General features: G+C 36.8%; 4 protein-coding genes across 6 annotated transcripts; 2 read left to right on the plus strand and 2 right to left on the minus strand.

The window, feature by feature from the left end:
- The first annotated feature begins 6,584 nt into the window (after positions 1-6,584).
- Positions 6,585-21,092, plus strand: LOC143304672 (omega-amidase NIT2-A-like). 2 transcript variants are annotated; one of them, XR_013061325.1, is made up of 5 exons: positions 6,585-6,690; positions 11,346-11,530; positions 11,923-12,091; positions 12,366-12,599; positions 14,404-21,092. XR_013061325.1 is itself a non-coding variant. In XM_076627181.1 (4 exons), exons 2-4 carry the CDS (start codon positions 11,447-11,449, stop codon positions 12,497-12,499), a joined length of 387 nt encoding a protein of 128 aa, XP_076483296.1. In that variant the 5' UTR covers positions 6,585-6,690; positions 11,346-11,446; the 3' UTR covers positions 12,500-14,215. The 2 variants fall into 2 exon arrangements, 1 of the variants encoding a protein (XP_076483296.1); XM_076627181.1 differs by lacking the exon at positions 14,404-21,092 and having other exon boundaries at positions 12,366-14,215.
- Positions 21,093-32,654: 11,562 nt separating this feature from the next.
- LOC117164011 (omega-amidase NIT2-A-like) lies at positions 32,655-45,166 on the plus strand. The gene is made up of 4 exons (XM_076627178.1): positions 32,655-32,807; positions 37,456-37,640; positions 38,033-38,201; positions 38,476-45,166. Exons 2-4 carry the CDS (start codon positions 37,557-37,559, stop codon positions 38,607-38,609), a joined length of 387 nt encoding a protein of 128 aa, XP_076483293.1. The 5' UTR covers positions 32,655-32,807; positions 37,456-37,556; the 3' UTR covers positions 38,610-45,166.
- Positions 45,167-45,784: 618 nt separating this feature from the next.
- LOC143304670 (uncharacterized) lies at positions 45,785-47,287 on the minus strand. The gene is made up of 4 exons (XM_076627177.1): positions 46,811-47,287; positions 46,126-46,423; positions 45,927-46,006; positions 45,785-45,858 (listed from the first exon to the last, which is right to left on the minus strand). Exons 1-4 carry the CDS (start codon positions 46,914-46,916, stop codon positions 45,800-45,802), a joined length of 543 nt encoding a protein of 180 aa, XP_076483292.1. The 5' UTR covers positions 46,917-47,287; the 3' UTR covers positions 45,785-45,799.
- A 4,382-nt stretch (positions 47,288-51,669) lies between these two features.
- On the minus strand, positions 51,670-52,629 carry LOC143304671 (survival motor neuron protein 1-like). 2 transcript variants are annotated; one of them, XM_076627179.1, is made up of 3 exons: positions 52,310-52,629; positions 51,947-52,129; positions 51,670-51,821 (listed from the first exon to the last, which is right to left on the minus strand). In XM_076627179.1, the coding sequence occupies exons 1-3, from the start codon at positions 52,361-52,363 to the stop codon at positions 51,720-51,722; spliced, it is 339 nt and encodes a 112-aa protein (XP_076483294.1). In that variant the 5' UTR covers positions 52,364-52,629; the 3' UTR covers positions 51,670-51,719. The 2 variants fall into 2 exon arrangements, with proteins under 2 accessions (XP_076483294.1, XP_076483295.1); XM_076627180.1 differs by having other exon boundaries at positions 51,672-51,821; positions 52,319-52,629.
- Positions 52,630-72,089: the final 19,460 nt, after the last annotated feature.

Here is a 72,089-nt window from a genome sequence, read left to right on the forward strand (position 1 = left end):
GTACATTTTATAAGAACTCCAACAAATCTGCGTGTGCACCTAAAATACAAACTGATAGTGATTGTTCATAAGTTTATATACATTATCTAATGTCAATCGAAGGTATCAATTCTTTTTCTCCATAAGAGTACTTTTTCATTTATATGTGTTCAAAAATACACGTGTTCAACCGTGAAGCATATGTCACCTACAACGAAAAAGAGTTTTCCTATACTTAATGTAGTATCGTGGACGAAAGGCCTGGGAAATATCGGACGAACTATGAACAGTGTCGCGAGAGCCGAGGCGCCGTCGGGCCCATCAATGTGTCATCGGTCTTTTCAAGTGCATAGTTTCGTGGAAAAGACCTACGTGACCCTGGCCACGAGCGTCTGCAGAACACGTGTGCGGTGGGCCTAGGAAAAGGGCAATGGAATGCGACAACAGTTAGTCGAAAAGCAGAGTGCGAGTCGAGAAACAGAGTGCGAGTTGAGCGGAGACGGAGGTTGCGAGTGGCGTTGCCGAGAGAGTGTGGATTGCGCTGTGTTCTGTACGTTTGGTATGAATAGTTCAAGTTAAGCCACAATCGTCTTATCTGTCTGATTAACAACTCTATTGTCCACGTTTTGTAAACATATTACATCACGATATTACATATTTTTGGGGGCCCCTCCGGGATTGGACAAGACAGAAAACGAAACGGTTTAACAGAGCTATTCGAGCTAGTTGTGAATTTACCGGTACGCGGTGCGGTAAAAGACGATATCGTTGACTGTTTAAGTTTGTGTTGTGTGAAAAATGGCCAACGTCGGGGACGAACGATTGTCGGGTGAAGAGGGTTCGACGCTGGAGGAGCTGAGGAATAAGCTCGCGCGAATGAACCTCCCTATATCGGGTGCGAGGTCAGTGCTGATTGCAAGGCTGAATCGGGCGTGTAGGGCTGGACAATCGTATCGTAAGGGATCGACGGGCGGTGAAGAGCTAACCGGTCAACGAGATTTAGAAAATGTACAGAGAGCTGAGCGTGATTGCAACGAAGATGAGGATGTTGAGAAAATGAATACGAAGGAGTTGAAGGAGCGCCTCGCTAGTTTGGGTTTAAAAACGACGGGAAGAAAAGTAGAGTTACGCGCACGGCTACGAGCGGCCATGGATGGTAATGACATATCGTCGGAAGAAGAAAGCGACGACGAAAGTGAGGATGAAGATGGCAAGAAAAACGCAAGAGAATACAAGAGAGATACGCGAAGGGTGTATCAGGACCGTGACGAATGTTGTCGAAGGGCATGTGTTGGTTCGACACTGAGTTTTAGAGACGTCGAAGATGCATTAGAGTCGTTTAGTGGCGACAAAGGTGAAAATGTCGAACGATGGTTCGAGTCGTTCGAGGAAGTCGCTGATACGTGCATGTGGTCGGATGGGCAGAAGGCAGTCTACGCAAGGAAGCTGCTGAAGGGATCAGCGAAAATATTTGCGAGCTTCGAGTGTCATGCCAGGACTTGGCATGAGTTGAAGAGGGGGCTAGTGAAAGAATTTTCGAGGAAAGTCAGCAGTAGGCAAGTTCATCAGAAACTTGAAGAAACAAAAAAGGAGAGCGATGAAGCATGTTTGGCTTACATGTACCGCATGCTCGAAATAGCCAGCCATGTGGACATGGAGGAGGAAGCAAAGGTGGAATACATAGTGGATGGAATAATAGACGACGAGAACAATAAGGCTGTATTGTACGGCGCTACGTCAATCAAAGAGTTGAGGAAGAGGTTAGTAATGTACGAAGAGCAGAAGAGTCGCAGAGCAAAGTCGATTGTGAAGTCGGCTAAAACCCAGAAGAACGGGAAGCCCAGTCAATCTGTGGATGCAATGAAGAAAAGAAGATGCTTCATTTGCGGTAGTGAGGATCATCTAAGTGTTAAGTGTCCGGAGAGGGGAGAAGGTGTTAGGTGTTTCAAGTGCAGCGGATTTGGACATATTGCAGCGAGGTGTACGGCACAACCGAAAGAGACTTGCGTAGTGTCAAGATCCGAAAAGGGGAAGTATGTGAAGGAAGTGGCGATAGATGATTGTAGGTTTGTGGCATTAGTGGATACAGGTAGTAACCTTACGTTCATACGAGCGGATGAGTATGTGAGGTTAGGATCGCCACCTCTGGGAAACTGCAAACTTAGGTTCGATGGTTTTGGTTCTGTCGGCAATAGTACCTGGGGCGAGTTTACAAGGGTAATGACGGTCGACGGGTACGACTTTACTGTCACCCTGCATGTTGTCTCGAATAAGGTAATGACAAGACACAGTCTACTCTTAGGTACCGATTTTTTAGACCAGGTAGAGTTGCGAGTCAAACGGGGCGAGGTGACATTTTTACGACTCGACGATCAGACCGACGGTCACGAGGACGCGCCGGATGTACTGAGGGTAAACGCGATAGAACAATCCGACGAGATCGATTTGTCACATGTACGAGAATCTCATTACCGTGAAGCGATTCGAGATATCGTTAGGGGGTATAGGCCGGAGAAGAAGCGAGACGTCGGAATAACCGAAAAAGTAGTTTTGGAAAGCGACAAGCCGGTAGCGCGAAGACCGCGAAGACTGGCGCCGTCGGAAAGAAAGGAAGAAGATGATTTGATGGAAGCGTGGACAAACGAGGGTGTCATCAAATCGTCAGACTTGGAGTATGCGAGTCCGATAGGTGTAGTTAGAAAGAAAGATTTGTGTGTGCGTGTGGCTAGATGGGCCTTGTTACTAGGCGAGATTAAGTATCAGGTGTGTCATCGGCCGGGGAAAAGTATGCAGCATGTAGATGCTCCGAGTAGGAACCCCCTGCCGAGCACTATGTATGTAACGGAGAGTGAAGACGGGCTGATTGCACGGTTGAGAAGGGCACAGAACAAGGACACTGAAGTCCGTAGGATTTTGGACGCCGCAACGTGCAGTCAGGCCGATGGGCAGGTAGTAAGAAACAATATTTTGTATAAGGAGTGTGAGGACGATGTGCTAATAGTAGTATCGAAGGCGATGCGGGCCCAGGTAGTCAGGCAAGCGCACGAGCGTGGGCATTTCGAGGTTACCAAAACAGAAGCTATGGTCAAGAAGGACTTCTGGTTCAAGGGGTTACGCGAAAAGGTCGAACACGTGGTATCCAACTGCCTTGGCTGTAGCCTAACCCAACGAAACATAGGTAAGCTAGAAGGGAGCCTGCGAAACTACAAGAAAAGAAGAAAGCATGCGAAGCAGTACCGAAGGAAGGACCCGCACACACTTCGATTTTATGAAACCTTGGGTCCTAAATGCCGAAAGTGACGCATCTGATGACAGCGAGATAGAAGGCAACATCTGAGGGCAGATGTTATTGCAGGATGGCCGAATGTAGTATCGTGGACGAAAGGCCTGGGAAATATCGGACGAACTATGAACAGTGTCGCGAGAGCCGAGGCGCCGTCGGGCCCATCAATGTGTCATCGGTCTTTTCAAGTGCATAGTTTCGTGGAAAAGACCTACGTGACCCTGGCCACGAGCGTCTGCAGAACACGTGTGCGGTGGGCCTAGGAAAAGGGCAATGGAATGCGACAACAGTTAGTCGAAAAGCAGAGTGCGAGTCGAGAAACAGAGTGCGAGTTGAGCGGAGACGGAGGTTGCGAGTGGCGTTGCCGAGAGAGTGTGGATTGCGCTGTGTTCTGTACGTTTGGTATGAATAGTTCAAGTTAAGCCACAATCGTCTTATCTGTCTGATTAACAACTCTATTGTCCACGTTTTGTAAACATATTACATCACGATATTACATTAATATTTCCTTTATATACCTATGAAAGTCTATTCTTCGCGTAGTATGAAATTATGAATAAATCTGGAATATTGTTCAATCTGAAAAGAAAAATAACTTATTGACATCATTCATTGATACGAGATTCAGAATGTTTGTTTTGTCTTGCAGAGAAAGAAGGCAGCCCTTTCTTTTAATGTGAAATAGAAAGCGAAAATTTGAAAACAGATGTTTTGGAAATTTACTTGCAAATATCGTTTTCAATATCGTGATTTTCTTCCCAATGGTACTGTACTTTCAAATTTTCCAGTATCCCTCTAAAAACAAAAAGTCGAACCTCGTTATCATTAACATAGGCATTACAAGGAAGAGAAGTATTAGAAAGCAGCTCCTTTTTATTATGGATTTCTTTATAATCGTGTAAATAAGAAATTCCGGAAATTTTTTCCTCAAGAATTTAATTCTTGTGTTTTGATTGATAATTATTACGCTGCATACTAACTTTTCGCATACTGTTCGCGTCTAACAATTTCCTAATAATAACTACTTCAAAATTACATATGTTCTTGCACGAATTCAAAAGTACGTATGATACAATTACAATTGATTCTAAAATAATAATTATTTAAAGATATTAAGATACTAATTAAACGTTTCACTATATTTCAAAATCTGGAACAACAAATTTTTATTTATAAAAAATGAAACTGTGGTTATATATTCTTTGTCATGATGCTATTTCTTATTACCATGTCGACATTTTTTAAAATTCATTTTGTTATCTCTACGCAATATGAAAATTCATATACTGCTTAATATTTTTTACATATTATCCATCCACCGCATGATATCTCCTGAAAAATCAAAATATTAATGTTATATTATTACAATGCTTCTTAAATTTCAATTTTTGACAAATTTGAAATCCAATATATTTTGCACAATTATTATTTATCAAAAAATTCTAAGTTAGTAACTTTCTTTTCAAATGGCAAATAACATATACTTTGACTTACCTGTAAGTTTTTGTTCCTAATCATCATTTCCTCTTATAGAACATCATTATTGTTCTTATAATTACTACCGGTGTCATAGATATTGTAGTGGCTACAACTGAATTAATAGAAAATGATAAATAACTGTGTATAACACTAACACATAACTGTGTATAACAATGACACATAACTTTTACTTACATATCAGTCGATAAGGGATTACTGTGATATCCTGTTGATGTTTCTTAAGGCACTTGATTAGGTGTGATACGGTATCATTCCTTATGGTATACTGTAGATAAGTATTTTAGAAAATGACAAGAATAAATCTAAATTATTCAGAGGTTCCAGTTTCGGCTTAGACATAAATACAGGACCATTTGCAAAGAAGAAAGGGTGCGTTTCTACAGCCTCGTTATAGTAACCATGAATACCAATCTCTGAATTACTGGTTACTAAACATAAATATCCTATAAAATTTAATATATTTCTTTAATTTTTAATACATACATGAGTTAGTAGTTCTAAATTATGAATCATCCTACCTGTGATATTACACTTTTCCTTATAATATCATCACTCAAGTGAACAACATTAAGATCATGTAAACCATGTCATCCTATCTTACTGTGAAGATACTTAGTTATGTTATCTGACATTATAAAAATATCATCAAATTCAAGTCCTTTTATTCACATCACATGGCCACGACGATCTGGTTCTTCGTTATATAATGTTCTAAAATTTGTCGTACATATAGGATGTACAAACCGTGATATCAAGGTATCAGTTCTTCCTTCCCAAGGGACAGTTTCATTAAAATTCTGATAGAATTAAAAATTAATTATTAATATTCTAACAATCATATATGTTAAATACATTATAGTCAACGATATATACCTGAGCGAATGTAGGGGTGATTCCTTGATAATTATAAATGTCATCAGCCCACATCATTGTGCCACTTCTTTGTACTCCAGCCTCTAGATTAACAGCCTAAACAAACATACAAAATTTTATAGAAGCTGTACAAAATATAGTATATACGCGCAATATTGAAGCGTTCAAGGGGATATAAAGGTAATGTACATCACATACACGTGTACTCTCATGCAACAAAATACAATTAGATTTAATAGTATAAGCTCTTTTATTCATCATAATAGATTGGAAATTTAAGTGTCTTACGAGGGTGAGTAAAAAGTTACCCGCTCTGTCGGTGTAGAATTTATTTTAAGCAATTGTCAAAAAAGACATACATCATTTTTTGACATAATCACTCAATTTCTGTATACACTTTGTCCATTTGCTGAACGACCTTCGTATTTTCTCATTAAAAAATGTTTTGGGCTGAGCTGCGAACCACGAATGCATCGTCGTCTTCACCTTTTCATCAGCTTTTTCGGCATCCATCTCGCACAAACTTTTTAACACCCAAATCTGTCGTGCACTATTGCATAAGCAGAGCCGTGGCTGATTTGCAAATGATTTGCCACATTATCCAGCGTCACTCGTCTATTCCATAGAGCATAAGTTCATGAGCACGTTCAATGTTGTCATCGTGGATGTGGACGGGCGTCCAGCTGTTTTTTCATAACACTTGTGCGATCTTCTTTGAACTTTTGTGCCCATTCAAACACACTTCGTGACAAAACACTTTCTCCATAATGTGCATTAAATCTTTGATAAATATAGGCATCAAACATAACCTCCGACCACAAGAAACGAATCACAGCATCCTGCACTGTTTTCCTGCAAATCACCATTGCAAAGCGCCATTACTCGCGCAACGGTCACAAACGAATTGACGTAACACAATGAAACCTACGCAGCAGCACTGAACAGATATTGACGTCATACGAAGAGTGCAGATGGATCAATACGGTCGACAGAAGTTTTAACTATCTGGAGTGCGGATAAATTTTTACCGAGAGTCGTATAGGAATCTATAATCTGTAAGTACACCTTTGGCTGAATGGAAATTTCTCTTACATATAGTCAAAAATGCAGAAACAGTGTATTGAATTGGAAAGTGATAAAAAATAAGTGAAGTTTCGAGGTTGCATGTGATTGCATGAGTACACAGGACGTTTTTAGCGAATAAAAAATAATTTTGAAAGACACGAGACTTATCTTGTATTTTATGTACTCTCTGTGTCCGAATTTCCAGAAGCTCTCTATCTTATGAAGTGTTTTAGATTAGCCGGAAAATTTTGTATGTACATACAAGAAGTATACGATCTAAGTGGAATATTCCATTATTCTCTTGATACAACAGAAACGAAATTTACAGAACTTCTCAGAAAGTTGGTTTATTATTACCAAATTAATAGAATTAATATACGTTTATCATCTTTACATACCTAAGTCGTGGAGGTTTATCGTGCGTAAAAAATTAGTGTCGTTTCAAAGTTACATTTCGTACATTTTAAGCCTATAATTTGCAACGTACAAAACAATGTAAATTTGAGCTGTTTCTTATCTCCACAATAAGAAAATCCAACTTTACGTTTTTTACACAATGATATTTATGGAACAGTAATATCATATTATTGCATCGCTTGGAGAATGAAGTCAAGGTACGATGTGACCCTAGTGTAAACGCTGGGATACCCAGCTGTGCCGCACTTATAAGCATAAGACACAATACCTATTAAATACGAGGTTCATTCATGTTGTATCAGCAGTGGTCCGCCGCGGTCAGCCTGAAAGGATCGTTAAATTTTTAATCAAAGATACTGAAATATATCGATCGAATTGTATTGAAATTATACTTATATACAGTAATAATCTTCTATTGATTTGTGTATTGAAATACTCCAATTTATAATGTACATGTTATATGTATTTTGAGCAAAACTAAGATTAGAAGGAAATTAGATTAAATACCATAATGAGGTGTGAGAAGTGGGCAAGACTATTAAATTGTGTTTATCTATTATTTCTAATGTTTAAGACGTCGATTTGATGTTAATTCGAATTGACGTGTCTTCAGATACCGTATAGTTTGTAGTAACTCTATAACTTAATTACAGTACAAGAATCCTCTCCACCCTGAGCATGTTCGGCGCATATTATACCATCAGTGATATCAGGTGCATTAGGAAATTTGGAATAAGCTATTTTGCATTCGGCGTTCTTAATCATTGGCATTTGTACTTCCATTAATGCATTACGTCGTGGTCGTCCTACGAAGAAAATAAGAAAGATATTTAAGACTGGAACTGTTTAATTTTATTATAAAATTGATATCACTTACTATATCTTAATGCTCCCCATCCAGCAACAAGGGGGTTATAGCCGACAAAGTTGCTCTTTCGTAGGGGCTCTTTCGTACAAATGGGATATACGTACCCTGAAAAATAAAAAAATAAATGAAAATGCAGGAAACGAATGACCAAAAGTATGAGAAAGAATTGTACACGCTTTATGACACAATATATGTGTACAGTAAGAAATTTCAGGATATGATACTTCAGTAATACTCAATAGCATATATATATATATATTTGAGGACTTACTCGAAAATGGCACCTCCTCCACCAATCTAAGAATGGCAATATTATGATTGTGTATGCTTTCTATTCCATCCATATGTGCACAATGTGCTGCGGCCAAAACATGCCTAGCCGTTATCAGGGAACCTCCGCACTTCCATAGTGGTTTGTCTGGGTTTCGGGGATTACGAAAACCTAATGCAGCGATCCATGGCCAAGCGCCTAAAATGCAATAGTCATAGTTGTGAATATACATAATTTTTTCTCACATAATGAGTAACAACGATTATTATCTATTCGATATTCGATCATACAGCAGACGATAAGTACATACGTACAAATACTCTGAAATAGAGATTTGATAAAGACAGAAATTAAATTTTTATTCCACTGGAATAGAAATTATTAAATAATTCTATATAATTTCTATTTGAACTATACTGAACTATAAAGTTCAAACGTGTAATTTCTGCCCTAACAGTTTTTGATCTCTATCCATATTATTACTCCTATATCAATTTTTTATTTCAAGCAAAAAGATACTCTTCCTAACATGGAGTAGAAGAAAGAAATAATTCAAGTTAATAAGTAAAGTTACTACCGATAAAATCATAGCATTATTATTTAGTCTAATTGAAATGTACATTGATGTGCTGTTTAATGCCTTTAAAGTTCATTCTTTGCAGTAAATGGCTTATTATTAATCGGAAAGAAAGACATAAAACGTACCAAGTTCAGCTGGTTTACCATCGACCACCCTGGTATGAGAGACGTTGCTAAAACTACAGTATGGTGGTCGCCAAGCCTTATACTTATACACAGTTTTTATTAAAATTTCTCTCTTCTCTTTGTTTGGATCGTCCGGACAGCAAACGATCGTAACATTGCCCTGGTATCTGCACACTGATCGTCTATAAAAATCGGTGGCTGTACGGTACTGTATCTGCCATATTTCTTGCAGAGGTTTACATTTTCTGTAGTCAAGGCACCTGCCTTCTTGATTGTTCGGTGTGGTACATTCTGGATCAAACAATTTTAAAACATTTATACAGTTCAAAGATGCGTAAGAAAGCGACACCGATTACTCAACTTTCGAAGTAAAAAGCCGATCAAGTCCACCGGATTGCCCTACAGACACGTATTAATCCGTAAGAGTTAGTCATCATGTTGATAATAATTATCTAAAGAAACTTTTCACGTGAAAATATAAAATTTTAATTGATTAGATATTGTGTTAGCCATACTTAAGAAAGAAAATGAAAATGAATGAAATGAAAGAAAAGGACTACCTTCAACCTCATTTTTTAAATAAACACTTTGTCAGTTTTGCGGTAAATAACTTCTTAGGAATTCAGGACAGTTTTTAGTGAATCATTTTGTTTCGACCGTTCGCGGAGAGACGCGATCGCGGGATAGCACGTCAACGAGAGTTGTAAGTTCCCGTTACGATTAAATAATCGACACCACGAACTGATCGATCCCCTTATTTCGATTATGATAATAAGGGTAGTTCAATGAAATTCCACAGAATTAACACAAATAAATTAATGTTTATTTCAACAACTTATTAACTAGAAAGATATAAATGGAACAAAAAAAATGTAACTGCGTTTTGGTTGATAAGTAATGCGCGACATACCACATGTGTTGACGGTTCGACTTCTCGAAAAGTTCTGAACGCCTTTCGATTTTTTTCGTTTTTTCTGGAAGGCGACCCCCGCTACGTTCGGATCACGCCACATTCTTTTACGCGAGGTAAAATACGGGCCACGAGTCGACGTTTCTGGAAGTCGCCCTGCTTAATGAACCATGCGCTTGCCACTATAATGTTTGTTTGCCGGGCAGACGCGACGATCCGTCTGCGACATTATAGTGCCGCGATCGATAGTTAAGAATATGACCTATGGTAAGCCGCATGGCGTAACATTCTCCCCCCGTTGAGAGGGTACCGATCAAACTAGCGAGGTGTGGTTGAAGTTCCCATCTTATTTCGTCTCGGTGGCTAGTTGTTCGGGTTTCTCGAGATCGGGTTGAATTGGCAGTGGGACAAGCCTTTTGACGCCCCGATCCAAAATGCTCTTTGCCGTCTGAACTGTAGCTGTCCGGATGACACCATCGGCGCCTGGATGAACCTTGATAACTCGGCCCAGAGGCCAATGCATGGAGGGAACGTTGTCCTCTCTGAGGATGACGATTGTGCCCTTTTGGATGCTGTGTCCACCCTTGCTCCATTTATTGCGGTTGGTTAGCTCGTTCAAATACTCCTTATGCCAGCGGTTCCAAAAATGTTGTTTAAGCTGTTGGATATGCTGCCATTTGGAGAGTCGGTTCGATGGAATGTCCCTGAAATCTCGATCACGTAAGCACATTAATGAATCGCCAATGAGGAAATGTCCGGGAGTGAGGGCTAGGAGATCATTTGGATCGGTGGAGATAGAAGTTAGCGGGCGGGAATTGAGGACTGCTTCTATTTCTATGATAAGAGTATTACGGTGTTAAGCTCATATGTTTCTGTTTCTCCACTCGCGCTGCGCCATAATATCCTTTGATATTTCCGATCCTCTGGTCGTACGAGGAATTGCCGATACATTTTCTCGATGTCGCCAGTGAGTACGTACTGATGAGCGCGGAATCTAATTAATATACAAAATAAATTGTGAATTGAGTCGAGAATATAGGATTTCCCCATTTTCATGATTATCGTGATTTTTGTATAAATATATTTTTTAAGATACTAATAATTAGGTACTTATAAATTAGTATTATCAATTATTTTGCATTTATAATTCCGCCTCTAGTATAAGTGTTAATTGAAAACTAACTTTATGTTTCAAAAAGTACTAGCAAAGTCGTTGAGTAACAAGCCACTGATGCTAACACAAATAGCATTGTCGTAATTAAGTATTTCTAAATATTCATTTTTCATTTTGAACCTGTAGAAACAATTTATTATATATACTATTAGCTAAGTAATTGCATATTTAATTAAGTCGAAATATAAAACTTAGTTATTTTGATAATTTAGAAAATAAAAAACTGACAAACATTTCAATTTAATTTATGGTTGGAACAAAAGACAGTTATTTTTCATTAATTGAAATATTGCAATGCAGAGTACTTTCCAAAATACGCCGAGAGTATTCCTGATGGTGAAACGAGCGTTGCTTCATCGAACGCAGCTAAAGAAAACAACATCTATGTAGTTGGTGGTACGATGCCTGAAATAGAGGGCGATAAATTGTACAATACCTGTACTATTTGGGGTCCCGATGGAACTTTGATAGCAAGACACCGAAAGGTAAGTAATATATTCCTTTATGGCTTTGAAGTTGAAAATATTGGGGTGAAGAAAGTGACTCTATCTAGGAATAATTTAGGAATATACATATGTACATACGTATACTATAACCAATTCTATAATTTACGGTTTATAAAATACGTTATGATACGGGAAACGCCCATTTTTGTTGTAATGTGTTTGTTGTTGTATAAATTTTTCACATACGAAAATACTTATTTTTTCTCCTTTTTAAACATTATTAAATGATAAGATTTTTTAATAAAAGAAAGTGATAAAAACGCTGTCAGTTATTAAATAAAAAATAATTAAAGTTTAGGAGTTGGTAACTTTGATATTAAATTACAAAAGTTGCAGCAATAGAATTAGCTACCACATTTTTATGTTATTAGGTACATCTATTCGACATCGACATTCCTAATAAGATTACTTTTCGAGAGAGTGATTCACTCAGTCCTGGTAACTCCCTAACGACGTTCGATGTGAAGGGCTGCAAAATAGGTATTGGCATTTGCTATGATATTAGATTCGAGGAAATGGCACGCATTTATCGGAACAAAGGTACAGTAACTTAACCGATCAATACTTAACTAGCAAAAAATTAAATATCTTTCTTAAATATATTCTATATAAAATTAATATAATCTGTAACTCTGTATAAAAAGAAGCTTAATTTAAAAAACCAGTATATTTGCTGAAAATGAAACAAATAAAAGAATTAAAAGCACAATAAGAGGACTGTCCCCGCATATTCAGAAATGATGGAATGTGAACCGTGCAACTACGAAGTTAATTGGTATTCGGTGGCTTCATATTTCCTGCTTCTCTGGGTTAGGTTGCCAAATGCTGATATATCCAGCGGCATTCAATATGACCACTGGACCATTGCACTGGTCTTTACTTCAGCGTTCCAGAGCGAATGATAATCAATTATACGTTGCCTGCATATCACCGGCTCGTGTTCCTTAAGCAAGTTACGTCGCATGGGGACATACACAGTTGACCAATCCCTGGGGAAAGATTCTTTACGATTTGGAAACTCAAGAGAATATGGCAGTCACCGATATCGGTAATTTACAGCTTAAAATTAAAAGCGAGAGATCCATGATGTAATTAATTTTTAGTCTCGTTAATTTATCGATTTAGCCATCTTCCTCTGTATTTGTTGAATTTATTAGTAAGCATTACTTATTACTTCGTATGTTTCTTTTTTCTATCAGATGTAAAAGTTGTTGAGGAAGTAAGGGCTCAGATACCTACATTTTCTCAGAGACGTACAGATTTGTACGACACTGTCTGTAAGAAGGAGTAACTCTACACTAAAAGAGAAAATGTTTTTTTATAATATTTCTACTACCATATCCTTTTTTTGTGAATTATTACTAATTTCTTATCATTTGTACTAAATGAATGACTCAATTAAGAAAACCAAAACGTTATAAATAATAATCTGTATATCTTGTGTATCAACATGTAATTGGATATTATAATAATATAGGAATGCTATAATAATATAGGATAATAATATAGGAGAATAATAATATAGAAAAAAATACATGCTTTTAAACACCTTTAATATCGATCACATAAATTGTTATAATTCACAATGATTACGCATACATAAAACACCCCTTGATAGTAAAATTTACGATCAGAAGGCAATTACGTATCGTTTAACAACATTTAATTTATAACACCTTTTAAACATTTAGACAGATTAACACATAACACTTCTTATATATAAACATCAATTCGAAGTTATCAGCTTGGAGAAATTGGTCGATTAATACCTGTAGATTGTCTGTCTCGATGAAAGACTTAAAGAGAGCAAAAACATGATAATGCCGCTAATATAATATTCCTTCTTTCTTGTATCTGTCTGCCTCTCAGGTCGTTTTACTAATTACAATAAGTAATTTCGACTTCTTTGCGCTCTCTTTTAACGTATTCGAGACCGAAAGAAATTCATATCAGTCAGTAGGCAAGGGTATAATATACATATTTTATATATAACTTATGTAGTAATGTATATATCATGTTAATTTCATATTTTTTTCAATATAGAATATTGAATATTTCAATATATTATATATATATATATATATAACTGTACATAATACATTATAGAATAACATAGTATATAATTTTATATTTTAAAAATATGAGGCATACTATTTAAGATTGTCATCGATTTAAAATCAAAGTATGAAAAGGATACCCTGGAGAGAGTAAAACACAGAATCATTCCAACTAAACATTCAGATCGTACCGACACCTAGGTATCGTCTTACAATTAAATCTCGGTCTCGAATGGATTAAAATGAAATACATACTTGCAGCTTCAACATCTTCAATATCGAGGAGATTCAAACTTTACAAATAAATGTAAATTGCGATGTAAAACAAAGCGATGTAAAAATGGAAAAAGGAGGAAAGAAGGAACAGGGAAGCAAAGAGAAGAAACGAATTTTTCATTTTCTCTTGCCAGGAATATAAGATGCTAAGTAATCTTCCTAAGTAATCTCCTCCAGCTTTTTCTAGTTTGATCAATAATTATTAGTACATGTTAGGAAAACAAATACAATTTTTGTTCTCAAGCGAGGTATAATTTAAATTTTGTATGTACACAAAAATGTTAAATATCTGTAATAAACATGGTATAATCAATTTTTTTACATAAAATTATATTGTATAGGCTATTGTTATTTAAACATTTTAAATTGGATGAAGAAAAAAAATGACGCAAATAAAACGTAGGACATTTTAATTAAAGAGACTAATATAGAGATTTATCTACTTAACTGTGATTAAATCATCTCCACTTAACGCTCTACCTCTTCTATTAATTATGCTTCGTTAAACTATGATTACAGAGTGTTTCTTCGACCAATCGCGGGGAGACGTAATCGCAAGGAGAGACGTCAACGGGGGTCGTAAATCCCCGTTACGATTATAACAATCGACACCACGAGTTGATCGATCCCCTGATTTCCGTTGAGATAATAAGGGTGATTGAGGTTGTATAACCCTGTGATTCACAGAATTATAAATTATATGTTTCCAGCACTTAGATTACACTGACGGAGAGAAATAAGTAATTAACAACTTGTCGCACGAAGCTAAGATAGATATGTGCGTTAGAGCAGGGCTCTTATAAGTGGATTCAGTGTATTAGTGGACGTAGCACTATGAGATATTTAGGAGAGGAAATGTATGCTCGACAATACCGAGACCGACTCTCGCGTTATGCTTAGACTGCCCCGCTGGGCATTAGCGTATACTTAGTAGTTGACTTTTGAACGATGTAGAAGAAGTGAAGTTGAGTGACGATGCTGTGTCGGAGGAAAGCTAAGGATGGGTGTGTCTAGCGCACGGGACCATCGGATTTGTTGGTGCCGATGTTAGTTAAGAGAGTGAGGGAAACAGGTTTCGCTGTTAATTGGTTAACCGAAGGGTCTTAACCGCCCTCGAGAGAAAGTGGTTAGTGGGAGGAAAGTTGCAGCGCACGTGAGAAAACTAACTTTCCCTTGTCCCGCCGTAGTAGACAATAGTCTTTAGAAATTCTTCGGACACAGATGTTTGTTTGTTTTGAAGGACCTTAGCAGGCAAGTGACTCGGGTTTATGACGGGTGCTTAAGGATATTGAGGGTACGCCGTACGGAAAGGCGGACATCTGGTGTCCGTCTGGCCCGCGGTGTGTGACCTGGGCCAGGCAGAGAGGCCCGGCGTAACACAGAGGATGGGTTTTTTGATAAAATGACATTCTGACAAATATATATAGATCGATATATATAGATATAGATAGACAAATATATAGATTTTTACAACAGTAGTTATGAATGAACAGTAGTTATTGTATCAATTCCGTTCTTCAGAAGCTTCATTTGTGAAAAGACAATTGACCAGAATATGGATTCACTGTAGTTATAGCTATAGGATTTCAATCTAGTTGACAGACTTGCTTTACGTAGAGAATATCTGTCTCTTGTTCTACCTTATCGCGATTCTCTCCTCATCTTATACGCTTTGTCGAGCAAAGTAATATTGGCATATATCTCGGTTCTGGTTACAATCATTAGTTTCCGCCTAAACGGTTAGAATCACATAGCTCGCGCTCTACTCTCGTTTATTCAACATTCAGGCCATATGGTCGCATGCGACGAGTTTTATGTTAATTCCGACCGATTACAATACCTTTCTTTCGTTTACAAGGAACGACGAGACTGGCAGTTGCGTGATTTCCAATGCAAAAGCCGCGATATCTGCACGATAACCTAACCTCAACCGATTTTGTTGTACTATTCTTATGTGGACTTCGTTTGTACCACTTTCGTAACAAAAATAGAATACGTAGAACACAGCATTCCGTTATGCGATATTGTCGATTCCTAACATCCGAAAAATCAGAGATAATTATTTCCCTACAGTTGTACATTTGTGTGAAAAATTACGAACGTAAAGTTGTTTGGTGCATGCACAGTCCTCCCCTCCCCTGCATTTGCGTGGACATGCTAGAAAGATTCACTTTTCCACGGTGAAACTGTATGTATTATAATTTCATTTTTACAAAGGTCGAACATCCTACTATGCATAAATTTAATATTAATATAAGCAGGTTTCGTGTTAAGTATTACATCTGACGTATAAGCACACGTGTGTACGAGCCTTGGTTTTAAATGTCTTATAGTAGACACCGAAAAGATTATTCAATTGGATATCTGACTCAACATCAATATTTTACTAGGAGATAACATGTTAAGAACACGTTGGTGGATGACATGGGAGATGATGAATGAAGACATACTTCTGTGAGATGCATAAAATAGTAGTCAGAACGTATTTTGGCGCTTGGGGACAGCAACAGCTTTTTTTTTTTATTTATTTGTTGGAATACAATCAATTCTCACGTTGAGAATTTTCAGTAATTTTTCTGGCGTGGCGCAGTGACATGGCTGTTTATTTACAATAAGTTAATACTTATTATAGATAGGTATAATTTATAAGTATTATAAGTAAGTGGATATACTTAATTTGGATAATTAAATGAATCTAACGTTTAGGTCTAGCGGGTAGTGCCTCTTCAGCCTGCGAATCTGGTCCGTCGTATCGAGTAGTCCAGTGATTAGGGGGTTTCGGTGTTTCTTGACTCTTTTGCTATATCTGCCGCTATATTTTGCTATTTCCTCTTTGACTGTAGGTATCTTGAGGTCGCGATGGATGGTTTCGTTGGTAACATACCAAGGTGCGTCTATTAAGGCTCTTAGCGTTTTCGATTGGAATCGTTGTAGTATTTCGATGTTGGAGTTACTTGCTGTTCCCCATCGCTTCCTATATCCCTATATTCCGTACCTGCTTCGCTTGGTACTTTTATAATTTTCGCAATTACAATAAAAAATTTAATTCTTAACAGATTAAAGATTTAACCTCTTGCTTTATAGTGTACAATAATTTTTTTTTTCTTTCTTTTGTATAGGTTATGTGATCCATAGTTTGAGTAAGTAGTACATATATATATATATATATATATATATATATATATATATATTTACGTGACAAGCTTTCATTTCAATCTATATTTAAGATTAATATTTTATCAGTTTCTGTTCGTAACAACATCGAAGTAGTCAATAAGTTTGAAGAGTATAATTAAGGAAGTTATGAAGCAAGAGGTTAAGAACAAATTCTTAAAGAGGTTATGTACAACTCAGTAGTACTGCTTTACATTACTTTGCGAATTACTTTTCAAGCATAAAAATAGTTTAACAGCCACTTATAGTTACTTCCTTACCATTACATTCATTAAATTCGTTTGATTTTGTAAACAAAATAACCACGCTGACCAGTCTCTTATTTAAAATAGAATTATTTTGTCATATATCCAACAGTTTACTTTCTCCTCGTAAATATTATTAATAATTTTATCAATTTCGTATACTTCCATCCTTCGTATAAGTGACAATGAATCACAAGAGTTTCATAGCAATATTGAACAACATACAGTCAACTACAACACCATTAGATACATCCACCATACAGTCAACTACAACACCATTAGATAACAGCAATACAATAGATTATAATTTTCTACGTGTCATTGATTCATCGTCATCATTTTCCATTTTTTTAGCATATGTAAAAACGTATCTGACGTAATCTTACCTCGCTCTTTGAGTACAAAAATCCATTCAAATGAAACAAAGGGAAAATAAATAAGAAAACAAACACTCACATACGAATCTTCATTACATAACTGTATGTACTCCTCGAGGTATAATTACTCAGACACGTTACAGCGTACCTTCTTCGTTCCCTGATGGCTGATGTTGATCGTTGACGTTTATAATGAAAGAATTTCGTCAACGGCGCCATCTGGATCCCTGTTGAAAAATTAAAATAGCCGCAACAGCACCATTAAGCTCATCGCCCAGAGTAGCGTTTGTTCATGAGTCGTGGAGGAATTATTATCATCAACGACATAAATTTTACCAGTTCCGGTAATGTTCTTTATATGGTCCAGGCATTCGAAATCGCAACATCGCTTTCCAAGACGGAATTTCTTGCATGTCTGTAGTAAAAAGAAATCGAATCTGGTCCGTCGTATCGAGTAGTCCAGTGATTAGCGGGTTTCGGTGTTTCTTGACTCTTTTGCTATATCTGTCGCTATATTTTGCTATTTCCTCTTTGACTGTAGATATCTTGAGGTCGCGATGGATGGTTTCGTTGGTAACATACCAAGGTGCGTCTATTAAGGCTCTTAGCGTTTTCGATTGGAATCGTTGTAGTATTTCGATGTTGGAGTTACTTGGACAGCAACAGCTGGTGATACTGTCATACACCTCCATTTATAAACTTTCGAAAATCGATGTGACCTTCAAACTTTAGTGTATTCTGTTTCACAGCACAAAATGTTTCCGAAACGTACGTTTATTGTTACAATGAACTTGACTAATGGCTCTGAAATACTATCCTTGAAAAAACAATGGGGGAATTGGAGCAAAAAAAAGAAGGAAATAAACAAAGACCTTGTTGGTTCGTAAAAATAAAATATGCTACAGGAAAAACTTTTTCCAACGGATTGAGATGCGACAAGCTTTAAAAGCTATGACGCGAATCGAGCGTTTGTCTACAAGAGCGCATTTTCGGTGGATATATATGTCGGAATGACATTGGGGATAGGGTTGTCGGTGTTTGAGGAGTCTTCATTGAAGGTAGCCATCGTTGCGGTGTAACGAAGATACGATTTATTGACACAGGTATGAATAACACAGGTTTGACAATCTACCACGGCGGTGAGACGTCCGCGACACTAGTGACAGTGGTCTCCGGTTCAATAACGAATCCGCGGCCAACGGGATGACAGATGGGCGTTCTCGCTGAATCTAAGTCTGACTCGTAAAAATAATTGCTGAGCGTAAAGACGTTACTCTTTGGTCGACGGGAGCGCGTAAAAGAATGCCCGTCCCGTCCCGATGATGCCACAGAGGAAAACTATAATGGGGTGTGTCTAAGGACACGAGATCATCGGATTCGTCGAGGAAAGCCTTCGTTTAGGAAGTAAGGGAAATTGACGTTGCTGCTAATTGGTCAATCTCCATATCGGTGGTTAGAAAAAGATGCTAGCCGCCCTCGAGGGAAAGTTGCTAGTGGGAGACGCCGCTCGTTGAAAAATATGTCTCCCCTATCTTCCCGTAGTTGGGACAAAGACTGTTTGTCTGTTTGAAGGACTTTAGTTAACTAAACCTTAAGATTTATAACGGGCCCTCGGGCTAGCCGAACATGTACTGCGGAGACGCATCGACATCTGGCAATCATCTTACTCGAAGAATAGGGTCTGCGTGTGGCGAGCCACGGGACAGAAACCGTTGGAATGTTTACTGTCGCGTGTCGCCACGAATACTTCTTTTAAGGAGAGCTATAGAATTACTCCATACCTTTGTTAGGCAAAGCGTTCATCCCTTGACCGCGGCTACGTTGGGCGACAGACTGTCACCTCGAGCCAAAGCTCACCGTCACTAATCTCGAACAATTACAATCGGATTGAATAACTACAATAGTTTAGTTACAGTTATAGTAGACTTTAGATTGCAATGTTGCGGGGCTATCCAAAGGTTCCGGTGTCCTTTCATCTCCGACATATAGATATACATGTATATGTGACGAAATATACTAAAGCAATATTGATCCTTTGTCGCTGAAAGTATCAAACTACAAAACTTTCTTTCAAATTTTCAGAATAAGGAAATCAGGATCATGATAAATAATTGGAACATAATTAAAAATAATATATCTTCTCTATAAGATAATGAATACATTGGTTCATTTAATTTTTATGGATATTCAAACGCTTCTGTGAAATAAAACGTCAAGATTATAGAGTATAAAATTCATAGCTATGAAATAACTAAAACTCTGATGTATTATTAAAAATATACGTTAGGTTGTATGTAGTGATACATACAAAGATTACATGTACAAACCCATAATTAACACAATGCTACCGCAACCATTCTGCAATCTACCTTGCCCAAAACACTCTTCCAGTCACCTCCAAACTCTTCAATTCTCTCCACCTAACCACCCACAAACCATTCACAAACATGCAATTCTCGACAAAAGAAGAACTTATCGTCAGTTGTCCTTAACATCTCGTTCATTCATTTGGTCCCTATCCCCCTATTTCCTCCCACTGCGATGATCGCACTACATTTTTCCACGTCTCTATTCTATTCTCTGGATGATCTGAATTCTCGAGCAGTCGAGTGACGATTGATCTGTACAATTGATCGATTTCTTTTTACTACAGACATGCAAGAAATTCCGTGTTGGAGAGCGATGTTGCGAGTTCGAGTGCCTGGACCATATAAAGAACATTACCGGAACTGGTAAAATTTATGTCGTTGATGATAATAATTCCTCCACGACTCACGAACAAACGCTACTCTGGGTGATGAGCTTAATGGTGCTGTTGCGGCTATTTTAATTTTTCAACAAGGATCCAGATGGCGCCGTTGACGAAATTCTTTCATTATAAACGTCAACGATCAACATCAGCCATCAGGGAACGAAGAAGGTACGCTGTAACGTGTCTGAGTAATTATACCTCGAGGAGTACATACAGTTATGTAATGAAGATTCGTATGTGAGTGTTTGTTTTCTTATTTATTTTCCCTTTGTTTCATTTGAATGGATTTTTGTACTCAAAGAGCGAGGTAAGATTACGTCAGATACGTTTTTACATATGCTAAAAAAATGGAAAATGATGACGATGAATCAATGACACGTAGAAAATTATAATCTATTGTATTGCTGTTATCTAATGGTGTTGTAGTTGACTGTATGGTGGATGTATCTAATGGTGTTGTAGTTGACTGTATGTTGTTCAATATTGCTATGAAACTCTTCTGATTCATTGTCACTTATACGAAGGATGGAAGTATACGAATTGGGAGAAGTCAGGTTGAGAGATGCAAGATTTATACGCTCGTTCTGTCAGTTATCCCAGTGTCTGTTACGCGATAGAAAATGAACGAACTGAATAATAAATGCATTATCGGCATGAAGATTGCTTGATGTAGGCCACCGCTTTTTTCCTATCCTTCCGATACCATTTTTCTTTTTTTTTTTTTTCGCGAAACACTTTGCTAGTCGTGAGAAGCAGCAATTCCCTTCTGCGAATCAATTACGGTTCACGAGAAATTGTATTATAGCCTGGAACGTATTCAAATTATCTTCAATTATTCTCGGCTGTTTCCATTTCCATTCGTCTCTTACGTAAGTACTCGTTTGATGTACGTACATAGCGAGACAGTAATCGTTAACACCTTTAATGTCTTCAGTATTATAGAATAAGACGCGAAAATACGTTGAAACCTGACTTTTAGATTCGCGAGACTCTATAAGGCTTCGAAAGTCTCTTGTTTCAGGCCGAATAAAAAATTGTAGATGAAGAATTGCATTGCGAGGTCTGTTAAGGAAAATTTTAAATCGTATCGTTGTAATAGGATTATTTCAGCGAGGGAAATTACGTGTTGCGTGCGAAGCCACGAGCTTTCTTTCAGGCTAATATACATAATTGTCCTATCGAACTTTCCATCTAAACCGTTGCGCTCACACGTGGATTTTGCATTTCAATTTTCTTACTTACAGTCCAGTCCAGTGAGACCAAGTTAAATTTTTCAGCCCTCCGAGGTAGAATATGTTTTATAGAGAGACGTACAACGCCATGAAGGGGAGACAGATCAATAAATTGGGTTATCTTTAAATTACTGACAATCATTTCATCGACGCGGTTTCACCGACACCGAGTCCCCCGGCAACGTCTGTCAAAGCTTATTTACCGATACACTAAAATCAACCACAATCATTTTACCGACCTCTTCCTTTGCTGACAGTTATTATACTCGCTGTCATATGTTATCGTTGATTATACATCTTTATTTACAAATTCGTTCCTGTGTATAACGAAACAAAGGAAGAAACGAAAATGATACGTTTCATGACGCATTGCTAATTATTAATTAACGAGAATTACATATCTACATGAATGCTTTGAAATGTCAGTTATAATTCATGAAAATGGACACAAGCCATTTTACTATACATAAATAGAATTATAAAGACATGTTACGTACTAATGCTTTTACGAAATATATTTCTGTATACGTTTGACGTTTCTGTATTATTCCTTATGTGCTTTCTGCGCTTGTGTTTAGCTCGTCGGAAGTAAAAATACGTTAAGCGAATCAGCTAATCTATTCGAGCGTTTCAATGGCTCAGTCTTCTCTTATGCAACTACCAAAAGAGAAGATAAGTCTTTGGTTATACAACATTTCATAACGTCCAAAGTAACGGGGCACTAATTAGTTGAAACTTTAACACAGATCAGATATCAGTCATCGTCCGTAAATACATTTATTACGATCGTTTAAAGTTTAAAGAAACACCGTTATAAAGTCGTAATACGAGACAAAGCGAAGAGAAAGTAAACTGTTGGATATATGACAAAATAATTCTATTTTAAATAAGAGACTGGTCAGCGTGGTTATTTTGTTTACAAAATCAAACGAATTTAATGAATGTAATGGTAAGGAAGTAACTATAAGTGGCTGTTAAACTATTTTTATGCTTGAAAAGTAATTCGCAAAGTAATGTAAAGCAGTACTACTGAGTTGTACATAACCTCTTTAAGAATTTGTTCTTAACCTCTTGCTTCATAACTTCCTTAATTATACTCTTCAAACTTATTGACTACTTCGATGTTGTTACGAACAGAAACTGATAAAATATTAATCTTAAATATAGATTGAAATGAAAGCTTGTCACGTAAATATATATATATATATATATATATGTACTACTTACTCAAACTATGGATCACATAACCTATACAAAAAAAAAGAAAAAAAAAAATTATGGTACACTATAAAGCAAGAAGTTAAATCTTTAATCTGTTAAGAATTAAATTTTTTATTGTAAGTGCGAAAATTATAAAAGTACCAAGCGAAGCAAGTACGGAATATATGCGGAATATGAATCGCTCAACGAACCAAAGAGCGGCTCAGTGACAAAATTAGTAAAGTAAAGACCACAAATATTACAACATTATATTCTACCACAAAATAATTCTCTATACAAAAAAGGTACACAACGAATCGATTTTTCACAACGATAAGAGTCAACAGAACCAATCAAGACCAGGCGAGACTCTCATAAGACAACGATATCAGAGGGATCAAATCAGCGACTTCAATCTATGTTACAGAGTATAGTTATCAAGAAAAATTGCTCTTTTCATGAAAAGTATGGTAATGATACTCTTATAATACATTGTATATCTGGCAGTCGGATGTGCCCGTGGCCATCGGAAATGTAAAGACGACGCTTTTAGAAAGTGATAGCGCCATCGCGTTTTAAAAACGCGTTAGAAGAAGGACGGTTTCGCTATCCAAGGCGAATCGAAAAGTGTGCGTGTTGCGAGAATCAGAGTTGATCGAGACGTCGAAGCATAGAGTCGTTAGAATTGAGTTGCGAGTGTTGTCGAGTGTTAGAGTTGCTAGTGAGAGAGAGAGAGAGAGAGAGAGAGAGAGAGTTACCAAATAGTTGTCAAGTTATTTGTTGTAAATACGAGCGTTGCATTTAGTTTTCCTGTTAATCAAACATCGTTTCTCTGTCTAACTAATATCTGTATTTTCAATCCATTATTAATATATTCCGATATTACAAGTGGGGGCTCGTCCGGGATTGAATAAGACAGAGAAACGATACGATTGAACGGAGCTATTTGTGCGGGAGTAGAAAAGAATAGAATAAAATGGCAAACGTTGAAGACGAACGATTGTCGGGTGAAGAGAATTTGACGCTGGAGGAGCTGAGGAGTAAGCTCGCACAGATGAATCTGCCTATATCCGGTGCGAGATCAGTGCTGGTTGCCAGGTTGAACAGAGCGTGCAAACCTGGTCGATCTACTCCTAAGGATTCGAAGCGTGGCGAAGAACCAACAAACCAGCGAGATCTAAGAAGCAAGCAGAGAGCCGAACGCAGTCAAGAGGGAGAGGAAGACCTTGAGAAGCTGAGGACGAAAGAGCTGAGAGCGCGTCTCGTTAGCTTGGGGTTGAAGGTAACGGGAAGAAAATCCGAACTACGCGCGCGGCTACAGGCGGCCCTAGAAGGAGACGATGTATCGTCGGAAGAAGAGAGCTCCGACGAAAGTGAAGGGGAGGACGATAAACAAGGCGCGCGAGAATACAGGAGAGGCACGCGAGCGGTGTATCAGGACCGCGATGAGTATCACCAGAAGGTATGCGTCGGTTCGATGTTGAGTCTTAAAGACGTGGAAGACTCATTAGAGAAATTCAGCGGGGATGATCTGCTGAGTGTAAATCAGTGGGTGGAAGACTTCGAGGAAATGGTAGAAGTGTGGGGTTGGTCAGACGCCCACATGGTGGCCTATGCTAAGAAATTACTCGCAGGCTCCGCTCAGGCCTTCGTACGACAAGAGCGATGCGCGAAGTTCTGGGCAAAGCTAAAAGAGGCGTTGAGGAATGAGTTTGAAAATGTAGTAAGCGACCAACAGATACATGGCGAGTTATCCCATAGAAAGAAGAAAGCAGATGAGAGTCTGCAACAATATATGTATCACATGTGCGGGATTGCAAAACAAGGAAGGGTTGATACGCAATCCTTGATAGACTACATTATTCAAGGCATTCCCGACGAGGTCGCGAACAAGACTGTGCTATACGGAGCCAGGAATATCGAGCAATTAAAAGAGCGTTTCAGGCGCTACGAAGCGATAAAAAGAGATATGGAGATGAGGACGAAATTTGAGGAGCCGAAGAGTAGCAGGGTAAAGCCGGTGGCGAAGCTGTCCGAAACCGAGAGGAACAAGGAACCCGGTCGATCTGGAGATGCGAGGAAGGCGCGATGCTACAATTGCGGTGATGCGGAGCACGTGTGTGCGGAGTGTCCGAGCAAGTCGAGAGGACCTAAATGCTTCAAATGTAGGGAGTACGGACACATCGCATCAAGTTGCGACAATTTGGGTGAGCCCTCAAAAAAAGTTTACAGCGTGTTTCGGTCGTTACAAACAAGGCGTGGTAAGGATGTTAAGATGGAAAATTTCGAATTGAGCGCGTTGATAGACACCGGTAGTGAGCTGACTCTAATGCGAGCAGATCAGCATGTGAAAATCGGAGCGTCCAGATTAAGTCGGGAAATCGTTGGATTTGGCGGTGTCGGTTCCGGAAGGAATTTTACGCTCGGGAAATTTTCGACGAACATTATTATAGACAATGAGTCGTACTGTATAACCATACACGTAGTTCGAGACACAGTGATGCAACATTCGCTTATTATTGGCGCAGACTTTTTGGACACTGTTGAAATAAGTATAAAAGGGGGAGAATCTTTTATTAGTAGAATAAAGGACGAAAATCCCGATGAGTGTCCGGAAGTCCTCAAGATAGATGTAGAGACACAGGCGAGTGAGATAGATTTGTCACACGTTAAGGACATGCAACATAGGCTAAAAAGAGATTTGAAGAGAACCAAAGCATTGCTAAGAGACGCTCAAACGATGCTGGAGAGATCGAAAGGTGACTCGACGGGTAAAGCAGCTTTACGACAGCTGAAGAACCAGTTAGAAGATGCAGAATGCGCTAGAGCAGTTGCAGTTAAAGCGAAACAGGCACTGGAGCAAGAACCGAATGAGACGCAGGCTTCGTTGCAGGAAGTACTGCGGCAACGTTCCGAAGCAGAAGATCGTGTTAATGTAGCTAGTCGCGAACGAACTGAGCTACTGTCGCAATTGGAAGAAAATAAAGAAGAGTTAGCAGAAGTTTTGAAGAAGTATCGGGCAGCTGTGCAGCAAGTGTCGGAGGAACGGAGAATAGTGGCAAGACACGTGGTGATTGGTAAAGTGGACCACGAGATGGTGTCCTCGTCGGATTCTTGCGGCCAGCAGGAGGACTTAGCGAACATCACGAGGAGGAAGAATCTGGCTAAACAACAGCAGCAGGATGTTGTTGATGATATTTGCGAATTTACTGAGAAGGATAGCGTTGCGGGTGTGAGGGTTGTTTCAAGTTTTCGGATAGACTCGAAGAGAGTGAATGCAAGGCGAACGAAAAGACAAGGGAAGTCGCACGTGCGGAATCCCTCCAATAATATCGATACGAAGATTCGATATACAGAGGATGTGGATGACGAGGACGACGATGGGATTGTCGAGGACACGATGAACGTGAAGACCTTCGAAAAAGAAGAGATCATAGTCTCGGTAGATGGTAAGTTGTTAACGTCTTCCATGTACGAACCGAGCCTACGAAAATGTCACGATGCTGCCACGACGATCAAAGCCCCTGACAAGAGTGAAATGGGTAAACAAAGAACGGAGAGGAAGATAGAGGAAGAGCGAAAGAGGAGCAGTAGCATCGAGGACGAATAGGCCGCGGTGTTTCAAGAGGAACGAGATCAGCTGCGTGCGGACGCAAAGATACGGATTGAGGAGATCCAAATCCGAAACAAGCGGGCGTATAACAGGAGACGCAAGAAGGCGACAGCATACAGGACGGGAGATCTAGTGGCAATCGAGAGGATGCAGAGGGGTCCCGGGCTAAAGCTGCATCCGAAGTTTCTTGGACCGTATCGGGTGATAAAAGTCCTGCGAAATGACCGATACATAGTGCAGCGAGAGGGGGAGCACGAAGGGCCACGTACAACTTCCACGGCATTCGATCACATGAAATGGTGGAATGCTGACGATAGTGATGTAAGTGCGAGCGGCGATGATGAGCACATCTGAGGGCAGATGTGATTGTCAGGAAAGGCCGATTGTAATATCGTAGAATAGCTTTGATTGGAGATCGGCTGAAAATAGAAAAACCGTGTACGTCGTGTTTCTGTGGTTCGTTTACATTTAAAAGTGCCTACGTGACTAAAGGCACGTAGTTGGTAGTTCTTACATAGGTATGAGGGAAACAATAGACAACGTTAGAAGAAGGACGGTTTCGCTATTCAAGGCGAATCGAAAAGTGTGCGTGTTGCGAGAATCAGAGTTGATCGAGACGTCGAAGCATAGAGTCGTTAGAATTGAGTTGCGAGCGTTGTCGAGTGTTAGAGTTGCTAGTGTGAGAGAGAGAGAGAGAGAGAGAGAGAGAGAGTTACCAAATAGTTGTCAAGTTATTTGTTGTAAATACGAGCGTTGCATTTAGTTTTCCTGTTAATCAAACATCGTTTCTCTGTCTAACTAATATCTGTATTTTCAATCCATTATTAATAAATTATAATTAATCGGACAAAATTACACCTTTAATATATTCCGATATTACATTACCGTTATGTAATACTTATCATGCTTATTTTGTACGTAAAACGAATCGTTGGAATATTCCCGAAGCTAACGAAGCATTTCCCAAAAGTTAAACCGAAGAAATTAACGCGAATAGTTAAGTGAAATTTTTCCATTAACTTGCTGACCAACCGGCAAATAAAAAATCATAAAAATTGTTTCAATGTGTTGAGGTCACGCATAACTTCTTTTTTCATTGACGATTACCAAACAGGTAAAATTTCGAAATTGTACGAAGGCCACGTGACCAGATCGTATTGGAATTTGAAGTGCATGGAAAAAGACAACTCGAAGTACAAACCTTGAGCTGTACTACTCGAAGTACAAACGTGAACTAATGGATGCAGAAAAGCAATTAACGCCAAACATCCGAACAGCATCTTGGAGCCCGTCATTGTTCTGAAATAAAAGAAGTGACGAATTAAAAAGACGCAGGACTAATAATAATAAAGGAAACTTAGTTCGTATTATAAATTGAATTTACATCAGAAAAGAAGCACGATCAAGCGAAACAGATCGTAGAAATGACAAATATCATCGATATACGTTTCAGTGTAATTTCACTTTTGAAAATTATTTAGTTTAATACGATCGTATTCATCGCTCTGAAACTTTCATTGTGCTGCAATTTGTGCTGCGTCTTTTTAATTTCTCTATCTTTCTGTGTTTTCGGAAAAATTACTTGAAAGATTAAGAATTGCTTGCCTTATTTTATTTTCGATTAGTTAGGATTTGATTATTCCAGGTGAGCTTTATTATTTATAACAGGTTTTATCACTTGTTTATTATTTAGGAGTTTGTTATTTTAGGATTAGTACCTTTTAGGATTTCTTATCCTTCGAGTTTCTGTTTCAGATATCTAGGTCTATTTCAAGATGTTTTATTACATTAGGATTATTTATTCGATTAAGATAATTTAAGAGTTTCACAATGTACAAAGAAATAATCGCGTGAAATTTAGATTTATGCTTTAAACGTATTAAACACGCGGTAATTTCAATGTCTATAGCCTCGAACGTGTTCTGATTAGTTGTGTCATTGTCTGTGACATTGAAATCACAAAAATCCATTGCAAGTGTGCTGTCATGCAATGTGGATGTAATTGGGTTTTTTGGGTATTTCCTGTATCATCTGATTTGTACAGTACTATTTTAACGCAAGGACAGGAAAGTTATTATATATTTCCCGTCCATTATTTGAATCGTTGTGAAGTGTAACGAATTATATTCGATTCGAGGAGATGTTAATGAATTACCCATTTCATATGTAATTACATGGAAATAAAAATCATTGCAAAAATAATTGATCTAATGACAACGGAATTTCCAATATTTTTTTGTTTCGTCACGTCTTTTTCATAATATATCTTTTATAGGTACGTGATTTATTAATCGTTCGAATGGAAATAATTATTCGTATAATATTCAAATGATTCTAGCCATAAAATAAATTAAAACGATACCTGTAATGCAATCTGCGTATGACGTCAACCTCGATCTATGCTTATACAAGAAATTTTATCAATCAATGACTAGATATACAATAATCAAATATTATAAAATTTCCTGAAAACCTTTAGGTGTTAATATTAAGGTGTTAATATCTTTAATATTTGCAAGTTATTGTTTAGCGCTAATTAGTTAGAATGTAACAAGTGGTGTACCAGAATTGAGATAATTAAGCCACACGAACAATCTTATTTAGATCTTTTTAATTTTTTAATTCTCTTTTGCTCTAATACTTCGTAAAATTAATCTTCATTAGCTACTACACTTCATAGAATAACAAGAGATAATTTTTCTTATATAACGTTTCATTCATAAAATCTATCATTAAAGTATATCTTCATAAAAATATCATTCCATACTAACGGTATATTTGGTGTCATACGAGATAACAGTTACCAGTGATGACATATGTAACTTTATAAAGATATCTCGTTTTATTATATATTAAAAGAATGTACTCATTGCTGCTATATTTCAGATGAAAAAAAGGAGGCAATGATTTTACAGTAAAATCGTTCGTTTATAACTGATTCATTTACATTTCATGATAATACTGTGCATTCTGAATATGCTATGATTTGCTTTAAAATAATAAATAGTCCATTCTTGCATACTATTGCTCCAGCTTTACTTGTATTTTCGATATTGGTATAAATAGAAAGACAATTAATGTCGTTCGAGTCTATTTTCGGATCATTTATATTACGTTTAATCCATATAGTTATTATATGAGACATAGTATCGTAAAATTTGGAAGAATAAAACGTTCGTACAGGATGTACATTTTATAAGAACTCCAACAAATCTGCGTGTGCACCTAAAATACAAACTGATAGTGATTGTTCATAAGTTTATATACATTATCTAATGTCAATCGAAGGTATCAATTCTTTTTCTCCATAAGAGTACTTTTTCATTTATATGTGTTCAAAAATACACGTGTTCAACCGTGAAGCATATGTCACCTACAACGAAAAAGAGTTTTCCTATACTTAATATTTCCTTTATATACCTATGAAAGTCTATTCTTCGCGTAGTATGAAATTATGAATAAATCTGGAATATTGTTCAATCTGAAAAGAAAAATAACTTATTGACATCATTCATTGATACGAGATTCAGAATGTTTGTTTTGTCTTGCAGAGAAAGAAGGCAGCCCTTTCTTTTAATGTGAAATAGAAAGCGAAAATTTGAAAACAGATGTTTTGGAAATTTACTTGCAAATATCGTTTTCAATATCGTGATTTTCTTCCCAATGGTACTGTACTTTCAAATTTTCCAGTATCCCTCTAAAAACAAAAAGTCGAACCTCGTTATCATTAACATAGGCATTACAAGGAAGAGAAGTATTAGAAAGCAGCTCCTTTTTATTATGGATTTCTTTATAATCGTGTAAATAAGAAATTCCGGAAATTTTTTCCTCAAGAATTTAATTCTTGTGTTTTGATTGATAATTATTACGCTGCATACTAACTTTTCGCATACTGTTCGCGTCTAACAATTTCCTAATAATAACTACTTCAAAATTACATATGTTCTTGCACGAATTCAAAAGTACGTATGATACAATTACAATTGATTCTAAAATAATAATTATTTAAAGATATTAAGATACTAATTAAACGTTTCACTATATTTCAAAATCTGGAACAACAAATTTTTATTTATAAAAAATGAAACTGTGGTTATATATTCTTTGTCATGATGCTATTTCTTATTACCATGTCGACATTTTTTAAAATTCATTTTGTTATCTCTACGCAATATGAAAATTCATATACTGCTTAATATTTTTTACATATTATCCATCCACCGCATGATATCTCCTGAAAAATCAAAATATTAATGTTATATTATTACAATGCTTCTTAAATTTCAATTTTTGACAAATTTGAAATCCAATATATTTTGCACAATTATTATTTATCAAAAAATTCTAAGTTAGTAACTTTCTTTTCAAATGGCAAATAACATATACTTTGACTTACCTGTAAGTTTTTGTTCCTAATCATCATTTCCTCTTATAGAACATCATTATTGTTCTTATAATTACTACCGGTGTCATAGATATTGTAGTGGCTACAACTGAATTAATAGAAAATGATAAATAACTGTGTATAACACTAACACATAACTGTGTATAACAATGACACATAACTTTTACTTACATATCAGTCGATAAGGGATTACTGTGATATCCTGTTGATGTTTCTTAAGGCACTTGATTAGGTGTGATACGGTATCATTCCTTATGGTATACTGTAGATAAGTATTTTAGAAAATGACAAGAATAAATCTAAATTATTCAGAGGTTCCAGTTTCGGCTTAGACATAAATACAGGACCATTTGCAAAGAAGAAAGGGTGCGTTTCTACAGCCTCGTTATAGTAACCATGAATACCAATCTCTGAATTACTGGTTACTAAACATAAATATCCTATAAAATTTAATATATTTCTTTAATTTTTAATACATACATGAGTTAGTAGTTCTAAATTATGAATCATCCTACCTGTGATATTACACTTTTCCTTATAATATCATCACTCAAGTGAACAACATTAAGATCATGTAAACCATGTCATCCTATCTTACTGTGAAGATACTTAGTTATGTTATCTGACATTATAAAAATATCATCAAATTCAAGTCCTTTTATTCACATCACATGGCCACGACGATCTGGTTCTTCGTTATATAATGTTCTAAAATTTGTCGTACATATAGGATGTACAAACCGTGATATCAAGGTATCAGTTCTTCCTTCCCAAGGGACAGTTTCATTAAAATTCTGATAGAATTAAAAATTAATTATTAATATTCTAACAATCATATATGTTAAATACATTATAGTCAACGATATATACCTGAGCGAATGTAGGGGTGATTCCTTGATAATTATAAATGTCATCAGCCCACATCATTGTGCCACTTCTTTGTACTCCAGCCTCTAGATTAACAGCCTAAACAAACATACAAAATTTTATAGAAGCTGTACAAAATATAGTATATACGCGCAATATTGAAGCGTTCAAGGGGATATAAAGGTAATGTACATCACATACACGTGTACTCTCATGCAACAAAATACAATTAGATTTAATAGTATAAGCTCTTTTATGCATCATAATAGATTGGAAATTTAAGTGTCTTACGAGGGTGAGTAAAAAGTTACCCGCTCTGTCGGTGTAGAATTTATTTTAAGCAATTGTCAAAAAAGACATACATCATTTTTTGACATAATCACTCAATTTCTGTATACACTTTGTCCATTTGCTGAAAGACCTTCGTATTTTCTCATTAAAAAATGTTTTGGGCTGAGTTGCGAACCACGAATGCATCGTCGTCTTCACCTTTTCATCAGCTTTTTCGGCATCCATCTCGCACAAACTTTTTAAAACCCAAATCTGTCGTGCACTATTGCATAAGCAGAGCCGTGGCTCATTTGCAAATGATTTGCCACATTATCCAGCTTCACTCGTCTATTCCATAGAGCATAAGTTCATGAGCACGTTCAATGTTGTCATCGTGGATGTGGACGGGCGTCCAGCTGTTTTTTCATAACACTTGTGCGATCTTCTTTGAACTTTTGTGCCCATTCAAACACACTTCGTGACAAAACACTTTCTCCATAATGTGCATTAAATCTTTGATAAATATAGGCATCAAACATAACCTCCGACCACAAGAAACGAATCACAGCATCCTGCACTGTTTTCCTGCAAATCGCCATTGCAAAGCGCCATTACTCGCGCAACGGTCACAAACGAATTGACGTAACACAATGAAACCTACGCAGCAGCACTGAACAGATATTGACGTCATACGAAGAGTGCAGATGGATCAATACGGTCGACAGAAGTTTTAACTATCTGGAGTGCGGATAAATTTTTACCGAGAGTCGTATAGGAATCTATAATCTGTAAGTACACCTTTGGCTGAATGGAAATTTCTCTTACATATAGTCAAAAATGCAGAAACAGTGTATTGAATTGGAAAGTGATAAAAAATAAGTGAAGTTTCGAGGTTGCATGTGATTGCATGAGTACACAGGACGTTTTTAGCGAATAAAAAATAATTTTGAAAGACACGAGACTTATCTTGTATTTTATGTACTCTCTGTGTCCGAATTTCCAGAAGCTCTCTATCTTATGAAGTGTTTTAGATTAGCCGGAAAATTTTGTATGTACATACAAGAAGTATACGATCTAAGTGGAATATTCCATTATTCTCTTGATACAACAGAAACGAAATTTACAGAACTTCTCAGAAAGTTGGTTTATTATTACCAAATTAATAGAATTAATATACGTTTATCATCTTTACATACCTAAGTCGTGGAGGTTTATCGTGCGTAAAAAATTAGTGTCGTTTCAAAGTTACATTTCGTACATTTTAAGCCTATAATTTGCAACGTACAAAACAATGTAAATTTGAGCTGTTTCTTATCTCCACAATAAGAAAATCCAACTTTACGTTTTTTACACAATGATATTTATGGAACAGTAATATCATATTATTGCATCGCTTGGAGAATGAAGTCAAGGTACGATGTGACCCTAGTGTAAACGCTGGGATACCCAGCTGTGCCGCACTTATAAGCATAAGACACAATACCTATTAAATACGAGGTTAATTCATGTTGTATCAGCAGTGGTCCGCCGCGGTCAGCCTGAAAGGATCGTTAAATTTTTAATCAAAGATACTGAAATATATCGATCGAATTGTATTGAAATTATACTTATATACAGTAATAATCTTCTATTGACTTGTGTATTGAAATGCTCCAATTTATAATGTACATGTTATATGTATTTTGAGCAAAACTAAGATTAGAAGGAAATTAGATTAAATACCATAATGAGGTGTGAGAAGTGGGCAAAACTATTGAATTGTGTTTATCTATTATTTCTAATGTTTAAGACGTCGATTTGATGTTAATTCGAATTGACGTGTCTTCAGATACCGTATAGTTTGTAGTAACTCTGTAACTTAATTACCGTACAAGAATCCTCTCCACCCTGAGCATGTTCGGCGCATATTATACCATCAGTGATATCAGGTGCATTAGGAAATTTGGAATAAGCTATTTTGCATTCGGCGTTCTTAATCACTGGCATTTGTACTTCCATTAATGCATTACGTCGTGGTCGTCCTACGAAGAAAATAAGAAAGATATTTAAGACTGGAACTGTTTAATTTTATTATAAAATTGATATCAATTACTATATCTTAATGCTCCCTATCCAGCAACAAGGGGGTTATAGCCGACAAAGTTGCTCTTTCGTAGGGGCTCTTTCGTACAAATGGGATATACGTACCCTGAAAAATAAAAAAATAAATGAAAATGCAGGAAACGAATGACCAAAAGTATGAGAAAGAATTGTACACGCTTTATGACACAATATATGTGTACAGTAAGAAATTTCAGGATATGATACTTCAGTAATACTCAATAGCATATATATATATATTTGAGGACTTACTCGAAAATGGCACCTCCTCCACCAATCTAAGAATGGCAATATTATGATTGTGTATGCTTTCTATTCCATCCATATGTGCACAATGCGGTCAAAACATGCCTAGCCGTTATCAGGGAACCTCCGCACTTCCATAGTGGTTTGTCTGGGTTTCGGGGATTACGAAAACCTAATGCAGCGATCCATGGCCAAGCGCCTAAAATGCAATAGTCATAGTTGTGAATATACATAATTTTTTCTCACATAATGAGTAACAACGATTATTATCTATTCGATATTCGATCATACAGCAGACGATAAGTACATACGTACAAATACTCTGAAATAGAGATTTGATAAAGACAGAAATTAAATTTTTATTCCACTGGAATAGAAATTATTAAATAATTCTATATAATTTCTATTTGAACTATACTGAACTATAAAGTTCAAACGTGTAATTTCTGCCCTAACAGTTTTTGATCTCTATCCATATTATTACTCCTATATCAATTTTTTATTTCAAGCAAAAAGATACTCTTCCTAACATGGAGTAGAAGAAAGAAATAATTCAAGTTAATAAGTAAAGTTACTACCGATAAAATCATAGCATTATTATTTAGTCTAATTGAAATGTACATTGATGTGCTGTTTAATGCCTTTAAAGTTCATTCTTTGCAGTAAATGGCTTATTATTAATCGGAAAGAAAGACATAAAACGTACCAAGTTCAGCTGGTTTACCATCGACCACCCTGGTATGAGAGACGTTGCTAAAACTACAGTATGGTGGTCGCCAAGCCTTATACTTATACACAGTTTTTATTAAAATTTCTCTCTTCTCTTTGTTTGGATCGTCCGGACAGCAAACGATCGTAACATTGCCCTGGTATCTGCACACTGATCGTCTATAAAAATCGGTGGCTGTACGGTACTGTATCTGCCATATTTCTTGCAGAGGTTTACATTTTCTGTAGTCAAGGCACCTGCCTTCTTGATTGTTCGGTGTGGTACATTCTGGATCAAACAATTTTAAAACATTTATACAGTTCAAAGATGCGTAAGAAAGCGACACCGATTACTCAACTTTCGAAGTAAAAAGCCGATCAAGTCCACCGGATTGCCCTACAGACACGTATTAATCCGTAAGAGTTAGTCATCATGTTGATAATAATTATCTAAAGAAACTTTTCACGTGAAAATATAAAATTTTAATTGATTAGATATTGTGTTAGCCATACTTAAGAAAGAAAATGAAAATGAATGAAATGAAAGAAAAGGACTACCTTCAACCTCATTTTTTAAATAAACACTTTGTCAGTTTTGCGGTAAATAACTTCTTAGGAATTCAGGACAGTTTTTAGTGAATCATTTTGTTTCGACCGTTCGCGGAGAGACGCGATCGCGGGATAGCACGTCAACGAGAGTTGTAAGTTCCCGTTACGATTAAATAATCGACACCACGAACTGATCGATCCCCTTATTTCGATTATGATAATAAGGGTAGTTCAATGAAATTCCACAGAATTAACACAAATAAATTAATGTTTATTTCAACAACTTATTAACTAGAAAGATATAAATGGAACAAAAAAAATGTAACTGCGTTTTGGTTGATAAGTAATGCGCGACATACCACATGTGTTGACGGTTCGACTTCTCGAAAAGTTCTGAACGCCTTTCGATTTTTTTCGTTTTTTCTGGAAGGCGACCCCCGCTACGTTCGGATCACGCCACATTCTTTTACGCGAGGTAAAATACGGGCCACGAGTCGACGTTTCTGGAAGTCGCCCTGCTTAATGAACCATGCGCTTGCCACTATAATGTTTGTTTGCCGGGCAGACGCGACGATCCGTCTGCGACATTATAGTGCCGCGATCGATAGTTAAGAATATGACCTATGGTAAGCCGCATGGCGTAACATTCTCCCCCCGTTGAGAGGGTACCGATCAAACTAGCGAGGTGTGGTTGAAGTTCCCATCTTATTTCGTCTCGGTGGCTAGTTGTTCGGGTTTCTCGAGATCGGGTTGAATTGGCAGTGGGACAAGCCTTTTGACGCCCCGATCCAAAATGCTCTTTGCCGTCTGAACTGTAGCTGTCCGGATGACACCATCGGCGCCTGGATGAACCTTGATAACTCGGCCCAGAGGCCAATGCATGGAGGGAACGTTGTCCTCTCTGAGGATGACGATTGTGCCCTTTTGGATGCTGTGTCCACCCTTGCTCCATTTATTGCGGTTGGTTAGCTCGTTCAAATACTCCTTATGCCAGCGGTTCCAAAAATGTTGTTTAAGCTGTTGGATATGCTGCCATTTGGAGAGTCGGTTCGATGGAATGTCCCTGAAATCTCGATCACGTAAGCACATTAATGAATCGCCAATGAGGAAATGTCCGGGAGTGAGGGCTAGGAGATCATTTGGATCGGTGGAGATAGAAGTTAGCGGGCGGGAATTGAGGACTGCTTCTATTTCTATGATAAGAGTATTACGGTGTTAAGCTCATATGTTTCTGTTTCTCCACTCGCGCTGCGCCATAATATCCTTTGATATTTCCGATCCTCTGGTCGTACGAGGAATTGCCGATACATTTTCTCGATGTCGCCAGTGAGTACGTACTGATGAGCGCGGAATCTAATTAATATACAAAATAAATTGTGAATTGAGTCGAGAATATAGGATTTCCCCATTTTCATGATTATCGTGATTTTTGTATAAATATATTTTTTAAGATACTAATAATTAGGTACTTATAAATTAGTATTATCAATTATTTTGCATTTATAATTCCGCCTCTAGTATAAGTGTTAATTGAAAACTAACTTTATGTTTCAAAAAGTACTAGCAAAGTCGTTGAGTAACAAGCCACTGATGCTAACACAAATAGCATTGTCGTAATTAAGTATTTCTAAATATTCATTTTTCATTTTGAACCTGTAGAAACAATTTATTATATATACTATTAGCTAAGTAATTGCATATTTAATTAAGTCGAAATATAAAACTTAGTTATTTTGATAATTTAGAAAATAAAAAACTGACAAACATTTCAATTTAATTTATGGTTGGAACAAAAGACAGTTATTTTTCATTAATTGAAATATTGCAATGCAGAGTACTTTCCAAAATACGCCGAGAGTATTCCTGATGGTGAAACGAGCGTTGCTTCATCGAATGCAGCTAAAGAAAACAACATCTATGTAGTTGGTGGTACGATGCCTGAAATAGAGGGCGATAAATTGTACAATACCTGTACTATTTGGGGTCCCGATGGAACTTTGATAGCAAGACACCGAAAGGTAAGTAATATATTCCTTTATGGCTTTGAAGTTGAAAATATTGGGGTGAAGAAAGTGACTCTATCTAGGAATAATTTAGGAATATACATATGTACATACGTATACTATAACCAATTCTATAATTTACGGTTTATAAAATACGTTATGATACGGGAAACGCCCATTTTTGTTGTAATGTGTTTGTTGTTGTATAAATTTTTCACATACGAAAGTACTTATTTTTTCTCCTTTTTAAACATTATTAAATGATAAGATTTTTTAATAAAAGAAAGTGATAAAAACGCTGTCAGTTATTAAATAAAAAATAATTAAAGTTTAGGAGTTGGTAACTTTGATATTAAATTACAAAAGTTGCAGCAATAGAATTAGCTACCACATTTTTATGTTATTAGGTACATCTATTCGACATCGACATTCCTAATAAGATTACTTTTCGAGAGAGTGATTCACTCAGTCCTGGTAACTCCCTAACGACGTTCGATGTGAAGGGCTGCAAAATAGGTATTGGCATTTGCTATGATATTAGATTCGAGGAAATGGCACGCATTTATCGGAACAAAGGTACAGTAACTTAACCGATCAATACTTAACTAGCAAAAAATTAAATATCTTTCTTAAATATATTCTATATAAAATTAATATAATCTGTAACTCTGTATAAAAAGAAGCTTAATTTAAAAAACCAGTATATTTGCTGAAAATGAAACAAATAAAAGAATTAAAAGCACAATAAGAGGACTGTCCTCGCATATTCAGAAATGATGGAATGTGAACCGTGCAACTACGAAGTTAATTGGTATTCGGTGGCTTCATATTTCCTGCTTCTCTGGGTTAGGTTGCCAAATGCTGATATATCCAGCGGCATTCAATATGACCACTGGACCATTGCACTGGTCTTTACTTCAGCGTTCCAGAGCGAATGATAATCAATTATACGTTGCCTGCATATCACCGGCTCGTGTTCCTTAAGCAAGTTACGTCGCATGGGGACATACACAGTTGACCAATCCCTGGGGAAAGATTCTTTACGATTTGGAAACTCAAGAGAATATGGCAGTCACCGATATCGGTAATTTACAGCTTAAAATTAAAAGCGAGAGATCCATGATGTAATTAATTTTTAGTCTCGTTAATTTATCGATTTAGCCATCTTCCTCTGTATTTGTTGAATTTATTAGTAAGCATTACTTATTACTTCGTATGTTTCTTTTTTCTATCAGATGTAAAAGTTGTTGAGGAAGTAAGGGCTCAGATACCTACATTTTCTCAGAGACGTACAGATTTGTACGACACTGTCTGTAAGAAGGAGTAACTCTACACTAAAAGAGAAAATGTTTTTTTATAATATTTCTACTACCATATCCTTTTTTTGTGAATTATTACTAATTTCTTATCATTTGTACTAAATGAATGACTCAATTAAGAAAACCAAAACGTTATAAATAATAATCTGTATATCTTGTGTATCAACATGTAATTGGATATTATAATAATATAGGAATGCTATAATAATATAGGATAATAATATAGGAGAATAATAATATAGAAAAAAATACATGCTTTTAAACACCTTTAATATCGATCACATAAATTGTTATAATTCACAATGATTACGCATACATAAAACACCCCTTGATAGTAAAATTTACGATCAGAAGGCAATTACGTATCGTTTAACAACATTTAATTTATAACACCTTTTAAACATTTAGACAGATTAACACATAACACTTCTTATATATAAACATCAATTCGAAGTTATCAGCTTGGAGAAATTGGTCGATTAATACCTGTAGATTGTCTGTCTCGATGAAAGACTTAAAGAGAGCAAAAACATGATAATGCCGCTAATATAATATTCCTTCTTTCTTGTATCTGTCTGCCTCTCAGGTCGTTTTACTAATTACAATAAGTAATTTCGACTTCTTTGCGCTCTCTTTTAACGCATTCGAGACCGAAAGAAATTCATATCAGTCAGTAGGCAAGGGTATAATATACATATTTTATATATAACTTATGTAGTAATGTATATATCATGTTAATTTCATATTTTTTCAATATAGAATTATTATATATATATATATATATGACTGTACATAATACATTATAGAATAACATAGTATATAATTTTATATTTTAAAAATATGAGGCATACTATTTAAGATTATCATCGATTTAAAATCAAAGTATGAAAAGGATACCCTGGAGAGCGTAAAACACAGAATCATTCTAACTAAACATTCAGATCGTACCGACACGTAGGTATCGTCTTACAATTAAATCTCGGTCTCGAATGGATTAAAATGAAATACATACTTGCAGCTTCAACATCTTCAATATCGAGGAGATTCAAACTTTACAAATAAATGTAAATTGCGATGTAAAACAAAGCGATGTAAGAAGGGAAAAAGGAGGAAAGGAGGAACGGGGAAGCAAAGAGAAGAAACGAATTTTTCATTTTCTCGAAACTGGATCAAGTTTCAATGCGTTAAAAGAGAGCGCAAAGAAGTCGAAATTACTTATTGTAATTAGTAAAACGACCTGAGAGGCAGACAGATACAAGAAAGAAGGAATATTATATTAGCGGCATTTTTGTAGCCATTATATATGGTTTCGATCGCATAATTAATCAGTATCAACTTACCAGTCTTTAACGGAAGGACAAAAAGAAGAGCAGACGGCACACAGACCGCAATCATGATCATTTTCAAGTAGAATCTCAAACTGCCGTACATCTTCGAAAACTTCGTTAGTCGTAAGGGATCAAAGGATGATGTCCGCGCTGCGGAAAATAGATGAGAAGCGGCTATTTCAACAACCACCGTGTAGGTACTGCACTAGCCAGAAGTATCTGCGACAGAAATCAGAATACACTCGTTTTCGCATGGTTGGATCAATTTCGCGTGGGACTAACCTGATTGAACCTAACGCGGGATAATTGCTCAACTCACGACTTTAACCAGCCCGCTTGATTCTCTGTAAATGCTTGAAATTGACGCTTGGATTCTTTCCAGATTAACTAGCTTTGCCCCTCCCTCCCTTTATCTATTTTCTTAGATCGACTTAGACTGCCACAACATATTATCTTTCTTCTTTTCTTTTCTTTTCTTTCCTTTCGATCTTTTAAAGCCCTAAATCGCTGGCTATTTTGTATACTATATATTTTGTACACTCAATTACTCTGTAAGTCATAAGTACATATGTTTTACAACGTTATTTGTCATATTTCAGTTAAGCCGCAGAAAAGCCAGAAATATATTTTCAGCATGTTTTAACGCGCCCCTGGCAAAGATCTCAAAAACGAGTTGCGGCACAATTTAAAGCGACAAATAGCATCGCGTGTCTCGTTGTGGTAACACTCGGTTCGCCAGCTTTTTAAAAGCGCTCTCCGTCTGCTTTTTCCTCTCTTCCCTGTCTCTTCGTTTTTCCTTAACAAGCAAAACCATTTTCGCGAGGACGAGAGTACGGAAATGACATACTGGCAATTTTGTTTTGTGATAATACAAGCAGCTCGGTTTCAGTGAATTAAACTTGGCCCCAAGCTTCTACTTATCTACCTTCCTTTCCTTTATTTTCCCTTCTATATCGGTTTTGCGGTTTTCCACATTTCCATCACAATAAACCATGTTTTTTCTAGATTTTAAATGTTAGCCAATGATTCACGGCAAAAGCGTCGACTGTAAATATATTTGTAGTTGCAATAGCAACAAGTATGTTTTCTCAAATAGAAAATATTGGGAGCGTACACGCTGGCAAAACAATTCATGAATAGCTCGTCTTCTGCTTGTTATTTGTTTCGATACTGTTAGCAAACAAATTCATGAAACATACTGGTATAGCGTAAAATGAACATAAAAGTTTTGCGTACACTTGAGAGCTGAACTTTGGTTGTTATACGTATATTATACATATACGCACACAGTTATGTATATGTATATATATATATATATAAAATTCCTTAGAACTTTGAGCTTAATAACATATTAAAATCATTAACATTAAGGAGGTGAACTTTACTTACCAATTACCAAAGTTTCTTCCGCCAAATAATACATAAAAATTGAAAAAGATAATGTAACTAGTTTTAACTTTTTTTTGTGTTATAATTTGAATCACTCGATTTATCCGACTGAGGATGGTCGATCGCAATCTCAATTTATACGTATTCTCATCGCATGAAATAGATCACATGAGGGATTTTCAAAAGTCGATGGAATATTAATCGCGATTAATTATTTGTAGGTGTATTCTGTGCGGCTAAAGCAGTCACCTAATGAATTATTGAGTACCAGGAATGTTAGCGGTAAACAGGATTGCGGCTATGAATGATTCTCTAATGTGTATATTAGAGATGAATTTGATAATTTATCCTCATAATATGCAATCCGCTTTTAAGTGGAAATCATAATTAACGATTTCTGTTTGATTAAATATGAAGAGCAGATAAATCGATACGCTTAAATCAATATTAGAATTTCTTAACATTTTTATCAAATATTTTAGCACTGTAAAAGCGTCGTAGTAGAGAAATATTAGGTTGTTCCAAAAGTTTCTTTCGTTTTATAAGAAAGTAATAGATGTACAACATTTTTCGTTTTATATTATTTTATTGAATTACGTGTGGTCCACCTTTTTCCAATTTAATGTAAAATAATATAGAATAACATAAAACAAAATATGTTGTGCATCTGTCATTTCTTTATAAAACGAAAGAAACTTGGGACAACCTAATAGAAATTTGCTTTTATTATCCATTATAAAAATGGATTGTTAATCCTCTAGGAGATACGAACAATATAATTGCAATTAATAAGGAATAAGTTAGCATAACTTAAACCAGCTTTTGCAGAAGGCTATTAGCTAAAGATGTTTATTAAACAATGACAACATGAATTTTCTTAAGTACCCCATTTGGTACTTAATCTACTTCGTAAGTACTGTGTGTCCTAGCCTTCAAAGGATGCAATTTTAACCAGAATGTTTCACATTACTTATCCGTATTATTTCCTTGTAATATAATTTATATTTACATTATCTACGTTACGTTACATTCTACGCGTTAATGTAATGTGATTTTTATTTCTAATCGAAGTTATTCAAAATTTGTAGTATCTCAATAAAAAATTAACAGCCTGCAAAAACTTCACAGAAGCATTAGTATCTTCGAAACTATTGAATTCAAATGGCTAATATTCCTTAACAATATGCATTCGACGACGTTTATCGAGAGAAGTATGTGGCGTAATAGTTAAACTTTCAATTCATATACATATATCATTTATGAAAAAGTAGTCATTCTGCTTTTGTGATCTGTGACACACTATAAATTCTCATAAGCTAACTAACGCCTAATCTTCTGTAACGTATTAATATAATATAGGTATGTATATCTCGACTTTGAGCAACCAATTGGTGATAAATAAGCTTTAGTACATACTTCTTACACGTAACAAAAGACCAGTTAACATCTCTGCTCTTAAAAGAAAAACGAAAGAAGCTCTGAAAAGCTGCAGAGTTCAGGTCGAATAACACCAGCTCAGATAAATGACCCTTTAACTTACCTTTGTCCTCATCGACGTCAGTGATTTTAAAGCTAGTTATAAAGTGCACTTCTCAGCCAGCGTCCACGGCAGTCAATATTATTTAACGGGTCTTAACGCGATGTAAAAAGGGAAAAAGGAGGAAAGAAGAAACAGGGAAGCAAAGAGAAGAAACGAATTTTTCATTTTCTCGAAACTGGATCAAGTTTCAGGCTGCTCGCCAAAGAGTCTGTAGCTAACGAGACAAGATTAGACAAACCACGCTTTAAAATTCCCACAGAACTATAATAATCCTCGAAATCAATACGATTCGTCGATCCATCGCCTGATTAAAAAATGAGATAGGATGAAGCTCACTAGTCGGCCTTTGAAATTTCAATAGCGCTTACGGCTCGTATACTCTAGTTTGAATGCTACAATGTAAGCCAAGTCAGCTGTAACTAGCGTTCGCGTGATTGTCGCTATCTATTATTCACGCGTTACACGTTCACCAGACAAACGCGTCTACCGGTTGACATTGTTTTCTGTCCTGAGTTTCAAAGCAATTATGTTGCTTCGTGTAATCAAATCTCGCCAAACTAACGATAAGTTCTTGTTTGATCTTACACAGTTATTAAAACTATACAAGTTAAACCAATCTATCGTAATATCTACCAAAATATCGTAATATTTCTCCAAATTCCAAATATGTTATTGTGTTGTTTGAAGTATTCCTTCATTATTATTAGTATAATAGAACGATAATATTTATTGTAAATATGTTATTAGGGGCATTGATGCAGCTTTACTCAGGCGTCTCGAAAAGCAAATATACGTATCATTACCCAATGAAGTTGCTCGACTTGGTATATTCAAATTATACCTTAGCAACCACTTATTAGGAAATACAGATATTGTAAACCACATAGTAAAATGTACTGAAAGATATTCTTGTGCAGATATAAAATTGTTTTGTAAGCAAGCGTGGCTACTAGAAATAAGCCCGATATGGAGGAGACTTGAAAAGAAAGAAACACCTGTTACCACTTTGAAATATGAATTAAAAAGTTATGAAATATTAGCAAAATTGTTAAAAAAAATGTCACCTACAGTTATGCAAATAGATAAATATGATACGTGGAACAAATAAATACGCAATCGTAAGGACAGATATTGAAAAATATAAATAAATGGATTATCGTTCGAGAAATCATTCGCATGTGTGTGCATGTGTGTATGCGCGCATGTGTGTGCGCGCATGTGTGTCATGTGTGTGCGTGTGTGTGCGCGCACGCGCTATAAGCTAAGTTTAAAATATTCGGTTGTATTATATCCTTGTATTATATATGTCGGAGATGAAAGGAAAACCGGAGCCTTCCCTTTGCAATTTTGAGGAAGCCTTCTAATGCTTTAGCCTAGATTTTATCATAACTGTAATTAAGCAATTGTCATTTGTAATTGTTTGATATTTGTGAAAGCGAAAGTGGGTTCGAGGTGACAACTGGTCGCCGAACGTAGCCACGGTCACGGGATAAACGTTTTGCCTGACGAAGGTGTGGATCGGTTGTATTGTTCTCCCTAGAAATCACATAGAATTGTACTTTAGAGATGTCGATATAATGGGACACACGTTGTGTTAGGAATCAATCTCCAGACAGAAACTGCCTAGTAACGGCGTTTGAATCTTTCTCGATGTTTCCAAAGAGTATACAACAAACTTTTGACAGAAATTGCCTAGCAACAACGATTGGAAACTTCTCGATGTTTCCAGCGAGCATATAACAAACAAATGCAGTCGAATAGCGAAAAAGATTTTCATCAGATATTCATTCGTGTGATCGCCTTGGAAAGTGATACATCGAGCAATTTACCGAGTGTCTCAGCAATTGTATTTTGTGTTTAAAATTATTCTACACATAGTAAAGAGTTATCCCGTTGACCGTGGATTCGTTTGAACCCCGGAACATTGTTAATAGCGTTAATTAAATTCATTATTCGTGAAACCTATCAATCGTTAATCTCATTATACGTTAAATTCATTATTCGTAAGACATATTATTCGTTCCTCTTATTGTTCGTTAAACTTATTAATCTTTAATCTAATTATTAGTTAAACTTATCATTTGTTAATCTTATTATTTATTAAACTCATTATTCATAATATTTCGTAAAATCTTTTTTATTCGCGTAAATATATTCTGTTTCGTAAAACAATGGCTAATTATTCGTTCCTCTTATTGTTCGTTAAACTTATTAATCTTTAATCTAATTATTAGTTAAACTTATCGTTTGTTAATCTTATTATTTATTAAACTCATTATTCATAATATTCTGTAAAATCTTGTTTATTCGCGTAAATATATTCCCCCGTTTCGTAAAACAATGGCTAATTCAAACGAAGGATCATTACGCGCCTTAAATCCTAATGATAACCCGACATATATATGTGAGTGTATTTTATCAAAAATATGTTTTTTATGTTTTCTTATCTTAGTAATTATTTTTAAAAAAGTCTTAAAGTCTTATATGAAAATAAAGCTGTTCTTTATTTCAAATAATTGAAGTAAATAAATACAATGAGTTTTATATTTTATTATATCTTATATTATTGTTATATTGTTATTGAAAAAATTGATATAATCAACAGTTCTTTCTGTTCTCTTGATTGTTTCTTGCTTGTTTCAAACCATGATAATAACCTACAAAAGAAATAACATAGTCCATTGAAAATTTAATATACAATAAAATACTTATATGAAATAATTACCTGTGTAATATACCATGTAACCACTAATATACCATGACATCAACATACTTGAAAGTGCGTCTGTATCATTATCTGGTAATCTAGTACATTTTATTAAAATTTCGTATTTTTTTCCAAATAAAATGTTAAACTTATTCCAAATTACTTATTAATATTAGAAGTATTCAGCATTCCATTAGAATTTTTAAATTGTACTTACTTGGCCATTAATTGTGGTGGTAAAGGAGGTGCAGGTGGCATTATATCAGTCATCGAATTGAAAGATGGTCCCGGTATGAAGTGATGTTTATACGCATTTGCTTCTTCAGAGTCACAATCCATTTTTTCTACATTATATTTTTTCGAATTTACATTTGTAGAAAAATTAGTCTCACAAGTCTCATCGTTCTCTTCATTGAATTTCTCTTCCAAAGCTTTCTTTTGTTGTGCTATTTGACTTTGCAAACCTTCTGATTCTAAAAGAGAACTCAACTCGACTTTCTCTGTATTACCATAGCCTAAACACAGAGTAAAAGAAATTTTTGTCATTTAATAGAATGACTGAGTGCCATTCAGTTACTGTCCTTACAGGCAATGTATTAGAATTTCCCGTGCATAAATGTATATGTATAAATGTTTGCCTTGATATATGTAGTAATAATCACTCGTCTAATGAGGAGAATTATATTCCAAGCAGCTAATAATGAACAATAAGTAACATGCATGTTTATGGTTCATGACCCTATATCCCACGGGTCTCCCCATAGACATTGACAGGTACTCCTGCCCAGTTAAGGACCTGCTGAATGACACTGTGATAGACTATGCGAAAGCCTTTACTTCATATATATATGTATTTTTAGTACATTTCTTAATTGACATAACCATCATGCTAAAAGTATTACCTACAAATTTTACAACACACGTGCTGTTGAGGTTATTCGGTGTGTAAACAGAGAAAACACGTGGATAAATTGTAAGGTAGAAAATATATTTAAGTAGAAGTGTCATAAGTAAAAATACAATTTGAGCTGGTCCAGATCCGCACGCTAGCTGTGTTACCTAATAACTGAAAAACCCCGAAGCCAACGTCGCCTGTCTACTGTTTATGGCCTGACTTCGTCGCAGTCTTTTGTCTACACGCTGTCGATGGCTTCAGTGCTTGAGAAAACTAAAAAAGACCAGATGTAGAGTTTTCTTAGAAGTGGTAACCACTTCAACACCCTCCCTAAAACTCTACATCCCTACAAACAATTATCTCAAATTTACAAATTATCTCTTAATATTTTCTAACTCTTGTCGTAAATATCTGAAAATTAATTTGTCAATGCCTTCTCAAGTACATTTGCCAGCCGCCTTTCTCTTTTCCATACAAATTAATTTATTACACAAAAAAAAACTAGAAGGCTAAACAGATCATGTAGAGTTTTTCCTCTTTTTTTTTTTGAGAAGTAATAATCACTTCGACACCCTCCCTAAAAACTCTACATGTTTACAAACAATTACCTCTTAATATCTTTTTTACTTTTCAAACCTAACTTTTTCCTTAAATATTCAAATCTCGGTTTTGGCAACGCCTTTGTACATATATCTGCCAATTGCTCTTCGCTTGTTACATACGTTATATCAATTTCGCCTCTATTGTATAAATCTCGCAAGAAATGATATCTTACGTCAATATGCTTACTTCTTTGATGGAATTCTGGATTCTTAATTAATTTCACGGCACTAGTATTGTCTACACATAGCATATACTTAAGGATCTCTAATTTACATTCAAGAAATATTTTCTTTAGCCACATAATTTCTTTCGCTCCTGAGGCTGCACTGACATATTCAGCTTCGGTCGTAGATAGAGCTATACATTGTTGTCGCTTACATTGCCATGTGATGGCCGCATTCGCATACTTACATACAACGCCTGATGTCGACTTTCTTGTTTCTTTGTCGCCTGCATAGTCAGCGTCGCTAAAGGTTTCGAGACTGCCTGCTTTTGTATATAAGAGTCCCATGTCTGCGGTCCCTTTTATGTAGCGCAAAATTCGTTTGACTAATTTCCATTGATACTGGTTTGGATTCTCTAAGTGTCTCGCCGCTATATTTATTGCAAAACTAATATCTGGCCTACTTACGGTTTGTAAAAATATTAAGTTCCTTACGGCTTCTCTGTATGGTGCGTTACAATCATTATCGCCTATGTTACTTTCGTTCCAATTAGTCTCGATAGGTGTAGAAACACTGTTTGCCTCATTCATATTAAATTTTTCCAATATGTTTTCGATATACCTACTCTGATGAATGAATATTGAACCATCTTCTAATCTATTAATTTCAAGTCCAAGAAAACTCTTTACTTCTTTCGAACTCGTAATTTTGAATTCTTTATTTAAATCATCGAAGAATTTATCAATTAAAGATTCGTCTGAAGCTGCTACCAGTCCATCGTCTACGTATATGGTCATCAACATTAATTTGTCGTCTTCTGTATAAATATAAAAACAAGGATCTGCGTTACTCTGATAAAATTTTAAGTTCGAGATAAATTTTGTGAAACGTTCCGTCCAACATCTTGGAGACTGCTTTAAGCCATATAGGCTTTTTAGCAATTTACAAACCCGATTTGTACCATCATCATAACCTTTAGGTTGGTTCATATAAATATCTTCTTTCAGACTTCCATATAAGAATGCGGTTTTAATGTTGAACTGTCCGAGGTGTAAATTATTTTTGGCTGCAATACTGAGCATTAATCTAATTGTGTCAAACCGAGCAACGGGACTATATGTTTCCTTATAATCTATGCCTTCTTTCTGTGAACACCCTTTTATTACAAGTCGCGCTTTGTATCGTTCCGAGTTGTCCGGATTTAGCTTTATCGTTAAAACCCACCTATTGCTAAGTACCTTCTGATCTTTAGGTTTTTCTACAAGTATCCACGTCTTATTTTCATGGTGCGATTTCATTTCATCATTCATAGCTGTTTCCCATAACTCTTTCTTTTCGGATCTCATCGCTTCGTTAAAATCCACCGGTAATTTTTCCGCTACGTACGTTACTGGGTTACCATAAAAATCGGCTCGTTTGATCTTATCTCTATCTCTCAATTGTCTCATATTGTCGCTAATTCCATGAGGTTGTTTTTCATGTTCACTCTCTGCACTTTCATACGTACATGCTCTATCGCTCTGCGCACTCACATCTTCGCGCTCGACAATTTTCGGTAAACTTAATTTTACGAATTTCGCATTTTCTAGTTCAGGCTTAAATATTACGTCACGGCTTAATATTACATTTTTTACTGTTGGCACGTACACTCGATACCCTCGTCCGTTATCTAAATAGCCTACCAAATATCCTTTGTTAGCCTTTTTGTCAAGTTTTGTCCTTTTCTCCGCAGGTATGTGAGCAAAGCACTCAGTACCGAAAACCCTAAACTTTTCTAAATTCGGCGGTTTCCCGTACCACAGTTCATATGGTGTTTTCTTATCTTGTCTTGTCGGCCCCGTCTTATTTATGACATGTACTGCTGTGTTCATGGCTTCGGCCCATAAGAACAGCGGTAGATTTGGTTTCGAATATAGCATCGACCGACCTGCCTCTACTATTGTTCTATTTTCCCTTTCTGCGACACCATTCTGTTCAGGAGTGTATGGGACGTTAATCGTGTGCCTAATTCCCTGACTTCTTAAAAATTCTTTGACTTCTTTATTTTGGAATTCTTTCCCTCCATCACTATGAATTTCTTTAATTTTATCCTTAAATTGATTTTCAACTTCTAGGCAAAAGGTTTTTAGTTTTTCAATTACTTCTGACTTACGTCGTAAGAAGTCAATCTTTGTGAATTTTGAAAAATCATCTTTAAATGTCAGAAAATACAGTTTCTTGCCTAATGACTCGACTTCCATAGGTCCACATACATCCGTATAAATAATTTCGCGAGGTTTAGTCGCCCGATTGATTTTCTCGTGAAAACTCGATCTATGCTGTTTCCCGTACGCGCAACCTTCACAGAAAAAGTTATTATCCTCTACAACTTTCATATTTGAATTCTTTAAGAATTCTTTAACATGTCTGATGTTCTGATGACATAGCCGTTCGTGCCATAACTGCAATGTGTCCGCGTTTGACTCCGCTCTATTGCTAAAATTACAAACTGACGGTATGATAACTCGCATATCTACTTTATACAAATTTCCGATAACAGAACCTCTTGCTATTATTTTCTGATTTTGTAAAAATATGCAATTGGTCCCTTCCTTTGAAATACAAAAATCTATGCCCCTTCTTGCGACAGATCTAATCGAAAACAGATTTCTTTTCATACCTGGTACGTATAGAACATCGTTCATTGTACATGTTACCCATTTGCCGTCCACAAAAGTCTCTACTCTGATTTTTCCTTTGCCGCACGCATCCATGAACGTACCATCGCCGATCTCTATCTTCACCGTGTTATCGAATTCTTCGAAAACGCTGAACCATTCCCGTCGTCCTGTCATGTGATCCGTAGCTCCTGAGTCGATTATCCAAACATCAGGGTTTGCCGTTTGTATCGCTGAGGTACTTCCTAATAGACCAATTCCGCTGTGATCCCGATTTTGGTTTCTAGGTTCCTGGTTGTCTCTACTGTTGCTTCTTTTGTTATTTTTAAAACAGTTTTTGCTGGTGTGGCCTTTCCTTTTGCATATAAAGCATCTAAAGCAATCCTTCTTCAGATGGCCAACTTTTCCACAGTTAAAGCAACTTGGTCCTTGTTTCTCGTATTCACGTTTACTTGACTGCTTCTGCTGTTCCCTTTTATAATTATTACCTTTTGTTACCAGTGCCACCGATGTTTCCTGGTCGTCTTCCTTCCATCTAATTTCTTCCGTCATCAGCCTGGTACTAAGCCTGTCTAAGGTCTTCTTTTCTTCTTCCACGGAATCCCACGCACTGTGAAAATGATCGAATTTGTTTGGTAACACCGATAAAATGCGTGTTATCAGCATTTTCTCGCCAATTTCACTCCCAAGGACTTTCATCTTCGCCGCTATGAGTTCCAACTTTGATAGGTTGTAAGAGACATTTTCAGATTCTTCCCATTTAAAATCGAAGAACTGCTTCTGGACCATATTTAAATTCTCATCCGACTTCATGTCATATACTGTATTCAGCTTTTTCCACATTTCATGTGCTGTCGTGCAACATAAAAGAAGATCCAACGGTTTCTTTTCTACTGAGGTCACGATTAATTTTCTCGCTAATCGATCTGCTTTCAAAAATCTTCCACGAGCGATTTCTTTCTCCGCGCTGTTACCTGGATGACACAAATTCCCTTCACACACGTTGATCAGGTCGTCATCTTCCTCCAAAAGTGTACGCATAACAAAACGCCACTGGAGCCAATTTTCTTCGCCGCGTAACATCTCGACCTTCGCACTTGCTGATTCCATTTTAGCACTATCCCTTATTTTACTAAGCACAACACTTTAACAATTTATTCACTTCACGTTGCTACCTTGCAATTTACAGCCCTGGGCCCATAACCTGTTGAGGTTATTCGGTGTGTAAACAGAGAAAACACGTGGATAAATTGTAAGGTAGAAAATATATTTAAATAGAAGTGTAATAAGTAAAAGTATAATTTGAGCTGGTCCAGATCCGCACGCTAGCTGTGTTACCTAATAACTGAAAAATCCCGAAGCCAACGTCGCCTGTCTACTGTTTATGGCCTGACTTCGTCGCGGTCTTTTGTCTACACGCTGTCGATGGCTTCAGTGCTTGAGAAAACTAAAAAAGACCAGATGTAGAGTTTTCTTAGAAGTGGTAACCACTTCAACACGTGCCATTGTTTTCGTACATTTTTGATATTATAGCTTCATAAATTTCTCCATCCTCTGAGTATATTGCACGATAAGGTGCTCCTATGATCCATTTCTATAGAGAAAAGATGTGTATACAAATAAATATAAGTAAATAGCAAAATAAAATAATTTGCTTCTTAATCAATATATTTAATAATATTCTGTATCAAATTTGTAATATTCTATCAAAATCACAACCTTGTGTAATTTACTTGCGTGTTTAGGCTGCTTAAGATTTTGTAGGTTTTCTTTCGGTTGAGAATTTCCAACATCCATTCCCGTTCGCATGATAACTTCTTCTTTTGCTAAATTTATTGCTTTATCATATGCTTCTATTAATGCACCATCATCCCAAACATTATCATTGGCTGTGTCTGTATCCTTTTGAGATAGCAAATTATACGTTATTAATATTGATACAAGTATTTTATTATCAAACTATTGCAAATTATCATATATGTCATTTCTCAAAAATTGACTAAAAGGTAGTGGATACTGTTAATTACTATTATGCTAAAATCTTGTACTAAAATAATGTTAAAACCATTACGTTTCCATTACCATACATACGTTTCCATTTCCTCGTATAAAAAGAACATTCATATCATCTGCCATTTTAAAATAACATCATTTAAATATTGAATTTGCTTCTGAAATATTAATTTGTCTCATTTCTTTAACTCTAACACATTGTAAACAATGATGACATTATACCAACTATAATACTAAAAATCTATTCCCCATTCATTCGAAAGATTATTTTTTGAAGCAAGGTTAACATTGAATGTTCCCAAACTTCAATAACTGTATTTTACTTTCTTTACAATATCTAACAATATATTAGAATACTATAAAAAAATATTGTATGCACAAGAAACTGTTTATAGGGAAATAGCAAAAGAATTAATCACATATTATAACTAAAACGAGATTGTTAAGTAGATTATATTATACTGCATATGCGTTAGTGTTTCAGCTGGTAAATATAGTTTTTATATCTGAAGATAAATAAGATTTAATTCTATAAAATTGCATAATGAATTATACATCTATCTATTACTATTCGTATTTCCCCTTAGTTGTATGTTGTCAATAGCATCAATCACGAACATATAAATAAATATAGAAGAAACCGTTCGGAAATGGAAAGGGAAAAATGAACATGGAAGACAAGAAAGTTTTCTTCAGGTTTAGCGTATGCGTGATACGCTTTGAATGTCTCAGATAAAGATAAAGATACTCTGCTCATTTCTATTTGTTCCGCAGAACGAGAAATTTGTTGTCTTTCATATTGGTTTTTACGATTCAATTTTTGGGCAGTTTTCCCTAGCGAGTGTCGGTCCCTGTTTGATATAACCAGACCGTAATTTATACAGATATGTATTATAGATATATATTTGTAAAACTGAAATCAGATGAAATAAATGTTGCCTGAGGTTTTAAACGTTTAATAAAAACAATATTTCATTTGGAAAAAATGTAAGATATGTAAAATTACACATTGATCATTTTGCTGGTCTTGTATCATAAAACATGTGGCCCGAAGAGCATATCACGACCGTTATACTTCAAATCCGTCGGACTGACGATAGAGATAAAGATGTGGCGGCACTCGGCGACAATGTATATCGCTGAAGTGCCTAATGAACCATCAACATCCCAACGGTCCTTCCACCGAAGGTTCTAGAAGAAAGAGCACGTGGCAACGATCGCGGACGCCTAACAAATGCATGGACGGTGGGGATGTTGAGGGATGACAAAAGAAAGTAATCGGATCCGATCGAAAGTAAAATCATAAGAGTCAGTCTTAGAAAGTCACGCCTAGAGTTCGGAAGTAGATTGTAAAGTGTATTGATGTTAGAAAAAAAATAAAGTTTACTTTTTTTATTTTTTTACCTCAAATTCCTTTTTTATTTTGTTATTTTACGTGACAACACCATCGGCGCCTGGATGAACCTTGATAACTCGGCCCAGAGGCCAATGCATGGAGGGAACGTTGTCCTCTCTGAGGATGACGATTGTGCCCTTTTGGATGCTGTGTCCACCCTTGCTCCATTTATTGCGGTTGGTTAGCTCGTTCAAATACTCCTTATGCCAGCGGTTCCAAAAATGTTGTTTAAGCTGTTGGATATGCTGCCATTTGGAGAGTCGGTTCGATGGAATGTCCCTGAAATCTCGATCACGTAAGCACATTAATGAATCGCCAATGAGGAAATGTCCGGGAGTGAGGGCTAGAAGATCATTTGGATCGGTGGAGATAGAAGTTAGCGGGCGGGAATTGAGGACTGCTTCTATTTCTATGATAAGAGTATTACGGTGTTAAGCTCATATGTTTCTGTTTCTCCACTCGCGCTGCGCCATAATATCCTTTGATATTTCCGATCCTCTGGTCGTACGAGGAATTGCCGATACATTTTCTCGATGTCGCCAGTGAGTACGTACTGATGAGCGCGGAATCTAATTAATATACAAAATAAATTGTGAATTGAGTCGAGAATATAGGATTTCCCCATTTTCATGATTATCGTGATTTTTGTATAAATATATTTTTTAAGATACTAATAATTAGGTACTTATAAATTAATATTATCAATTATTTTGCATTTATAATTCCGCCTCTAGTATAAGTGTTAATTGAAAACTAACTTTATGTTTCAAAAAGTACTAGCAAAGTCGTTGAGTAACAAGCCACTGATGCTAACACAAATAGCATTGTCGTAATTAAGTATTTCTAAATATTCATTTTTCATTTTGAACCTGTAGAAACAATTTATTATATATACTATTAGCTAAGTAATTGCATATTTAATTAAGTCGAAATATAAAACTTAGTTATTTTGATAATTTAGAAAATAAAAAACTGACAAACATTTCAATTTAATTTATGGTTGGAACAAAAGACAGTTATTTTTCATTAATTGAAATATTGCAATGCAGAGTACTTTCCAAAATACGCCGAGAGTATTCCTGATGGTGAAACGAGCGTTGCTTCATCGAACGCAGCTAAAGAAAACAACATCTATGTAGTTGGTGGTACGATGCCTGAAATAGAGGGCGATAAATTGTACAATACCTGTACTATTTGGGGTCCCGATGGAACTTTGATAGCAAGACACCGAAAGGTAAGTAATATATTCCTTTATGGCTTTGAAGTTGAAAATATTGGGGTGAAGAAAGTGACTCTATCTAGGAATAATTTAGGAATATACATATGTACATACGTATACTATAACCAATTCTATAATTTACGGTTTATAAAATACGTTATGATACGGGAAACGCCCATTTTTGTTGTAATGTGTTTGTTGTTGTATAAATTTTTCACATACGAAAATACTTATTTTTTCTCCTTTTTAAACATTATTAAATGATAAGATTTTTTAATAAAAGAAAGTGATAAAAACGCTGTCAGTTATTAAATAAAAAATAATTAAAGTTTAGGAGTTGGTAACTTTGATATTAAATTACAAAAGTTGCAGCAATAGAATTAGCTACCACATTTTTATGTTATTAGGTACATCTATTCGACATCGACATTCCTAATAAGATTACTTTTCGAGAGAGTGATTCACTCAGTCCTGGTAACTCCCTAACGACGTTCGATGTGAAGGGCTGCAAAATAGGTATTGGCATTTGCTATGATATTAGATTCGAGGAAATGGCACGCATTTATCGGAACAAAGGTACAGTAACTTAACCGATCAATACTTAACTAGCAAAAAATTAAATATCTTTCTTAAATATATTCTATATAAAATTAATATAATCTGTAACTCTGTATAAAAAGAAGCTTAATTTAAAAAACCAGTATATTTGCTGAAAATGAAACAAATAAAAGAATTAAAAGCACAATAAGAGGACTGTCCTCGCATATTCAGAAATGATGGAATGTGAACCGTGCAACTACGAAGTTAATTGGTATTCGGTGGCTTCATATTTCCTGCTTCTCTGGGTTAGGTTGCCAAATGCTGATATATCCAGCGGCATTCAATATGACCACTGGACCATTGCACTGGTCTTTACTTCAGCGTTCCAGAGCGAATGATAATCAATTATACGTTGCCTGCATATCACCGGCTCGTGTTCCTTAAGCAAGTTACGTCGCATGGGGACATACACAGTTGACCAATCCCTGGGGAAAGATTCTTTACGATTTGGAAACTCAAGAGAATATGGCAGTCACCGATATCGGTAATTTACAGCTTAAAATTAAAAGCGAGAGATCCATGATGTAATTAATTTTTAGTCTCGTTAATTTATCGATTTAGCCATCTTCCTCTGTATTTGTTGAATTTATTAGTAAGCATTACTTATTACTTCGTATGTTTCTTTTTTCTATCAGATGTAAAAGTTGTTGAGGAAGTAAGGGCTCAGATACCTACATTTTCTCAGAGACGTACAGATTTGTACGACACTGTCTGTAAGAAGGAGTAACTCTACACTAAAAGAGAAAATGTTTTTTTATAATATTTCTACTACCATATCCTTTTTTTGTGAATTATTACTAATTTCTTATCATTTGTACTAAATGAATGACTCAATTAAGAAAACCAAAACGTTATAAATAATAATCTGTATATCTTGTGTATCAACATGTAATTGGATATTATAATAATATAGGAATGCTATAATAATATAGGATAATAATATAGGAGAATAATAATATAGAAAAAAATACATGCTTTTAAACACCTTTAATATCGATCACATAAATTGTTATAATTCACAATGATTACGCATACATAAAACACCCCTTGATAGTAAAATTTACGATCAGAAGGCAATTACGTATCGTTTAACAACATTTAATTTATAACACCTTTTAAACATTTAGACAGATTAACACATAACACTTCTTATATATAAACATCAATTCGAAGTTATCAGCTTGGAGAAATTGGTCGATTAATACCTGTAGATTGTCTGTCTCGATGAAAGACTTAAAGAGAGCAAAAACATGATAATGCCGCTAATATAATATTCCTTCTTTCTTGTATCTGTCTGCCTCTCAGGTCGTTTTACTAATTACAATAAGTAATTTCGACTTCTTTGCGCTCTCTTTTAACGCATTCGAGACCGAAAGAAATTCATATCAGTCAGTAGGCAAGGGTATAATATACATATTTTATATATAACTTATGTAGTAATGTATATATCATGTTAATTTCATATTTTTTCAATATAGAATTATTATATATATATATATATATGACTGTACATAATACATTATAGAATAACATAGTATATAATTTTATATTTTAAAAATATGAGGCATACTATTTAAGATTGTCATCGATTTAAAATCAAAGTATGAATAGGATACCCTGGAGAGAGTAAAACACAGAATCATTCTGTAACTCTGTATAAAAAGAAGCTTAATTTAAAAAACCAGTATATTTGCTGAAAATGAAACAAATAAAAGAATTAAAAGCACAATAAGAGGACTGTCCTCGCATATTCAGAAATGATGGAATGTGAACCGTGCAACTACGAAGTTAATTGGTATTCGGTGGCTTCATATTTCCTGCTTCTCTGGGTTAGGTTGCCAAATGCTGATATATCCAGCGGCATTCAATATGACCACTGGACCACTGCACTGGTCATTACTTCAGCGTTCCAGGGCGAATGATAATCAATTATACGTTGCCTGCATATCACCGGCTCGTGTTCCTTAAGCAAGTTACGTCGCATGGGGACATACACAGTTGACCAATCCCTGGGGAAAGATTCTTTACGATTTGGAAACTCAAGAGAATATGGCAGCCACCGATATCAAAAAAAAAAAAAAAAAAAACTGGCGAACCGTGTGTTACCACAACGAGACACGCGATGCTATTTGTCGCTTTAAATTGTGCCGCAACTCGTTTTTGAGATCTTTGCCAGGGGCGCGTTAAAATATGCTGAAAATATATTTCTGGCTTTTCTGGAGTTTAACTGAAATATGACAAGTAACGTTGTAAAACATATGTACTTATGACTTACAGAATAATTGAGTGTACAAAATATATAGTATACAAAATAGCCAGCGATTTAGGGCTATAAAAGATCAAAAGAAAAGAAAAGAAAAGAAAAGAAGAAAAATAATATGTTGTGGCAGTCTAAGTCGATCTAAGAAAATAGATAAAGGGAGGGAGGGGCATAGCTAGTTAATCTGGAAAGAATCCAAGCGTCAATTTCAAGCATTTACAGAGAATCAAGCGGGCTGCTTAAAGTCGTGAGTTGAGCAATTATCCCGCGTTAGGTTCAATCAGGTTAGTCCCACGCGAAATTGATCCAACCATGCGAAAATGAGTGTATTCTGATTTCTGTCGCAGATACTTCTGGCTAGTGCAGTACCTACACGGTGGTTGTTGAAACAGCCGCTTCTCATCTATTTTCCGCAGCGCGGACATCATCCTTTGATCCCTTACGACTAACGAAGTTTTCGAAGATGTACGGCAGTTTGAGATTCTACTTGAAAATGATCATGATTGTGGTCTGTGTGCCGTCTGCTCTTCTTTTTGTCCTTCCGTTAAAGACTGGTAAGTTGATACCGATTAATTATGCGATCGAAACCCTATATAATGGCTACAAAAATGCCGCTAATATAATATTCCTTCTTTCTTGTATCTGTCTGCCTCTCAGGTCGTTTTACTAATTACAATAAGTAATTTCGACTTCTTTGCGCTCTCTTTTAACGCATTCGAGACCAAAAGAAATTCATATCAGTCAGTAGGCAAGGGTATAATATACATATTTTATATATAACTTATGTAGTAATGTATATATCATGTTAATTTCATATTTTTTTTAATATAGAATTATTATATATGTCGGGTTTACATTAGAATTAGGGTTAGGGGCGTGAAACGAATCTTCGTTTGGGTTACACGTTGTCGTTATGCAATAGAGAAGACATTGACTAGTGCAAATACGATTATTACAGAACCGGACAAGTAACCGTGGTAGTTAGGTACTCGAGAAACTAATGACAATGATCCTAGGTTCAATAACGAATCCGCGGTCGACGGGATGATAGATGAACGTACTCACAAAATCAAAGTCGGACGCGTAATATTCACTGATCGTAAAGAGTTACTCCTTTCATCAATGAGATCGCGAGCGAGAATGCCTTTCCCGTCCCGATGATGCCACAGAGGAAAACTATAATGGGGTGTGTCTAAGGATACGAGATCATCGGGTTCGTCGAGAAAAGCCTTCGTTCAGAAAGTAAGGGAAATTGGCGTTGCTGCTAATTGGTCAATCTCCATATCGGTGGTTAGAAAAAGATGCTAGCCGCCCTCGAGGGAAAGTTGCTAGTGGGAGACGCCGCTCGTTGAAAAATATGTCTCCCCTATCTTCCCGTAGTTGGGACAAAGACTGTTTGTCTGTTTGAAGGACTTTAGTTAACTAAACCTTAAGATTTATAACGGGCCCTCGGGCTAGCCGAACATGTACTGCGGAGACGCATCGACATCTGACAATCATATTACTCGAAGAATAGGGTCTGCGTGTGGCGAGCCACGGGACAGAAACCGTTGGAATGTTTACTGTCGCGTGTCGCCACGAATATTTCTTTTAAGGAGAGCTATAGAATTACTCCATACCTTTGTTAAACAAAGCGTTCATCCCGTAACCGCGGCTACGTTCGGCGACTGACTGTCGCCTCGAGCCCAAGCTCATTATCACAACTCTTGAACAATTACAATAGCATTGAATAACTACAATTGTTCATTTACAGACTCCGGTGTTCTTTCATCTCCGACATATATATATTTTTTACATTTGTAGTTGCGCACAGATTTTATTAAAGAAAAGTGTTAACAATGTGTTTTCATAATTTATTTCTCGCGACTGACTTCCATTAATCCCTAATATTCCTGTCGCTATACGCGTGTAAATCTAACATGGCTGCTCGTAAATGTCCTCAGTAAAGTTATAGTGACGGATCTTTACTTTTGTTTAATATCGAAGTAATTTTCCGTCTGCCGCTCGTTTTTCCTTATTCTACCGCAATTAGAACATTTATTTATTAATATTGCTTTAAAGTGACAAAGGTATTGTTCGTGTGAATATACGTATATATATATATATATATATATATATATATATATATATATATATATATATATATATTATGTTGTGTGTCATTTTAATATGGCTAATGTTTTGTAATTCTTCGATTGCGTTATTTATTGTTTTGAGTAGTTTATTTTATAGAGTATTCGATAATATATATATATATATATATATATATACGTATTCATATGCATATTTCTCTTGGCAGTGTAGTATTCATACGAAATGAAATGTCAATTATTTATTTATCCTTTACCGGAATGTAGGCTAGTTTTAAGTATGTATCTTAGATTATCGGTTTGATAGAATTCGCACACATATATATATTTCTGACAATGTAACCTTCATTTCTTTAATAATACAATATTGTATGTTTTATGTATTCGTTAAACTATTAGTTTTTGACTTCATGTATACTTATATTTCATAAATTGATAATATTGTATTTATTGCATAGTATTGGAAGCACTGTCTCTAATATTTACTAGGTTATTACATGTTCGGCATATATGTTTATACTTATATGTAACTCTCCAAATTGATTGATTGAAATATATTTATATATATATATATTCCTGGCGTTTCAATTATTTTCCCCTTTTGTAGTTATTCTTATTTCCTGGTTTATTTAGAATTGTGTGTATATGTATTTTGTTTATTGGTTGGATCCGTTAATCGCCCTCGTTTTGTTAATCCTTCCTTTCGTTTCGTAGTGCCGTGTGTTCGTTTGTGCATTCAAATCCTTATTCGCGTGTTTTGTATAGAATGGTTTTCTTGTTCTTGTTACGGCGCGTGCGGAGCGCGGGACGTGACACTAGCTGTCATTTCCCTCCCGTTGGAGATATTTCGACGTTTAAGCGCTCGTTGAACTCCATTTTACACTGCAAATGTAACGCACTACCATTTAAGCGTCGAAACAAGCAAAATAGCTCGCAAATCGCGCAGATTTCGTCGATTTCGATGAAATCTAGTGTTACGTATTAGTTTATTGACATCGAACAAATTTTAAATTTAAATTTTACTGAAAAATTTTTTTTTGTTGAGTTTGAATTTAAGCTGAAGGGAAATGAATTGAAATGATATTATTGTGTATGTAATACTGATTTAGATTTCTAATTAATACGGTAGTTGCTGCCACCAGAAATAGTCTAAGGACTATTTCAAAATATCTTATTTTTATTATTTTTTTTGTTTATTGGGTAGCGTTAACTGACGCTTAATGCTACTGGTAAACGAATTCCACTTTTCGGCTAACCTGCTATGTGCAGGGATATTGGCACGGGAGAGGATTAAAGCTGGGAACAATAAATATTTGTCCTCGTTGAACGGATTTTTATTTGAATGTAGAATTGCTTAGATTATTACCTTTATATATATTTTATTAGCCGGATATATATATATTTTAGCGTTGCTGGATTGGATAGGAATGTGAGATTTTTCGTTGGTTTATATAAATTTATTTTTACGTTTGACTTCTTCTTCTCTTTTAATTTCGCTGTAATAGTTTGCCGTTAGAACCGAAACTCAATTCATTTACTACGATCAGTTCGCTGTGGAGTGCCGAAATGTGCAGATGTGTCTCTAGTGCCCAGCGTAGTCCGAAAACAACACGTGTCGCCCAACCGTCGAAAGAGAACACAGCCAAGTGTCCCTTACCCTTTAGGGAGAAGAAAATCCCACGCACCTAACCCCAACCCGAATACTGGCCTCATAGCCTCACGACTAGTTGTTCATTCCGAATTAACTAGCTCGATGATGGCCCAGCAATCGCGACCAGGCTCTCCGGAGCAGACTCGCAGGTACCCCGCGCTACCTCCCCCGTGGCAGAAGTGTAGCAGAACTCTCCGCACTAACGACGCTAATACTACAAAGAAATGGAAAATAGAAACAACAACGCAAATAAACACACACAACAGGTTCGCCGTATTGGAATCCTCAACCGACGCCATGGAAATCGTAGAACCGCCACCAAACCAATACTCACAGAGAATCCCCCCTCCCCCACCAATATTTGTGGACGACGTCATCGACATACAGACAATGATCAAGTCCCTAGAGAGAGATATCTGCAAGGAGGAATATAACCTTAAGATAAGTAACAATAAAGTAAAAATACTGCCGACGAACCCAGAAGCTTACAGAAAACTCACCAAGACACTCAGGACCCTGAACGCCAACTTCCACACCTACCAACTCAAACAGGAAAGGCCTTTCCGGGTGGTCCTACGAAACATACACCACTCAGCAGACATAGACGAACTCAAATACGAACTCTCAAAACTCGGCCACGAAGTCATCAACGTAAGTAATATAAGGCATAGAGTCTCGAAAGACCCGTTATCCTTATTCTTCCTAGACATTAAACAAAAGCCGAACAATAAAGAAATCTACAACATCAGTCGCCTAATGAACGCGATAATAAAGATCGAACCACCGCTCGTGAAAAAAGAAATAGTGCAATGCAAAAGGTGCCAAAGGTACGGTCATACGCAGAAATACTGCAACCATACTTTCCGCTGCGTTAAATGCGCAGGCACTCACTCCACTGACCAGTGCGCCAAATCACCGGAAACCCCAGCGAAATGCATCCACTGCCAAGGGGACCATCCTGCCAACTACAAAGGCAGCCCAGCATATAAAACACTATACACGAACAGGTACCCTAAGCTCAGAGCAAAAGAGGTATCCAACCAAACACCCAGCCCGCCGAAATTCACGACTACCCCAACCCCCTCAACCAACCAAACACCCAGTCCTACCAAATTCATCTCCACCTCAACCTCCTATGCCCAAGCAGTACAAGGCATCCAAAATAACCCGAACAGCCAAAGGAATCTTCCCCAAAACAGTGTCCCCAACCCACCTAACACAGACAACTCCTCTAGGCTTGAAAAGCTAATAGAGAAACAATCAGAGCAAATAAATCACTTGCTATCGCTACTAACACTCATCGTGGAAAAATTAACACGCCCCGACTCAAAATAAAACCAAGGCGCATAGCACTCTGGAACGCCAACGGTCTAGCGCAACACAAACTTGAACTAGAACTCTTCTTAAAACACCAGCAAATCGACGTAATGCTCGTATCGGAAACCCACTTCACCGACAAGAGCTACCTGAAAATAAATGGTTACAAATTCTACCATACCCAACACCCCAGCGGAAAGGCCCACGGTGGCACCGGAATAATAATCAAAGCAAGTATTAAGCACTACGAACTTCCATCATTCCAGAAAGACTACCTCCAAGCAACAAACGTAGCAATAGAAGACTGTAATGGCTCAATCACCACCTCAGCAGTATACTGCCCTCCCAGTCACTCCATCGCCAAAGAAGACTTTGATAACTTCCTGGACACCCTGGGCAATAGATTCATAGTTGGAGGAGACTATAACGCCAAGCACATCCAATGGGGCAGCAGACTGGTTACAGCAAGAGGCAAAGACCTCTTAAACAGCATAACAAACAACACCTCAACTACCTCACCACATACGAACCCACATACTGGCCCACTGACACCAACAAAATACCCGACCTTCTCGACTTCTTCATAACTAAAAATATCCCATCAAGACACGTCCAGATCAACTCCTCGGCTGATCTCTACTCTGATCATTCTCCCGTGATAGCAACAGTCAGTTCAACAATCATCGAGAATACACCTAATGGCTCCATTCACAACCAACACACCAACTGGCAGCTCTTCAGAGAAGTCTTTACACACTCAACCTCAGCCTTCACCCCACTAAAAACAAAGGAAGAAATCGAAGCAGCCACGGGATACTTAAACACGAGCATAATAAACGCAATCTGTCTCTCCACACCGACAAAGCCATTTAACAGCAAACAAGAATATCCCCAATACATACTAAAAAAAATAGCAGAAAAACGTAGACTAAGAAGAGTATGGCAGACCCATAGAACACCGGATGACAAACGCAAACTAAACAACGCAACTAGAAAGCTATCCAGAACCTTAAAAAACTATAAAAACGACTGTTTCCATAAATACCTCGCCAGCTTATCCCCCACAGCCGACTCCAACTACTCACTATGGAAGGCCTCCAGGAAACTCACACGCCCCCCACAAATAATCCCACCTATCCGCCGTCCGCAAGGTGGATAGGCGCGAAGCCCTATAGAAAAAGCCGACCTGTTTGCTAAACACTTGTTAAAAGTATTCAAACCCCATTCCCCCAAAGCCGCCGCGGACGTTACTGAATACCTGCACACCCCCTTCCAAATGTCCCCTCCTATCGAACCCTTCTCCTCTGCAGAGACTATAGAAACAATCAGTCGCCTAAACCCCAAGAAAGCAGCAGGACACGACCTAATAGGCAATAAAGCAATCAAGGAACTTCCCACAAAAGGGATAGCACTCATCACATCGATTTTTAATGCTATCCTTCGCCTGGAACACTATCCTAAGGCCTGGAAAATCTCATTGGTTACCCTCATCCCTAAACCCGGTAAACCGATATACGAAACCTGCTCCTATCGCCCAATCAGTCTTTTACCTACCCTGTCCAAACTATTCGAGAAGATGCTCACGAACCGACTCCTTCCAATCCTAGAGAACTTGAAAACACTCCCAGATCTCCAATTCGGCTTCCGAAAACATCATTCTACAGTAGAGCAAATCCACCGCTTAACTCATACGATCAGCCAAACACTCGAAAAGAAAAAATATTGCTCAGCGGTTTTCCTAGACATCCAACAGGCATTCAACAAAGTATGGCATGAAGGGCTACTATACAAGCTTAAAAAGATCCTACCTCACCCCTACTACTCCATCCTAAAATCTTACCTAACCAATAGACAATTCATGGTTAAATGCCTAGACGCCACTTCCGCAACATTCCCAATAGAAGTCGGCATACCCCAAGGTAGTGTCCTCGGACCCCTACTGTACTCCATCTACACTGCCGACCTACCTATATCAAACGATATAACAATAGCGACATTTGCAGACGACACAGTGCTATTAGCTACCCACGCAGACCCGGCAATAGCCTCATCCACTCTCCAGCGAAGTCTCGACTCCATGGAAAAGTGGTTTTACAAATGGGGCTTCAAAGTCAACGAAAAGAAATCCTCACATGTAACCTTCACGCTCCGAAAACAAACCTGCCCCCAGGTCACCATCAACAATGCAACAGTTCCTAGCAGGGACACAGTCCGATACCTGGGCATGACCCTGGACAGGAGACTAACGTGGAAGACACACATCTCAGATAAAACGAAGCAACTAAAGGACAAACTAAAAAAACTCTATTGGCTCACGGGCCGACGCTCCAAACTAAACATACAGAATAAAATTACCCTCTACAAGACCGTAATAAAATCTGTCTGGACCTACGGAATCCAACTATGGGGAACAGCAAGTAACTCCAACATCGAAATACTACAACGATTCCAATCGAAAACGCTAAGAGCCTTAATAGACGCACCTTGGTATGTTACCAACGAAACCATCCATCGCGACCTCAAGATACCTACAGTCAAAGAGGAAATAGCAAAATATAGCGACAGATATAGCAAAAGAGTCAACAAACACCGAAACCCCCTAATCACTGGACTACTCGATACGACGGACCAGATTCGCAGGCTGAAGAGGCACTACCCGCTAGACCTAAACGTTAGATTCATTTAATTATCCAAATTAAGCATATGCACTTACTTATAATACTTATAAATTATACCTATCTATAATAAGTATTAACTTATTGTAAATAAACAGCCATGTCACTGCGCCACGCCAGAAAAATTACTGAAAATTCTCAACGCGAGAATTGATTGTAATTTCAACAAATAAATAAAAAAAAAATTTACTACGATGGATTCTGTTACCACGATTTTCTTGCCTTTTGAGTTTAATACTCGAGGATGATTCTAACGATCCTCTCTGTGTGGGACTCGTGTGATTTCGCAAGCCTTGCCCATAGACGGGTAGTATTTTACCAACAGTGGGAGGAGGAATGCGAAGATCGACGGGTGTTTTTTTGATAATCGAAAACACCGTTTGCACAAGCCAACACAGCGAACGATCCTTTGGTTAAATTTCCGAAGGGAAATTGTTCTGCTATTTCTCTCTTACAATCGCATGCACGATGGCAAGAATATCGATTATTAGCAATGCCGGTATTGCTCTTAATTTTCGATTGACCCCGACGATGTATTTAATAGTCCTTTTTGTGCGGGATTTGTGTGATTTCGCTAGCCTTGCCCAAAGACGGGCAATATTTTGCCAACAGTGGGAGGAGAAATGCGAAGATCAGTGGGTGTTTCAGTAGCTGAAAACACCGTTCGCACAAGCCGACACAGCGGACAACTCCTTTGTTTAAAGTTTAAACAATGATTCTATCTTCAAAACTGTTCACGAAAATAAAACGAGACCGATGATAGGAAGTTCTAATTCGATTCTCGAGGGCAACGAAATTATCAGAGAAAAAGGAAATTCTCAAAATTAATTTTCTTACCTTGAGGAGTAGGCGCTGTCTGGCGCCATTACCTCAGCTGCTCCAGTGGTCGTCGAAGTTTTTGCTGGGTTTATTACTTGAACTCGAATATAGTTTACTATCAACTTTTACTTTATTTATCTATTTCGATACAGACAGAACAATTTACTAACTGGATTAATACCGCAATTACAATGCGCGTTCAAAAATAAAATTTTCTTTTTACTTAGTCGCGGCTCTCTTTTCTTGACCGAAAAACTAAAGACCCCGAAGCGCAAAATACTATACAAAATTTCTAAAGATGAGCGCAATAACGAACGTAGTAACAATGAACTCAAAGAGTGAACAAAATAATTATGAACCGTAATAACGAAGATCGCAATAATAATGAACAAAGAATAATGAACGGTAATAACAATGATCACTATAATAATGAGCGAAGAATAATGAGCGTAATAAGAATGTTTACCAGAATAATAATGAACAAAGAATAATGAACGAAGAATAATGTAATAAGAATGTTCACCAGAATAATAATGAGCAAAGAATAATGAACGAAGAATAATGAACGTAATAAGAATGTTCACCGGAATAATAATGAGCAATGAACGTAATAAGAATGTTCACCAGAATAATAATGAGCAATGGACGTAATAAGAATGTTCATCGGAATAATAATGAGCAATGGACGTAATAAGAATGTTCACCGGAATAATAATAATGAGCACTGCTCTACGTTGCTTTGCGTATTTATAATGCCATCCCCCACGGGGTGGTGGTCCGCTGGGGGTACGCTTATGATTGTTTTTGCGATTTTGATGTTTTTCCCTTTCTTGTTGTTACCCTAGGTTTCGGAGATCGACGCTCGAACAATGTTTGCGGAGGCATTTCCATCAGAGGTTCCTTATTATTATTATTTTTTTTCTTTTAAATGTCTTTTGTTTTTATGTATGATATATATATATTTTTTTTAAATGTGATATCTATTTTATGTTTGTAAAATATATGTATTTTAATTTTATATTTCCCCCTTTTTAATATATATATATATATATATATATATATATATATATATATATATATATATATATATATATATATATATATATATGTCGGAGATGAAAGGAAAGCCGAAGCCCTTCCTTGGAAATTTTGGGAACATCCTCTAGTACCTTAGCCTAGATTTTATTATAGTTGTAATTGTTTAAGATTTGTAATAAGCGAGATTGGGTTCGAGGTGACAATCGGTCGCTGAACGTAGCCACGGTCACGGGATGGATGTTTTATCTAACGGAGGTCTGGAGTGGTTGTATGTGTTTTCCGAGAAATGTGGTTGTGGCGGCATGCGGCCTCGAGAGCGGGCCGAGCCACGTGTGATGTTGCCTCGGAGGTGCCGATGCAATGGGACATACATTGTATTTAGTAACCAAAACTCCAGGCAGAAACTGCCTAGCAACGGCGTTTGGAACTTTCTCGATGCTTCCAACGAGTGTGCCTAGCAACGGCGTTTGGAACCTTCTCGATGCTTCCAAACGGGTATAGAAAACAAAATGCAATCGTACAGGGAGAAAAATCTCCACGAGGCTGGCATTCTTGCGATTGCCTTGGAGAGTGATACATCGAGCTTTTTCGACGATCGCATTTGCGTCTAAGTTAGTTTCGCTTAGTAAGGAGTTATCCCGGTGACCGTGGATTCGTTTGAACTCAAACATTGCTAATAGTATTATTTAATTTAATTATTCGTAGATCGTATTATTCATTAGGCTTAGTGTTTGTTAGACTTATTATTAGTTGTACTTATTATTTGTTAAGCTTAGTGATAGACCTGTATATACGTGTAAATAAAATCTCGGCTTTGTGAGACGATGGCTAGTCCACATGAAGAGTCGTCGCGCGCCCAAAATTCGAATCCTGATCCGACATATATATGTCGGGTTTACATTAGAATTAGGGTTAGGGGCGTAAAGCGAATCTTCGTTTGGACTACACGTCATCGTTATGCAATAGAGAAGACATTGGCTAGTGCAAATACGATTACCATAGAACCGGACAAATAACCGTGGTAATTAGATACTCGAGAGACTAATGACAATGATCCTAGGTTCAATAACGAATACGCGGGCAACGGGACGGTAGTCGTACGCACTGGCAAAAATCTAAGTCGAATTCTGTGTTAATATTCGCTGACCGTAAGGAGTTAATCCTTTTTTTGTCGATGAGACCGCAAGAGAGAATGACTTTCCGTCCCGGTGATACCCCAGAGGAAAACTATGACGGGGTGTGACTAGGGACACGAGATCATCGGATTCGTCGGGGACATCCTACGTTCGGAAAGTAAGGGAAATTGACGTTGCTGCTAATTGGCCAATCTCCATATCGGTAGTTAGAAAAGGATGCTAGCTGCCCTTGAGGGAGGGTTGCTAGTGGGAGACGTCGTTCGTGGAAAAATAAGTCTCTCCTGTCTTCCCGTAACTGGGACAAAGACTGTGTATCTGTTGAAGGATTTTAGATAACTAGATATTAGTGTTTATGACGGTCCTCGGGCTAGCCGATCACGTACTGTGGAGACGCGTCGACATCTGGTAAACATCCTGCCCGGAGAATAGGATCTGCGTGTGGCAAGCTACGGGACAGAAACCGTTGGAATGTTTACTGCCACGTGCGGCTACAAATCTTTCTTTTAAGGAGAGCTATAGGATTACTCAATGCCTTTGTTAGATGGAGAGTTCGTCCCGTTGACCGCGGCCACGTTCGGCGACTAATTGTCGCCTTGAGCCCAAGCTCATTGTCACAAGTCTTAAACAAATACAATTGGTTCGAATGACGGCAAATCGTTTAGTTACAACTGTAGATTTTAATTACAATGTTTTTATGGATTTTCCCGAGCTTTCAGAGGGAAGGCACCGGTGTCCTCTTATCTCCGACATATATATAAAACACTATATTTTGTAAATATCTATATAGTAAAATAGTCCGTCCACTATCTTGGTCGCTAAGACCGCTTCGCTAACATCGAATTGTTTTGTTATAATGTCGGAATATTTCCTTGGTTTTCCAGTTTCTTGTTGCTGCCTTGACTGTTTCGGTAGTATCTGGTTCAGTATTCCATAAGTATTCACTTAAGATTGGCAGTAGGCCTCTTGTAACTGCGTTGGCTTTAATGTATATCTTCCGATGTGAGTAACGAGCTTCTTATTATTATCAATTTCTATTCCAAGATGGTTTACAACATTCTTCCCCTTTTTAGGTTATGATTGGTTACCTCGGTATTTATTACCTTCGATATCTTCATACCGTCGTATATTATGTTTTGCAAAGTTGGATCCGTAGCCAATTCTCGTGGAGTTCCTGCATGCACATTTCCTTTAAGGATGATTGGTTGCATACAAACCTCGTTAACTTGTAAGATACCTTTTCTTGTTTGCTAAGACCATTCCGTCGGTGTTGAATCGTTTGTTATAATGTCACTAATTTTTAACTTTCCAATTTTCTCACGTCTTCTTGGTCATTCCAGTAGTATCGACTGCGATTCTTCGTACACATTTACTCCAATTTGGTAGCTGGTTTCTCATCACTGCGTTGACCCTTGTATAAACTTCTTCGATGTGAGTAGTAAATTATCGTTGTCACTCACCTAACCTATCTTAGTTATTTCTTAACTCTTCCTGCACTTATTAACTGATTTTATTTCTTCTTATTAAAGACCGCTGTGTCAACGCTGAGTTATTTCGTTATAATGTCATTAACTTTCTTGATTTTTTCGGTTTTATTTTCCATTAGCGAACTGTAAGTTTGTTGTCGAGCATCAATTATTGATTGTTGTGCTTCGTTTAGTTTAATTGAAATATAATTGTAAATTTTTAATAGTATTATTTTCTTCCATATATATTAAGGCAATTGAAGTTAGTTTATTTATTCGTTTCTGCTGACAGTCGTATACTATGTTCTACGGAGTGGGTCAACAGTTTGTTTCTGCGAAATTCCTGCATGTACGTTTTCTTCTACTATGATTAATTGTGCACTAGGTACTTTTAACTTTCACTGCTTTTAATTATTTTATTGAATTAACATATTGTGTATTTAAATGATGGTTAGAACATAATAATATTCCTTTTTCTTTTACGTTTCTACTATCTGCATGATTCGATAAGCACTGTCACACTTCCTTTGAGTTAGGCACAATATTGTTATAAACATTTAGTAATATTATGTTTTGTATTGAAACAATTGAAGTTAATTCTTCCATTTGTTTCAGTTGGCTGTCATACCTTGTGTTCTATGGATATGGACACATAACCTGACTTCGCATATACACTTCCTTCTACGATGAGTAATTGTTCACGAGGTACTTTCCACTTCCACTGTTTCGTAATTATTTTATTGAATGACACATTTTATAATTAATGGTTAGAACGCACATAATAATTTTCTTTTTCCTTTTAGGTTTGTACTATCTGCATGATCCGATAAGCAGTGTCACACTTCCTTTGCTTCAGGCACAATATTGTTATAAACATTTAGTAGTATTATGTTTTGTATCGGAACAATTAAAGTTAATTCCTACATTTGTTTCAGCTGGCTGTCGTAGATTATGTTCTACGGATATGGACACATAACCTGTCTTCGCACATACACTTCCTTCTACGATGAGTAATTGTTCACGAGGTATTTTCCACTTCCACTGTTTTGTAATTATTTTATTGAATTACACATTTTATATTTAAGTAATAGAGCACGCATAGTAATTTTCCTTTTTCCCTTTAGGTTACCACTATCTGCAGTATTCGACAAGCAGTGTTGTTCCATAGTTGTAATTGCTTAAGATTTGTAATAAGCGAGATTGGGTTCGAGGTGACAATCGGTCGCTGAACGTAGCCACGGTCACGGGATGGATGTTTTATCTAACGGAGGTCTGGAGTGGTTGTATGTGTTTTCCGAGAAATGTGGTTGTGGCGACATGCGGCCTCGAGAGCGGGCCGAGCCACGTGTGATGTTGCCTCGGAGTTGCCGATGCAATGGGACATACATTGTATTAGTAATCAAAACTCCAGGCAGAAACTGCCTAGCAGCGGCGTTTGGAACTTTCTCGATGCTTCCAACGAGTGTGCCTAGCAACGGCGTTTGGAACCTTCTCGATGCTTCCAAACGGGTATAGAAAACAAAATGCAATCGTACAGGGAGAAAAATCTCCACGAGGCTGGCATTCTTGCGATTGCCTTGGAGAGTGATACATCGAGCATTTTCGATGATCGCATTTGCGTCTAAGTTAGTTTCGCTTAGTAAGGAGTTATCCCGGTGACCGTGGATTCGTTTGAACTCAAACATTGCTAATAGTATTATTTAATTTAATTATTCGTAGATCGTGTTATTCATTAGGCTTAGTGTTTGTTAGACTTATTATTAGTTGTACTTATTATTTGTTAAGCTTAGTGATAGACCTGTATATACGTGTAAATAAAATCTCGGCTTTGTGAAACGATGGCTAGTCCACATGAAGAGTCGTCGGGCGCCCAAAATTCGAATCGTGATCCGACATCAGAAGTGGGATTAGAACCGTTTAAAGTGCTACAAGAGCAAATGGTCCTTATGCGCGAGTTAATTCAGACGCTTGCGCACAAACCGGGGGAGCAAAGGCCGAGTACGGAATCTAAGGATGCAACGTTACCACGTTTTGACCACGAAGGCGCGGGCGCCGATCCATCCGCGTGGTGCTCTCATGCTGATCTGATTTTGAAAGACCACCCGATGCAAGATAGTGCGTTACTTTCCGCTCTAAATCGCGCCCTAAGGGGTTCTGCTGCGCATTGGCTTTCACAAATGGTGCG

The sequence above is a fragment of the Bombus vancouverensis genome, unplaced genomic scaffold, assembly GCF_051014615.1.
Source record: "Bombus vancouverensis nearcticus unplaced genomic scaffold, iyBomVanc1_principal scaffold0046, whole genome shotgun sequence".
Taxonomy (NCBI): domain Eukaryota; kingdom Metazoa; phylum Arthropoda; class Insecta; order Hymenoptera; family Apidae; genus Bombus; species Bombus vancouverensis.

Excerpts from the sequence above, each read along its gene's own strand:
- LOC143304672 (XM_076627181.1), top strand. The coding sequence starts at position 11,447 with ATGCCTGAAATAGAGGGCGATAAATTGTACAATACCTGTACTATTTGG. Across the intron at positions 11,531-11,922 it reads TGATAGCAAGACACCGAAAG|GTACATCTATTCGACATCGA; the intron begins GTAAGTAATATA and ends TTATGTTATTAG. Across the intron at positions 12,092-12,365 it reads ACGCATTTATCGGAACAAAG|GTTGCCAAATGCTGATATAT; the intron begins GTACAGTAACTT and ends TCTCTGGGTTAG.
- LOC117164011 (XM_076627178.1), top strand. The coding sequence starts at position 37,557 with ATGCCTGAAATAGAGGGCGATAAATTGTACAATACCTGTACTATTTGG. Across the intron at positions 37,641-38,032 it reads TGATAGCAAGACACCGAAAG|GTACATCTATTCGACATCGA; the intron begins GTAAGTAATATA and ends TTATGTTATTAG. Across the intron at positions 38,202-38,475 it reads ACGCATTTATCGGAACAAAG|GTTGCCAAATGCTGATATAT; the intron begins GTACAGTAACTT and ends TCTCTGGGTTAG.
- LOC143304670 (XM_076627177.1), bottom strand. The coding sequence starts at position 46,916 with ATGACACTTCTACTTAAATATATTTTCTACCTTACAATTTATCCACGT. Across the intron at positions 46,007-46,125 it reads CCACCACAATTAATGGCCAA|ATTACCAGATAATGATACAG; the intron begins GTAAGTACAATT and ends AAAATGTACTAG. Across the intron at positions 45,859-45,926 it reads TTACATGGTATATTACACAG|GTTATTATCATGGTTTGAAA; the intron begins GTAATTATTTCA and ends TTTCTTTTGTAG.
- LOC143304671 (XM_076627179.1), bottom strand. The coding sequence starts at position 52,363 with ATGGCAGATGATATGAATGTTCTTTTTATACGAGGAAATGGAAACGTA. Across the intron at positions 52,130-52,309 it reads GAAATGGAAACGTATGTATG|GATACAGACACAGCCAATGA; the intron begins GTAATGGAAACG and ends CTATCTCAAAAG. Across the intron at positions 51,822-51,946 it reads ACGCAAGTAAATTACACAAG|AAATGGATCATAGGAGCACC; the intron begins GTTGTGATTTTG and ends TTTTCTCTATAG.